General features: G+C 39.4%; 1 protein-coding gene across 1 annotated transcript; it reads left to right on the top strand.

The window, feature by feature from the left end:
* The first annotated feature begins 15,547 nt into the window (after window positions 1-15,547).
* Window positions 15,548-41,765, top strand: EMB (embigin). Its single transcript, XM_062018062.1, has 11 exons — window positions 15,548-15,707; window positions 20,420-20,518; window positions 22,602-22,685; window positions 23,880-23,963; window positions 27,408-27,582; window positions 28,720-28,808; window positions 31,993-32,117; window positions 33,236-33,518; window positions 34,275-34,308; window positions 36,203-36,276; window positions 37,481-41,765. The coding sequence occupies exons 1-10, from the start codon at window positions 15,608-15,610 to the stop codon at window positions 36,258-36,260; spliced, it is 1,131 nt and encodes a 376-aa protein (XP_061874046.1). The 5' UTR covers window positions 15,548-15,607; the 3' UTR covers window positions 36,261-36,276; window positions 37,481-41,765.
* Window positions 41,766-72,089: the final 30,324 nt, after the last annotated feature.

Genomic DNA, 72,089 nt, shown 5'->3' with positions numbered 1-72,089 from the left:
GCATAAACAATGCCAAACAGATACAAAAATAAATTCATTGTCTCCATTCTTGGACCTGCAACAGAGAGAAGTCTGTTAAAAGGTCAAAGCTCTGAAGTGTCAGGACAAGCCTGAGTGATGGGAAAGAGAAAAGACAATCCCTCTTTCAGGACGAAAAGTATAAGCCTTGAGAAGATAGAAATAATGACAGACCACAAGCACAAGAACATAGGTAAACTGCTGACTGTAGTATTGAATAGGTCATTCTTAATTCAGCATAATGACAGGTGAGTAGATTTCATGTACAGGAGGAGTACATTAATTCCTCACTCCAATAAAATAAACAATTGAGAGAAAATCTGGAACAACATTTGGATTAGAGAGAGAAGTCTGCAAGCAAAGACAGGAAAAAAAAAAAGATGAGTCTTACTCATCATGTTAAGAGTCTCAACTTTTCTCGACATGAAGGGAAATGTGGAAAACTGAATTCATGGAGGTCTGGGTAGGTACAGCAAGGCAAAAAACCCAGGAATAAGTAGCTGCTGACTTTAAACACAGCATGCAAATAAATAGTTGAGACATAGAACCACCTTTTTTCTCCTAAAAGCAGTTTCCCTAGCTTTCCCACTGGTTTTGCTATATATTGCCTACAACATGAGGCATCTAGCACTTAAAGATATTTAAGGAGCTGAGCCAAACAGCCTTTAAGGATGAGATTTTTTTTTTTCACTTTTTTCCCCCCCTCTTTAAAAGAAATTGAATTCTCAAAAGCTACTGTGCTGAACTCTTTCACAACGTGTTTATTGCCATCACTAGAATTACGGAATTACCAACTACAATCAGACAACTAAGGTAACAAAGATAACTTTGCTTTGGCAATTACCAGATTACATGACTGTCCTCCATAGTTTCTAAGCAGAAAAACCAGGATTAACTATAGCATGCAAGTGTTGGAAATAACGCACTTTAGCGTTCACAAGGAAGAGCCAAGGTATTGTTTCTAAGGCCACCTCCTCATGTTGTGTAGATTGCAACAAAAAGACCTCTTTGCCAACATTCAGTATCTTCTCAGATTTCTAGGTGTTTCAACCCTGTCACCATCCAGCCTACGACTATAATAGGCAAAAGAATGGAACTGGTTTAAAAATTTGAGTTGATGTAAGCATTATCGCAAATAACCCCAAAAAAATCACACAAGCCCTGTTAAAATATTTAGTCTTCTTGATCCAGTCATATGATCAATATTCGGCACCTTGCAGCTTGCCATCAAGAAGAGGAAAAAGCAGGAGTGTGATACACATTGTTTGCTGACAGTTAGAAACCTTTCCTTTTTACAATTTTCTCTTAAAAATACTCTGTTTACAAAGTTTATTTTGTTTCTTCATGGTTGTATTAGTGTTGGAGCGTGGGCTATAATGAACACTATGGAGTTAGACAAAGATGGAGAAAGTGAGCAGTTCATCTTTGAATCGCCTTCGGCAGTAGAAAACAAAAAGAAAAGAAAGCCTATGTGACAGCAAGCTTGAGCAGGAAAGAAACCAAAACGACAGACTGTAACAGAGGCAAGGTCAAAATAAGAAGACAGGGTAGAGTATTCAATTAAGCATTGTGTGATCGCCTGTAGGTGACTAAGAAATTGCAACATATGTAACTAACAATAGTATAAAGTTAAGTAAAATGTAAGGTAAGCATAAACATAGTCTAGTGTAAGAGAAAACTAGCTGAAGGCCAAATAGATGGGGTGATACACACAATAAGGTTGATGTTTTAAGCACAATAAGGTTGGTGTTTTAACACAATGAGGTTGGTGTCTAAGTTGTTACAAAAATGAAACTTTAAAGCTTTATGCATAGTGCGTGATCCTTAGTATTAACTAATTGTCATGAATTGTAGCATGTATACAGCATTTGGAAAAAGTATATAAGTGATGATTATGTGACAATAAATTTGGAGTCAATGCACATCGTCTCAGTGTCTAATCATTCCTGTCTCATGATGAAGGAGAACCCCTGCATACTAGTTCTTCATGTCCATGGTGTTTCTGATGCTTCTTTGAAATTCTCTGTAAGCTTAACTGCTTGTTCTGTTTCTTTCTTAGCTTACCATGGAAGTAATCCATATTGAAATGGCATTCAAATCCAGGAATAAAGGACTCCTATAAAAACATCTACCAAATTTCTTATTCTAGCCTTTTCCCTCTGTTTGACCATAAACTCTCCACATATCTATCTAAACCACTCATACTGTTCATTTTTAATATATCTGGTACACTGTATCACAGCCTTATTTTTTTATGCAATTCTCAGCAGAACAATAAAATGCAAGTCAGAGAAAACTGACACTTCAGTGGTTCAATATTGTCAGTAAAATACAGTTATGAGAAACACTGATGTTGTGGATATGACATTTGACTAAACATGTGATTTACCACAACCAATTCCACCTGAGTCCTGTTACTTCCACTCAAAAAACCAAGATCTCCTGATACACCAAACATGCGGTATCTTCTAGCAAGGATCAATGTAGGTTTTTTACACTTAAAACTATGCAGTTGTTTAGGTGTCTCCAGAGAATGATCACCTCTCCTTTTACCTTACAGGCCAGCAGTTCAAAACTAGCTTGTCTCAGCAATTACTGAATGCTGTTACCTTCATAAAATTATTCAGTGCTCTCTATAAAGCACTATAAAGTCTTACTGCATTCTGAGATTTTTACACTAAAACATTATTGCACTGTATGGGGCGCAACCATAGTGAATTTCAGACAGATAATTTTAGCACATCTAAAAACAACTGGAATATTCACTTTTACATTTGTCCAACCTAAAAGAAGAAATAGTAAGCTCAGAAAAAAGAAAACGATTGTAGGTTGCTCATCTCTTTTTGAAGGAAGATGGTTTTAAAAATTGAAAGGATAAAGGAACTACATGTGTGACCATCCAATATGGTTACAAAACACAGTAAGAATCTAGAACTGGTTGGTGTCTACACACACACACACACACACTCCCAAAAAAAAAGAAAAAAAAGTACAAGAAAGTTATTTATTTTAATAGAGGAATGCTATTAGATTCTTAGCTGTGAGTACAATAGTACCAGACATTGTAGTCACAGGAGTTTCTCTGCAGTCACACATGAACACGGGAACTACCATTTAGAACTGTGTTGACAGTGCCTGCTGTCATGGAGTAGCTACAAGGGCCTCAGCTCCTAATCTGCTCCTGGTGTCTGCTACCCAAACACAGACCAGCTGTAGGGATGTTTGCTGCTCCACACTCTACCTGTTGTTTGGAGCTGAAATTCAGCAGATTAACAATTTTCACTGAGTATTGGGGGAGATCAAGCTCCTGCAAGAGAGATGGCTCTGCTCCAATAATATTTCTAGTCATAAATACAGAGGGAACTAGATGTCATGCCAGGAGTAAGATATTCCTCTAGTTCATTAGACAGAACTGGGGTTCAGACATGCACTTGCCTAGCCAGACAGCATACATGCACCCTGTGTAAGGTTTGCAAAAAATGCAAAGAAGTTAAAACAAGCTATTTTTTCTTTTATAATTTTCTAATGATAAATATTTGTAACAAGATTTAGTGAGAACTCAGAGAAGGGCATAATCTGGAGGATTTTAAAATGGATGTTACTCTTGGTTGTCTCTAAAAGATTTTTCTTACTATTTATCACTGATTTCTGTTATACATGAGTTTAACCCACTACTGTATTGTCGCAGATACAGGCACTTTTCTTCTTGTTTGGTTAACAGTGTTTACTGATTTGAAAATCAGAGACTGTGCCTTAAAAATATATTTAGTGGAAGTTAAACAGGAATAAAAGTCAAATTATCCTTTTTTCTATCGTATCTAGCAACCGGACAAGGGGTAATGGGATGAAGTTGGAACACAAAAAGTTCCACTTAAACATAAGAAAAAAACCATTTTACTGTGAGGGTGACAGATTAGTGGAACAGGCTGCCCAGGGAGGGTGTGCAGTCTTCTTCCTTGGAGGTCTTCAAGACCTGTCTGTACATGTTCCTATGCGACTTGATCTAGATTGATCTGCTTTAGCAGGGGGGTTGGACTAGATGATCTCTAAAGGTCCCTTTCAGCCCTACCACTCTATGATTCTATCTCTCATCTCAGTAGAGATCACCTTCTCCAAAATAAAACAGCTGCCACCATCCATCTACTCTCTCCACTGTCACTGAATGCAGCATGCTGGCAAGTCAGTATGTGAAGTTGAATAGTGATAATGAAGCAGAACCTACAAAGAGGTTTTGTTTCCTGCAGAGTTGTGCCCCAGGGCAGATGTTACCTGTAAAAGGAAACTGATGACTTGCCATTATTGTACAAAATGTTAAATTTGAGTTGGAGGAAAGTTTCTTGTTTTGCATTAGGCTTGATTTGCATATTTCTTATTTGTTGGATTTATATAAACATAGCTTGTTTTGGATACGTCTATGCTAATGGCCAGATACAGACACAAACATGCATGCAAGTCCAAGTTCATCCATGCCAGAAGTCCATGGGCTCTGGGTGAGTTTCAACCATTTGTAATAGGACAGTGAATCACACACTACCATTGAGTATGGCTGCAAGTACATTCCTGCCTGCTCTCTGGTCAGTACCTACTGACAGTAAAAAAATCTACCTGAGAGACACTATGAAAAACTTAAGGCATGTTTCCTACAAGCCATTTTTTTGGTGTGCTTGTAGTTCATGACTTGATAATATTCTACAGACAGCATTTTTCTTCTATGTCTATGTAGAAAGAAAAGTGATAAAGAAAAAAATAGGTATAAACTTAGCATTAAGGGGATGATACATTTCTTATTTCATCTTCTCCAGGAAGAAATATAGCTGATGACTATACTTCTTCATTAGAGTTATACACACACACACACACAAAATGGCAAAAGCTATTGCAGGTAGATGAAACCAAGAGAGAAAGAAACAAACATGCAGTTGATAAACATTATTCTCTAGCTTTTGCTGCAAGATTGAAAAAGTAGCAAACACTGCACAAAGGCATTATCTGAATAAGACATGTAAAAGTAGTGATAGCGCTGCTGTTCTCAGTAAAAATCTGGAAAAATGTTTTCTTAGTTCTCAGAGAAAAACAGTCCTTTGGAGAGGTATCTCCCTTTTGTAACTTTGCTTCCTTTTTAAAAGCCCAGAAGTTTGATTTTTTGAACTACAGAGGATGACTGTTTAGGGCTAAATGTGGACAGTCATACTGTGAATAAGGTAAGCCGCATACTTGGCATACAAAGAATTGGAAACCGTCATGTTTCCGGCTTCAGTTGAGTTCAAGTTGCCCTTACAAGATCTCACCTCTTTTGAAAGGTTCCTCTTTTGAAGAACTATGAGTGTGGGGCTTTTTTGTCTGTTATACAATGTTACACAGTACCTGGTTTTGGAAAACAAAGACAGTAAAAATATCCCCCTCCTGACATCAGCTTAACATCAACAAGAAATATGTGAAGAGAGATTCATTTTTTTGCAAAGGAATGTGAAATGAGGTAAATGAAAGGTCATCACCCATTCTGTTAGTGAGACTAAATCTTGTATCATATTCCTTGTTACAAGCTCATCTAGAGACGGACTATCCCTGTGAGGATCTCTGTTTCTCCAGTAATAACACCTGTAGCACTTCTACTCAAGACATCACAGCATGCTTTGCAGATCTGTTAAATAGTGCAGAAATTTTCAAGAATGAATACACAGCTTCAAGGAGAAACTGCCAAAACAGTAACACATGCACAGGTAACTTTTTTGCTTCCTACAGGAAGGAAAGCTGGTATTCATGGAAGTTCATTGTGCATAGCAACTTCTGCAGCACACAATAGCTGGAAATGTTAGCACACTGTCATGACAGCTGCCTTAAGATTGGTTTCTCTTTCACTGTTCAAGAAGGAGACTGAAGAGAAGCTGTAGAAATAGTGACGAATTATGATACATTCACAAACTAGGATGAAGCAGGAAGTTTGTCCATACCCATATAGAATCAGAGAGCATTTTAAGTTGGAAGGGACTTTTAAGATCATCTAGTCCAGCTCCTCTTGTCAACATTAAGTAGAATAGTAACTAAGAAAGGCGTGTGAAAAGATGATCATGCATTTTCCAGCAGCTCTAGTCACAGATTTCTGTCAGTGACTTCTTCATTCCAGATTTATTCTCTTATTTTCCTACTACTAAGTTCAATTAATTTACTGCATGGAGGTCATGGTCACTGTGTGAAGTACAAACTATATAATTATTACTTTAAAAAATGTAATTATCACCTGCACTGTCCATCTTGATGCACTGTAACAGCAAGGCACTGTCATCCTCAAGTGTGTATTATCAGAAGAAGAAAAAAGCCTTAGAGTAATTTAGAATTAATATGCTTTGTTTCAGTAACTTGTGAGAAGCTTTAAATAGATTTTTTAAACTTTCAAGCATGTTTAAAAAAGTATGTACCAGTAAGAAACTATAACTTGTTATTTCTGGTTTGAATCCTAGGACAATCTAAATGTGGGAGTGTGCACACCACTTTTACAGTAAAGCTGGACAATTACCTGCAAAGCCTAGAAAAGACGTCTCTCTAAGAAGGTTAAAAACCAGTGGTTTTCCTAGTTGATATACTGGACTAGGAGGTAAGTCCAGGAGACCTATAACCATCCAGTCCTACAGTTCTACAAACAATCCAATCTCTTGCAGAAGTGCTAGAGGATAATGAATCTGTTGCACAACATCAGTTTTTCAGGTCCCTCGAACTTGCAATCTCATTTACAACATAACATCAATGTGTGAAAGAGCTCAAACACTTGCTTGCAGCAAAATCACCCTATTCACAGAGATATCTGCAGTCTCTATCTGTGCTGTGTGTGAGAGGGGGCAACTTACATTTTTCCGAAGCTGAATTCAAACGTGCTGTCTGTAAAAAGGGCATGGTTTGCTCTCTCCTAAAAGAAAGAGGAGTAATAAAACAGGTTAGCAAGGAATGCCTCTGACTTTTTCCGTGCACCCAAGTAGCTCCTTCTATCTACTCAGCTTTATTCTGGTGAATCAAAAAGAACCTGGCACAGAGCAGAAAAAGCTAGAAAAGAACAGTCAAGTGTAACATTTTTCCTAGGTTATCTCTGGTAAGCCACTTAAGTGTCTCACTGGAGTTAACATTAGCCATGAGGCTGATGTGAGGACAAATACATTAAATGTTGTCAACATGAGAATACGGTCCACATGGGCGGATCTGATTTTCATCTGACAGACTTCACAAATACTGTGAGAAGTCAGGCAGAGGAATACATGTCACTAAACAGTCAGAATAACTCAATATTGTCACAGTAGACCAATTTACATTCTTCTATGATGCCTTATTTTCCACTAAATAATTTTGAAACCCTTAGCAATATGCTTCCTGAAGTCTGTCAGATGTAATTTATTACATATTCTTATCTGAGTTATTTAAAAAAAAACCCTGATTTTATTATCCTAAAAACTCTGTTACTAACTCTTAACTTGTAGTTGAATTAATAGAAGTGCAATAAGAATCTAATTCTTATATGCTAAATTTAAATTCTACAATACAGTTTACTATTGGCTCCAGTAAACCTTGTAACTTGAGAGGGTGAAACAAGCTGCAGAGGAACCTAGAACAGTGAAGAATGAAAACATATTTTTTTTCTGGCACTTTTGAGGTTTACAAAACCTGAAATAAACTTCACAGATCAGCCAGGATATCTACATTACCTTTGTACATTTTTAACTACTCATATTCTGAATATTCTTCTCTTCATGAAGAACCTGTTTTTTTTTTTTTAATTATATTGAAGAGTAAAACTAAATTAGGATAAGTTATCTTTGCATAATCCTCCTTCAGCTTACTGAGTGTAGAAGTGTTTGGAAATATGCGAACAATTGTTGAATCTGACTTAAAAATTACTTACTACCATTATTTTTCACTTTGAAATTCACATTCTACACACTAATGTATTTTAGCCTTCGTTCACTTCAGTATAGATATATATGTATTTTTTTTTCCCTGGGAATATTGGTAAAATTGTCCAAGTTATATTAAAATCCTGATGAATCCTTTGTGGAAATACATTTCAGAATAAATCTGATGTTAAAAAGTCACCTTCACAAGTTCATCTTTGAACTCTTCTGGTGTGACATAAGCTCAGCTGAAAGGCATTTTAACTCCATTATTACCAATGTCAAATAACATTTATGTATAAATAGGACTAAAAGGATATATAAATGACTTAGAGCCCAGTAGTTGCTTTCTCACAGATGCCACTGAACACTTCTAATGGGGCAGTTTACAGCTCTGGATGAAAATGTTTACCTCAAAGAAGTAAAGACTGACACCGCTTTAGCCATCTGAAAAACTGTAAGATTATGATGCATAACTGGATTGAAAAAAACAAGAAGGGGAAATAAGTTTGTACAAATAAGTATTCCACAAATTCTAGATATGCAAAGTCTCACACCTGATACTCTTTCTTATTGCAGAGAAGTAAGATCCTTTACTGGAGTTCAGGTGGCTTGCTTTCTTTTGCCTGAACTCTGTCACATGCCTTTTCCACTTCTACAAACAAAATATTTGCAGACTGGAAAACAATCACATTCTGAAAGAAGCTCTTCCACATGAGAAGAACTACAAATGTTTGTAGGCTGTTTTGGTTTAGAATAGTAGGTTTCCTTCCCACTCAAAGAAAAATACACAAGACCACTTAACTCTGTATCAACATACTTTTAAAAATTAAGGTAAAATTCAGTTCTGACTATACATAATTTCAAAGAGTATTAAAATAGTTCTGTACCTGTAACACAAATGTTGTGTTGGAGTGAATTAAGAACTACATGATTTATTACTGTGGTAAACCCTGAAACTGAATTTCTCTTTGACAGAAAAATTATGGTACAAGAACCATGGATATATTCCTGCAGCATCCAGATTCCAGGGTACATTTGCTTGTGCTGTCTTAGATGCCATGATTCTGTCACCATATGTATGGATTCTTAAGTTTTAGGAGAGTGAATATTCAAATTCACACTATTGTTAGGTAGTACATACCAACTGAAGTCTCAGCCTCTGTGCTGATTAGGACTGGGCCATATCTTAACCCGAGTTTCACAAAGCAATGAAGTGATCAAATGACAGCATCGTTCTTCCCACTTCAGTTCTTCAGTTTTTTGGCTGTGATGACTCTGCAGTCAGGAAAAGTGATGAAGATTTTATTGCAACTTTTGCAGTCCTTTTTCTTCTTTTTTTTCCACTCCCTTCCTGTGCAGGGGCGGTTCTTCATTATGCGAGACGGGAGCGACCAGACACCAATATGATGTGCATCGACTTCAAACTTATTGTCACATAATCATCACGTATATACTTCTTCCAAATGCTGTATACATGCTACAATTCATGACAGTTAATACTAAGGATGACGTGCTATGCATAAGGCCTCAAAGTTTCATTTTTGTAACAACTTAGACACCAACCTCATTGTGTTAAAACATCATCCTTATTGTACATAAAACATCAACCTTATTGTGCTTATAATATCACCCCATCTATTTGGCCTTCAGTTAGTTTTCTCTCACGCTAGACTATGTTTATGCTTACCTTACATTTTACTTAACTTTATACTATTGTTAGTTACATATGTTGCAATTTGTTAGTCACCTACAGGCGATCACACAATGCTTAATTGAATGTTCTGTTCTATCTTCTAACAGTGCTTAATTGAATAACCTTGCCTCTGTTACAGTCTGTAGTTTCAGTTTCCTCCTTTCTCAAGCTTGCTGTCACATAGGCTTTCTCTTTTCTCTTTTCTTTTCTTTTCTTTTCTTTTCTTTTCTTTTCTTTTCTTTTCTTTTCTTTTCTTTTCTTTTCCTTTCCTTTCCTTTCCTTTCCTTTCCTTTCCTTTCCTTTCCTTTCCTTTCCTTTCCTTTCCTTTCCTTTCCTTTCCTTTCCTTTCCTTTCCTTTCCTTTCCTTTCCTTTCCTTTCCTTTCCTTTCCTTTTCCTGCTGCTGAAGGCAATTCAGAGATGAACTGCTAACTTTCTCCATCTTTGTCTGACTTCATAATGTTCATTATAGCCCAGGTCCCAACATTCCTGGAGTCTTGTGAATTCAGAAAAAAACACTTAGCTTTTACTCAAGAGACAAAATAATTAAAAAGCAAAAGACTAACAATAAAATGTTTAAAACCTCGGGATTTTAAAATTACAAATAACAGTCTTAGTTACATAGCCTTCTCCATTTTTTTTTCAGAAGCCCTCTTCTCTACAATAAAGACTGAAGAAAAAACAGTATAGGAGGTGAAAAGATGTTGCTAGAGGTAAAATTTCTAAAACTTACTGAAGCCAACTAATAAACACTGAGTGGCATTTAACTTGAATGAATTCCCCCCATACGGAATATAATAATGCTTAGGTCACTTGTTTTAGGCTGTCTTATCTTCAACATTACAAATATATTTCCAAATAATTGAAAATAAAAAATTCATAGAAACAAGGTTTGTGTTAACTACCTGTTAAAAAAAAAAAAATCCCAACCTAATAGAAAAAAAACCCTCAGCAGAGGAAAACCATAAAACAAGTCAGCTGAATGAGACAAAGTCTACACTCTGACACCAGAAGCAGAAAAAAACAGAGAAAAGCATTATCTTGTGCAGCACATGGACAGCTTCCCCTGTCCCACATAGCCCAATTTCAATCATGTAAACAAGGCCTGTTTCACCAGATTATTTAGTGTTCCCACTTTCTGCTGCTGATAACTTGAGCAAGTACAGTAGCAGAATGGAGATTTGCTCTACAGTCTGTTGTATGAAAGGCCTCTCATGATTTTTCATGTTGGTGACAAAACAGAAATTACTTTTAAGAGTTTAAAAGATTGGAAATGGAGAATTCATGAAAATAAAAGACTTAACAAATGTGATCTTCTTTGTCCTGATATTAAAGCAGGGGTGAGGCTGCGTGCCCTCAGCATAGTTATGATTACAGAGACAAATTGTTCTCAAATTGTAGTCAGATCATTGGCTTTCTCTTTCCAGGTAGGTTACTGTAATGAAAGACACTACTTTTCTCCAAATCTGGTCTTGCTTGAGACTTTTAAAATATTTTCTGCACATTCTGAAGCAACAGCTTGCAAAACAAATTTTCTGATTGTGACATGCATTGGTATCACAGTGAACTTTATTTCTACATTAAACTAACAAATTGCAGAACATTTTTTAGATGGCAGTACATAAGGTTTCAATCTAAAATGTTTTAAACAAAATACTAATTTTAATTATATTTTCCATAAAAAAATATCAATTTTGTTCAGACTTCTGGGGCTGAGGGTGGAGTAAAGGTGGGCCGAGGCTGTCAGAAAGGCAAACAAGAACTGTTCTCCAAGTCTTCCTGGGCGCTGACTTTCTGTTTGCCAGTTTCTGACGATGGTGTGTTTTCCACGTGAACAAAGCATTTTCTGATTAGAGACATAGTGCATAATCTGCAACTCTGCACAAAATCAAACTCCACACAACAACAATTGATACTGTATCATGCATGATTAGCACTGCCAAGCTCAGTAATTGGTACTCCAGCAATCTAACATTTTTAAGAAATACACTGTTAAAGTACTACAGTTGAACTTTTGTTTCATCTGCAGGTCAGATCTTAGAACACAGCATTAAGCATTTGACAGGTGGAGGAATTCTCAATAGATATTACATGCTTAATCTGAAAATGGTATTTGAGAAAGTGACAGGAGATACTGGAGTTTACGGCCACTCAGTAGAATGCAGACATTGTAAAGCTGGCAACTGCTGATTGCATAATCTGGCCTGTAATTTTAAATCCAGCAAGAGGTTCATTTAGTTAAATCCTTCATAAACAGCAATCAAAAGAGAAATGTTTGGGGACGACAACAAAATCCATGTTGTAGTATTTTACTAGCATTCAGTGTATTGCTTTGGCTTTCAGAGGCACATGCATCCTGCATTGCTTTCTTTTCACTACAACCTGTTACTGTAGAATGGGAAACCCATGGAGATGTTGCATAGCATCTACTTTGGCACATTGTTTTGACAGCAGTCCATAGATCAGTAACACATTATCTCCTGGCCTTGAAAAATTATCCCCTGGCCATGCTTGCAAGACATATTTCTGATGAACTTCTAAAAATTCTAAAAATTTCATCCCCATACACAAATCAAATTAAAATTCTTTGAACATTAGAAAAATCTAGCTGCTCTAACAAGGTCTTGATGGTCTGCTTCAGATACTGAATACTGCTAAGCCCAGTCCCTGAAACATATCTAACTGCCACCTCAAGAGGTCTTCAGTCCTTTTTGGCTGTTTTCTCCTTTTCCCAGTTCTTCTCATGTATGCATTAGTTACCTTTTCATAATTTGAGTGTATTTTACAAAAAGCAAACCTCCAGTCAAGGAAATTGCTGGATCAGGTATATCCTTTAGTTTTACTGTTTTAGTTATTAAAAGAAATAATCAAATGTCAAAGGCTGGGCATTGAGAACATAGACTTGATTGTTAGAGAAAGAGAGTTGTAAAAGTACAAATTATCATTAAGGTTTTTCTTCAGCCAATAATCAACATGTCACAGCAATTTTCAGAATTCCATTTACTTTCCTTCTGCTATACTGAACCCCCTCCCCAAAACAAGAAAGATCTTCTAGCTGAATAAACCAGCAATTTCCATGTATCAGAGCTTTTATTAAATATAAAACTTTTCTTACATGCCAGAGTATGGTTCAACATATGAATCCTTGTTCAAAATTGACTATCACATTTGCCAAGTAATTACCATGTGACAGTAAGTCAGAGTTTCTGTTTTGAAGTGACGGAAATTAATTAGCTTGACAGAGAATAGGAAAATATGCTGCATGTTAATAGATGGAGCAGATTAGTCTTAGTATGTAAAATTTAAATACAGATCTTTTTCCTGAAATTCCTAATTACTCACCAGTGAGTGTTTCCAAATGCAAGCAAACAGGACAGCTGATTATTTGTAACATCCCAAATATTCTACTTTCCCATAGTTTTTTTTTTTTTTATCACTAACCTTATAATTTCTATTTCTGTAATCTCTCACTCCTACACTTTCAATTATCTACCAAATCCAGCAGTACTACTTGGGGAATAATCTAGTACTAGCATACTATTATGGTAAGGCAAACTCTGGAGCCCTGAGACACTTAAAGAGCTGTTTGGTTCTGCGCAATCAGTTCCTCTAAATCCTGCTTCCTCATTGCCTTTGCCCCTTTCATTGCTTTGTGACTTCTGTATTTCACTGTGAGTATAGGAAACAACAGCTGCCTCAGAACTAGTTTAATAATTGTTTTTCTTCCCGTTCGGCCTTTAGTTAAGTGTCCCATGTAGCACCAGCAGATGACAAGCCCTGAAGAAGAGTTGAGAAGGAATTCTACAAAGATATTAATCATATCTTCAGATAGCTTTGATGCTCTACCCAAGGTGACTAAGTGGGAAGGACAGAATGTCAAGTAACTCAGAACAAATAATCTCCACCAGAACCTCTACAATTTCCACTGAGCAGGAACCAATAAAACTACAGCTAGGTCCTAGATCACTGTCATAGCAGCTCCATTCCTGTCAGCTAGCAGAGTTTAGCCATAGATTTCTACATGGGCTTGCCCCACACTAACATATCCACATGGTTTCTAGGTGGATAAAAATTTGCCTCACCAAAACATGCTGTATACTCAAGTGCTAAATCAAGTGAACATAAGGTTTTCTTTTCACTCATTCCAGGGAGAGACAAACGGATCTACAAACCATACCCTTCATATCTAAAGGCAGTTAGTTGACACAACCTTTTCTCTGTTCCCCAAGAGGTAAGCCTCTTCAGGCCTAACTGGTTCAGATAAAACAGCTTTCAAGCTCCATACTACTTTTTTCTCACCATAAAAAGCTGAAGATTTTCTGCCATTTCCAAACAGAATTTTCTGAACTGGATTCTTTATCTGAACCCTACTGCTCCATGCCATTGTAGCAGGCTGACAGACTAACAAAACTCTGAGGGTTCCATCTCAGAGCATACTGCCACTGTCTGTTACACCATACCTCAAAACTACAAGTTGCAGCTAAGTTACAAAAGCAGTGGACTTAGAGCTGTATAGGCATCATTGTGCATTAACTACTCATATACATGTTTTCCTACTTTTTGAACACGAACTAGACAACCCTAGAGCTGGAGTACAAAAGGCCCCATTCCATTGCTCCAAGTATATGAAGGATGCTAATTTTTAAAATTGAAAAGGCTCTTATCTACACATGGTCCCATTTAGCCAGCAGGAATCCCAAGTGTTCCTATGACATGCAGCAAGGGCTTAACAGAACAATCCCCTTCCCAGTCTTTTGCCATTACTTATATTTATTGATGCTGTATATTTATTTATGACAGAAAGTTTTAACCTGAAGGACACTATACTGATATTGGAGGACATGGGCGGCAACACAAACATATACAACACTGGAAAATCAACACACAAGGTATTTGACTTACTCCTTCTCTGCATAAACTCATACAGCTCTGCCAGCATGGGAGAGCTAAGATGATGTAAAAGCTCTGCTGCAGTTACCCTTTTGCATTATTGATCCAAAGCTTATACACAATTTTCAACTTTTGTATTAGCTGAAGTAACCATATCTTGATAGGATGGAAAAGGCAGTAAGTAATGCATCATGGAGACTCTCCTTCAAATAATGGCACCCTGCTGTATTTTATACTGCAAAATCCAAATTCACTTACTTACCAAGTAACAAACAGAAATGCATATATAGTATGTCTATGATTGGTTTTACTATATAAGTACCTACATATTCAAACAGTCAAAGCAATTAAATTGTGATTTTAACATCACCAAGCAGATCACAAGTATGTTTGAAGAAGTGCTCCCCAGGATTAGAAAAAGAGGCCTGAAAAGCTTCAGCTCTCATACAGTATAACCAGCTGCTCTGCAGCCACTGACCCTGAAAGCTAGGCTCCTCACATCACCAGGAAAAGGGCAGAGACAGGCTGTGCTCTAATATAGGGAACTTTCTTTAAACAGTCCCTACCAGAGCCAGCTGTCTCGAGGCACTGCTCGAGCCAAGGTGGTCCTTCCAACAACAGCCGCTTTTAGCCAAAAATAAGACACAATCGAACCTCCCTACGTATTTTGTCAGCTTTTAGCTGACCTTAGAGAAGCTGCGAGCCAGATCAGCTGCGAGGGCCTCTCATCAATTAGCCACCGGTGCTCACCCACGCCCTTCTGCCCGCCGCATAAAGCCCGGCGGGGCCGCGGCAGTTACCGTCACACAAGCGGTAACAGGTCCTCCGTGTGAGGCAGGGTGGTAGCGCCTGCAGCGGCTTCCCGGTTTTTTGGGGGTTTTTTTTCGTTTTTTTCCCCCCCCCCCTTTTCTTTTTCCTTTCTTCTTCTCTCTCTTCTATCCGGTCGTTGTCAGACGCTTGTCCTGCTTGTGGATTTGGGGCTGTAGTGGCGTGGTTTCGACCACTGTCATAGCTGCAGGAACCGGCCCTCCCTCAGAGCCATTCCGGCCCACTAGGGTTTCGCCTGCCTGAGCCGCGCCCGCTGCCTGCGCGCTGCCGGCGGGAGTGGGAGCGTGTGGTGGCCGGGGCACTATGCGTGTTGTCTTCTCCGCCAAGGGCCCGGGGCGGCTGCTGCAGCGGCTGCTGCTGGTGTTGCTGCTTTGCCCCTTCCTCTCGGGCAGGAGCCCCGCAGGTAAAGGCTCCCTCGGCTTGGGGGCTGGGTCGGGCCGTGCCGCTGCCCTGCTGCAGCCGCTCTGTCCTCAGCGTCGGAGTGGGCTGAAGCGAGGGGGGGGCAGAGGCACTGCCTGGGACCTGCGGCTAGGCAAAGGTTCTCCCTGTCCTGAAGCATCCCCACGGCTTCCCGGGGGGACGCCAGCGGTGGCCTGGTGAGGTAGCTATCTCTGGGCCCTGCCTACTTGAGAGAGGAGCCTCTTATCGGCGGCCCCGACCCTCCCAGGCGTCGGAGCTCCCCAGCTCCGTCTCCTCTCCGGGCTCCCGGTGGTTTTTTGTACTTCGAAAAAAGCTGTGGGGTTTCTCATAGGCCTGCTGGAAAGGAAGGATCTCTCCTCTGTTGTCCTTCCACGAACGGTAGCATGGCCGTTAAGTGTGTCCTAGTGGGCAGCAGATAGACTGGTTGGAGTGCTGAACTGCATCCAGTGATATGCAGTCCTGTGGGTGAACACTGTCTCCTGCTCTTTTGCCTCACAAATGGGAAGATTTGTTAGTTCAGAGATATGGGGCTTGGAGGTTGAGACAGTGTTTTACTGCTGCCCTGTCCTTACCAAGTAAAGTGCTATCTAAATCCTAAGAAAACCCCTGAAATTGGTAAAATTTGCTACTAAAATATCAGTATGTGTAGCAGGTTGTGAGGATTGCCCCTTGGAGGATTCTGTATTGCATTCTGAATGTTAAGTGTCATTTTAATAATTGTTTTTTTAAGTATCAGCTAAGTGTCACTTTAGGTGACACTTAAAATCTGGGAAGAAGGAAAGACTTGAGCCTTCTGGGCCCTGTGTTTCTTTTAGGGGTTTTCACCAGTTCAGGAGCAGGCCAGCCTCTTTTAAGGAAATAGGACCTACTTCTGGAACTTGTCGATTTGTGTTATTATTCTCTGTTTTTGAAGCCTCGGACTAGTACAGAATGGTAACAGAAGGGAGTATCTGCTTGCAAGATGAGATGGCTGGAGCATGCCTCTGCCAAGGCTGAAGGTTCTGGCAATACATGTATGTGGATGTTATTGCTGTGGCTTTGACCACCAGTGTTTAGCTGCATTTTCAATGTGTGATATGCAAGTAGTTAGATGTCTCTCTGTCTTTGGCCTTGCTGTGAGGAGCAGTACTGCTTCCTGTGTGATGATGACTTCTGTGAAATTTGTAGTAGTATCACATAATGCAATAGGACAGGAAACAGTGTTTTGCAGTTCTCAAGGCTTGTTTAAAATCCTTTGTATGCATACACAAATACATGTAAAGTCTGCTCTGTAGTTCTTGAAGCATCTTTCAAGTGCATTTGTGTGGAGACACAAAGTCCTTTCTAACAGTTTATTTCATTGATCAAATATTTTTGTGACTATAAGTGGCCTGATTATAGGAATATGAGTCATATTATAGCCAGTTAGTCACATGATATTTATTTTTGACTGTTGTTGCTGAAAACTGAACCTAATGGCTGTTGAAGCAATTGAAAGTTTATGTAGTCACCAGTGAAACTATATTATCTTTTTGTTTGTTTAGAGTTGCTTATGGTTTGATTGGAGTTGGGGGGAAAAAAAAGGTCGATTTTATTTCCTAAACTTCTGCTAATCTACTGTATTCCTGAAGTGGTGGATATCATGTCTGGTTTTGAGCAGACATTAGAAATGCATCACCTGCTTTATTACATTTTATCTGTATAAAGCAAGGCTGCTGTTTTTCAGAATTCCATTAAATGCTTTTATATTTGTTATAAACAAAGTAGGGAGGATTCATAATGTGTTTTCCATGATGATTTAAATGTGAAGAAGAGTATCTTGTTCTTCTGTTGGTTATTAACCAAATGTGCAAGAAGGTAATGAAGCACAGGGGCTATCTGTGCAGGTGTGGCAAAGGGAAGCTCACCCTCACTTGGAGGGAGGAGAACTGAAACTGTTGTCTTGAAGTCCCAAAACAGCGTGGATTTTGGAGATGTGGGGGTTCAGTGGGTTTTTTAAGCAAAAGGAATATTTGTGGTAAAATTTAAGGGAAAGAGTATGAGATGCATAAGGACTGAGTTGCAGAAAGGCAGGTTGCATAGCTTTTTGCAGCTCATCATCGTATTTATTTTGAAGTAAATAGCTTGAGAAAAGTCTTTATTACTAGTTTTGGCTTTTAGTCATATACCTACTAATGGATTTGGAAAATTTAAACCATCATTTGCATTCTGTGTTGAGTCGGTCATAATTTTGTGTTTAGTCAACACTGTTCCTCCATGATGCCCTTCCCTTGTTCCATTGATGCTTCGTCTCATTGCAGTTGTGTTTGATTTAGTTGCTTGCAGAGTGTGCTGTTAGATTCCTTTAAGAAAAGCAAACCCACCACATCTGATCTCCCAGCTTCTCATGCTAAAGATACCAAGGAGTTACATGGGTAGAGGATACACCTCACTTCTTACAGACTTTACTTCCAGGTTGGATTTTCTGGTATACCTTGAGAGAAGGGCTTCAATCAGGGTATTTGAAGTCCCTGTGGACCCTCTGGTGCCTCAGGCACCTCCTGCTTATCTAGGGTCACTAGGAAGTTCTGGCAGTTGGTTTCAGATGCAACTGATTGCTTTTGTACTTGCACAGAGTATAAAATTGAAACTAAATTGTCATTAAATGAAACATTAAATTAGTGTTATTAAGTTAAACCAAATTGTCCTCAACCTTTTTCTGTTAAGATACTTTTCTGTCTGAAAAAAAGTGAATTGGTTTTTGAAGCCTGAAATTGCTGTGATGTGTGGTACAGCCACATCTTATCCCCTAGATACCAGCTACAATAGGGAGCAGAGGTAAGGTAGAAAAATAAGTAAATGACCTCACTCTGACCTGCGTCTTCCTATGTAGAGATCAGAACAACAAGAACTTAGTCTACCACATTACTGATTTAATTTGAATGCAAATCCATTATAGCCTAGGGCATGCAGCCGTGACACAATAGTTTGAGGAGTTATTCTGTTTGACTTGCTTACATCTCTGCCTCGCTTGATGACACTAAATATGCAGTGCTGAGTCATCTTGATCTCTGTGCTAAGTGGTTTGATGTATGGACATCTGAGAGCCAAGATGTGGAAGCAGTGATGGCTAGAAATAACACTGTATGACTGCTTTCACTTTTATATGAATCAAGGAAGAAAGCCAAGATGAGAACCCTGTTAGAATGCAAGCCATGTTGCAAAGTTATCTGCCTTCCTTGCAGAGAGGTAACAGAGCTGCTGTACAGCTTGGCACTGGCACCTTCTAAATTTATCATCTTTGAGGGTTTTAATTACTGTGCAAGTGATGCATCTACTAAACTGTTAGAGTCAGGTGATCCATGGCATCTTTAGAATGCTTCAAGATTTTGCAGGTATAAAAGAAATAATGCTTACATTTTTAACTGTGTCCTCTGAGTACCATGTTTTGCTCTTGATCCAAACTGACTAAAGTGTAATGGAAAGATTGAGAGAGCAGATGGAGCAAGCCAGGCATGACTCTCAGTCTGAAGTACCTGTGGTCTGAATTTGTCAGTGGGAGAATCTGTAGGTTGGCTATGCCTGAAATGGGGTAGGAGCGTTAGTAGTGTTGTTCACTTCTAGGAACTGGCAGGGTGCTGACTTTACCCCTTTGCTGAAAGCACACAGTTCTCAGCAAGTTGGAAGAATTTAGGTATGTTGCAGCTTTTTCATTTTCCATCTATGCTTGCTGCTATCTTGCATGTCTAGCAGAGCTTATTACCTCTCCCAAGCTTTAATTACAACTGCAAAACATGAGAATTTTTTTTTTTGGTGTTAACTACTGGCCAAGTGACTGAGATGCTACTAGTGTGAGATTGCTCTGAGTTTGAGGGTGAGTGCATCCTGCCTCTATGGCAATACAATATGTCCTGGGGTACATAAGCGCTGAAGATGTAGTGTTCCTCTAATTCTGCTACCCAAATGTGGAAATGTAAAGGAAGAAGCATTTTTATAAGATATCTAGAGACCTTGACTTTTTAAATGGAAGGGTGACATACCAACATTTTCAAACTAAGTCAGTCTTCTGCCTTTGCTGCTGCTGTCTTACTCCAGTCAAGACTGTGAAGCAAATAAAAAGAAAAATTCTTGTTTTGTCTGGCTGTTTCAAAAACTGTGCTATAGAACTAGAATCACATTTGCAATGATGTTAAGGAAAATGGTGAGCAAAACAGAAAGCATTTATGTCAAAGATTTTACCAAGCATTACTAATGACTATTGTCAAAGTGATAGTAGAAGGAATGGAGATGTGTAAGGTGGTAGTGGGATCCTTATTCTATTAGTGAATCTACTAATCTATGTTTAAAATTAATCAACTAGTGTCAGTATCAAAAGCTATGGTGGTCTAAGCCCACAAACAGGATTTCAGCACAGGTTCAAAAGTTTATTCATCTGCTTGAATATTCTGAAAAGTAGCTTTGGCTGACTGTAGGCTAACTATAGCAAAAGCTATGTATACAGAAATCAGAGTTCAAATATGTACTGTCTCTGTGCTTGAATCTATTTCTTGCCTAAAGTAAGCTACAGAACAAATACAGTTCTTGCACCTTTTGGCTGTATGTGCTGAGAACTTGGGAAAAAATGGAGATATCAGGCTGAGGTGAGGAGGTTCTGTTGGAATACTTTTCATGAACTAGATACTTCTGAGTTCAACTGAGAGTGAATAAAGTTTCTTTAAACCCTTTTTTTCTTTTTAGATCCAACTATGATCACACAAGATGCCAATCAGTCTCAAGGAAACTCTTTGACTAAGATGCAAGCTGAACTTAATGAGTCTTCCGATAATACATCTTATGGTAATCGTCTTATTTCAGTACACTTGAACTATAATACTTTTTTCCTAGTGATACTAAGTTACCATGTAGAGTTTCTGTTTTCATACTAAAGTATTTTGAAATAAGATGATGATTTTTCATAAGTAATAGATTTATTTCTATGACCTAGGCCTTTTAAAGCCAATGCAAGGGCTTAAGTGATGCTAGCATAACTGCCTGTTGTGTGATCTGCTGCTATTATGAAAATATGCTATTAAAGCAGGCAGTGATCTAGGAGACCTAGAACCATTGTGTCAGATTCTGTTCTAACACTTACATGAGAGAATTTTTCATGTGAGAATTCTTCCTTATGTGCCTGTATTACTGAGAAGTATAATAATGCCATTGTATCACTGTGTCTGCTAGCTTCATCTGTATTTTTAAAATTATGAATGTGTCCAAAACTTCGTCTCCACAGTTTGCTCATTGTTTTCTGGACCTTAATTGTAGTTTGAATAGGGAGCAGGGAGTTAGTTCCAGGAAGGGGAAGAAATTGATTGTTAATGTAACTTCTCCTTTCACCATAAAGATCAGAGCAGCAGGACTTGAGCAGTATACCAAAACACATGTTGATTAGTGCAAATGAAACATGGGCTAACTCAAACAAGTTCTGACAAGTTATTCTATCTGCACTTTTATCACTGGAGATGGTAATGTTGTTCACTTGTTCTTTGTCTTTAGATCTCTTTAGTGCAATATGTGTAAGAACTAGAGAGAGTACAACAGCTAGTAGACTGAGTAACTCTTTCCATACCTAAACACATATATAGATGAGCTAAAATACACAAAGTATTTTGTGTAATATGACCTTACATTTCATTTCATAAATGAGAAAGAAAGTCAGCTTGAGGACCCTATTCCTGTACAAGATACTTTAAAGGCTGTCTAGCTTTTTGTGGATGGATAATAGGTACCATATAAACTGTCAAATGTGCCTTCTGAATGTATCATTCTGAGGTATTTCAGTAAAAAAAATCAGGTGGTGCCTATACAAGACTGACAAACTCAGGTGATCCATAGCAACCTTGTCATTCTCTCAAGGTGTTTGCACACAGAAGGAGAAAGATTGCCCTGAACTTTCAGCTTTCATCTGCTATTTCAGGGGTAAACTGGCTTGTTTTTCCATCAAACAGAAATCAAGGCTTACTTGTGTAGAGGAACAGACTTACTGATTAGTGCTGGGAGACAGCTTTATAATTTTGTTTTGCATAAAGAAAGCCATTTTGGACTAGTAAAGGTTGACTATGGACTACTATTACAATCACAACTACCAAATGAACTAACATGAAGCTCTGTTCTGATACATCATTTATCTTATATATAGATTTATTGTTACTTAAACTGATTGAAGCCTAATCTAAGCAATGAAAGTGCAGATGGAACAAGTCAGACAGAAGGCTGATTACTTGTGGCTTAGCATTCCTTGTGTTGTGAGCTGATGTCTTTCTTGATAAAGACACTGCCTTTAAGGACAGGCCAGCAACTTGGAAGACATGTAGTACTTCTGCTTATGCTTGTTCAGAGGTCTTTAGATGCAAAGCAGTAGCAGAGACCTTCTTGAGCACAACAACAGTATCTGACAGGCATGTATTTAAGAAATTTATCTCAAAGTTCAGTGTTTTTTGCAGGAGAAGAGGAAACAATTCTGAGGTGACTTAAGCTTTTAGACATACTCTTCTGCACAGTGATCGACTCTGTTACCTGGTGCTTCTCAGTGAGAAAACTGAAGTGGTAGCTCAGTGTTCTCTGTTTTCCGAACTGTGAGAACCTTTTCAATCCATGGACAGGAAAGATAATGAAGCTGCTTTTCTTCTACAGAAACTAGAATAATTTTCTCCGGTAATGCTATATGATTAGGGAGATAACTATAACTACTGTTTATATATTTCTGAAGTACATTTCAAATAACTGACAATAAAATTAATTTGCAAGAATGTAAAATGTGGGTTAAAAAATTTAATGCATTGTATCTAGCATGAAGTGAGGAGCAGAAGTCTTTCTGCTGTTTCATCACTGGATTCAATACTGATTTCTTTTGTAATGAGTTTATTCTGTCACTTTTCAGAGCCAATAACACGAACTGTCAACTGGAAAACTCAGGATAATTCTCCAGATGATTTAACACTTGGACATAGTGTATCTACACCTGGTAAAAGCAATCATGTCTTCTACTTTAGTTGTTAAGTTTTGGTTACCCTATGGTTCTGCCTTTATTTTTTAATCGGGTGTTTTTGAAGGATTTACATTAGTTGATAATTACCAAGACAGTTTGTTTAAAGCTGTGCATAGTAATATGGAAGCTGAAAAATGAAAAGGACTTTACCTGTATTGAAATGACCTTTCTAATGTCTAAAAAGACATTTCTAATGTCTTCTACAATGCACTTCAATTTAACTAGGAACTTTCATGCACATAGTAAATACTAGTGAAACAATATGTGTAGATGTGGAAGGGTGATGCTTCTGTAGATGAGCCACATCTGTTGTTAAAGCTACAACTTATTTGCTTTCTTACTATGTTCTTGAAATGCACAGAGTATGAAAACAGGTATAGTGGTGGGAGCAGACTGTTTATGCTTATGGTTGCCCTTGTCTCAAGCTTGATAGCTGTGTGACAGTTTCTAGAGTTTTAAAACTGTAGTCTCCAAATAATAGGCTTCCGTAGCCTTATACAGGAGGGGATTTGCTGGACATACTAAAACTGTTGAACATAGCTTTCCTTCACAGAACCAAAGGAATGTATTTTTGTCAGGCAATATTGTTCTCTGAAGGATATTCCTTCCAAGATAACAGGAATGGTTTTTGGAGCAGCAAGAAACTCTGAACATATTCCAGCAGAGCACAGGGTGTCCTTGTCTGCATTCACTAGAGCTGCATCTAGATTCTAGCTTTCTCTCAGTGTTTCTGAATTGTCGTGACATGGGAATGTTGGTGTTTTATCCTGTTTCTTCCTTTTATTTTTCTTAAGCTTATCACTTTTCTAAGCTCTTAAATGTACCTGTAAGCTATAGGTGACTTTGAATCATGCTGTGAAATAGATGGTCAGCACCTCTTCAGGATGTTGACATTCACACGTAATGACATTAAAGCTAAAAACTGTATTCAAAAATTACATAACTGCTATAACAGCAACCCGATAACACTGCTGCTTCTGGCTACTAACGGACAAGATGTATGAAAGGATCTCTGTGGAAGCCTGCATTTGGCAAGATGTTTCTCTCTTAGAAATATTTGAAGGGATGGGGAGTGGAAATTGCAATACTGTATTGACACTGTGCTGTGTGACTAGCTGTATAGGATTATAACATATCACTTTGCTTCCTCCACGATGTTGTTGGGTCCAGATATTACCACACAAGAGCTGAAGCAGGCAGCCAATGAAAGTCTGTCTAATGGCACTTATGTGGAATATGAGGTACTTCTGCCTGGTGAGTGCTATTTTCTCTTCCAGTTATACTGAATGCATATTATTATACACAATCCTTTGAGTTGTAGAAGTATCCAGGATGGCAACTTCTTGGTAAGTTTAATATATGCACAGTAAACTTGTGATAAGCTTAGTAAAAGAAGAGTAAATACTATTGAGTATTGTGCTCTAAATACTATTTTGCAGTCAAGAATTATGTTCTTTATTAAAACCACAAGTGAAAACAACTATAGCTCTCTGTTCTCCCATATAAGTTAAAGTATCTTTGTACTAGTGGATCCACTTGGAGAGACTACATAAGCCAGGTGTCGTGGTCTGGCACAGCTAGCACAGCAGCATCATGACAGTCTCTTGCTTAGTACCCCCATTCACCCCCACCCTCGTTAGGATGGCAGAGGCCCCAGCGAAATGGGAGTAAAAAGATAAGCAAGATTGTTGTGGATTGAGACAAGGGCAGGGAGGGCTCGCTGCCAGTTACAGTTCCAGGCAAAACAGACTCCAGTACTCGACTTAGAGAAGAAAGTAGGAAAGTTTATTCTACAAGAAACAGAATGGAATAAAAGTAAAAAGGGAGTAGGATGATGAGAAAATTACAACCAGCACTTTAAGATCTCCCTCCCTCATCCCTCCTTTCTTCCTGGGCCTAGCTCAATGCTCCCAATATCTTTATGTCCTCCCCCCCCAAAACAGCTCAGGGGGGCAGGGAGTGGGGGATGTGTTCAGTCTCTCACAGATGGGCTCTGATGCTTCTGTCTGATCAGATGAGGATGACTCCTGGCATTCTTCCCCTGCTCCAACATGGGGTTCCTTCCCTGGGACACAGTCCTTAACGAACTTCTCTGGTGTGGGTTGCTCCCAGCAGCTGCGGCTTCTGCCAATACAGGTTCCCTTTCATGGGACGCAGTCCTTGGTGAATATCTCTAGTGTGGATTCTTCACCGTGGTTGCAGTTGCAGGGTCCCTGTCTCGAGACAAGGCCTCTTCTGGGCATAAGTTTAAAGAGCTGCTTTGTCATGGGTTCCTCCCCACAGTTATAGCTGTGGATATTGTGTCCCTTCCTTGGGACACGGCCTGATCTGGCCATAGTTTTAAAGAAGAAAATCACTGCCCCTGGCTCGGGGTCTGCAGTGAAGTGATTGGGTCCCTCCCATGGGACACTGCCTCCTCCGGCCATAGTCACTGTCCCTGGCTCCGGGCCTTTAATGAAGTGAATCGCTGCCCCTGGTCTGGGGCCAGCTTTAGCAACATGAGTCTCTGCCCCTGATGTGGGGTCTTTAAAGAAATGAAAATAAATCTCAGCTTCACCAGTTCTCTCCACAGAATGCAGGGGAGTCTGTGCTTCAGCACATCTCCTCCTCTCTTTCATCACTGACCTTGGAGTCTGCATGGTTGTTTCTCTCTCTGTTCCTACTCCTTGCACTGCCACCAGCCATAAGAAGGGGCAGAAGAAGGAAGAAGATGGAGGAAAGATACAGGAAGAAACCTCCCCTTCTGTCTTCTTCTTAAAAAGTGACTGTGAAGTTGTCTAATTGGCTCAGCCCCAGAAGTGGGTCTGGCTCAGAGCTGGAGAGAGTTGCGAGCAACTTGTTACAGGAACCATCTTTACATCCCCTTCCCCCTTACCTGAAAAAGGCTGTCATGTCAAACCACAACACCAGGGTACTTATTAACCTGCACGTGCTAGTCAGCTTTGCAGCATTATGGGAATTAAAGGATGTAGAAGCAGCAGGATAAGCTTTTTCCTAAAGTAGGCATGGAGTTAACCAGTTGCCAAGTAATCATTTATAACTAATTTATTGGACAGTTGGAAAAATTGATCTAATCAAAGTATCATTCTATTGTAGGAAGTCTGTTAATTCCTTTGCAAAGTAATGATATATTTTGAGGACATAATTTTACAATGTTCATGTGTAGTTTCTTGTATCAGGAAACATACAGTAGAGTCTAATTTTTTTTTGTCCTAGTACTGTTGTACGCTTAGTACAGAGATGCCCCAGATGTGTTTCAAGTGGTTAATCTTAACAGCGTAGGATTTTTGTTCCATTCATTAGAGGGTAGATTTACTTTTAAAATTAGAAAGATATGAATTCTGTTTAGCCAGTATTAAACTGGCTGTACCATATAAAACTTCTGCTACTGTGAAACAATTCCATTTGTAAAATTATTTTGATTGTAAATAACTTGACAAGGTGAGTTATGCTTGGCCCATTTATTGAGTGTAATGGCTGTAGTAAGTGAGGTGCAGTAATTGAGTTGCTTTGCTGTGAAAGATTGAGGTATGGCACCTCTAAGTTCAACTCCAGTTCAACAAATCTCTAATATTTTGGCTGGGACTTGGAGTTCTGGACATGCTGGTTTGTCAGCTATAAATGTTTCTGCCAGACCTGGTGAAGCTCAAATATTCTATTGGAGTATCTTATGATTCCATTTCAGCCAGACTTTGCTGCTTTTTAGTTATAGTTTCTGTTTACTAAGTCTGTGAGTTGTACCTTAAAACTTCCTTTTCTTTCAAAGAATTTGAAATGTGAAATACACTTGCACTATTTTTACTATCAAGTTCTACAGTGGAGGTCTAGGATTGAGGTGAGGCCTGGAATAAACTTTCATGGAGTGTTCAGATGGACTAACCAGGTTTGTCTAGAAGGCAAGAAAGAAAAGATCAATTATGAAACATCAGTGTTGATCGGGACATAGTTAGAGGGGATCTTTCATAAAAGGCTGTTTGTATGGATCAGAAGATGGCTGCTGTTGAAATCTGCTTTTTGAATGTGCTTGTTTTATGCTTATGGACCTTGTTAAAAGCAAGTGTCACCCTTTTCTACTATATTGGAATGTTTCCACACTAATTCTCCTAGATTGCCGCAAGGAAAGTCAAAGGCAACCATAAATAGGTTTGATGATAGTTTGATATTATGAAAGGCCAGATCCAGCAGTGTGTTAAGGTTGTGGATTTTATCAGCTTCACTAGCAACAGGAGCGTAAAAATTTGCAACTGGCTAAAAGCTTCTAAGTCTAACTTACTAATCCAATGAATCCTGCTTTTTTAATATCAAATGTGAAGCCAAAGGAAGTTTTGACTGAGATCAGACATTATCCCTGATGAGAGTGATGCGGTTAAAATATTTTAGTTTGAGTTAAATTATGTAGAAGCATAAGGCTGTCTTGCTTTCATTAAAATAAATATCTGTGTTTCTCTATTAGAGCCCTCTAGGAAGTTTGGAGTGATTATTACTTTTGCAATGAATGTGTAACGTAACTCAGTTATGGTGTAAAATAGCTGTTAAACACAGGTTGTCTGACTGCTTTTTTTTTTTTTACACTGGGCAGTATAAAAGCAGCAAACTATATGCACCTATAATCCAGTGTATGTAAACCGCAATCTCTGTATCTCCTCTTCCCCCAGAATAAAGAATTGGGTTTTTTGTAAACATTTTTAAACTCTTTAGGTGTTTCTGGTACTTCCGTGGGAAAAAATATCACTTTGAGCAGTGCAACTAGAATTGAACTTTCATGCAAATTGGACAAGAAATACCCTCATTTGAGAGGTCTTCAAGTGACTTGGAAGAGAGGAAATGAAACAATCAGACACATCAATAAAACTGAAAACAGCTGGAGTATCCAGTAAGTAGCATTCTTTAAGATTGACTTGCAGGTTCTAATGAGTTATCACATTTATATACACTGCCCAATACTAGTAATGTCTATTAGAGTAATAGGTTAATCAGCATATTCTGAATCATGCCCATAATCAACATATTGAAGCTGCAGGAAAGAAGAAAGGTTAGTTACCTTGAGCCTGGAGGAGGAGCTTCTGTTCTTCCTCTAGAGCTGGAAAAAACAAGGCTTCTTCAAGATCAAGGGCACAGTTCCTTGAAGTCTAGTTCAGTAAGTGAGTAGTAATCTCAATCTGAGATTGAAAAAAAAAAAAAAAAGAAAGTATTTTTAGCACTCATTTTCCACAGTATTTTTTCCTGCTCAGTGCTGCTTTGGAGAAATCTTTTCCTAATGAGCAGAAGAGAGAAGAAGATTGTTTCTAAGGTTTTCTTAACTGTTTTGAAGTTCTACAGAGAATGAAATGTGGAAAATTTACTGTCATATTTTAGAAATTTAAAAAATCTGACACCTAACTTAAACCAGATAGTTTGCAATTTATTTCTATATAGCTCTGGTTTCTTAACATCAACAATATTTAGATAAAATTTCTACAGTAGAATGTATTGAGAATGTACTGTCACTTTTCTGCTACTCCATATACACAAACACAACTATCTGCATTTTCCAGCAAGTGTCTGTCAAGTATATACTTTGCCAATGGAGAAAATGCTAGACTTAATTAGATCTCAACTCTTTAAAACTGTGCTGTGTGGAAGCTATGCTGGCCATTGTTAGAATGGATTTAGAAGGAATAAACCATTTAAAAATAACGTCTTCTGAAGTCCTACATAGGATAGGCTGTATAGTTTGCATGATGAACACATTCAATTTGGCAACCTGTGGATCATACTGCTTAAAGATTTTTGGCCTTCTGTGAGCAACAAGGGTGAAAATGATATTTGTTTCCAGGTGTTATGCTTTTCTGTTTCATTAAAAATGTCGTGCTCCTTCTACATTGCACTAAACCTAAATCCTAGTGTTTCAGTGGTGTATGTTCTGCTGTATTACCAATCTCTGCTGGTTTAAGATGTTAATTAGCAGTCACTGATAGTTGTAGGACAAGAGAAAATACAAGCGAATTGGTAAAACTTTTTTTTTTTTAAGATTGATGATCTCGGATAACAGTCAGCTGGGAAATTACAGTTGTACTCTGAAAGGTGAAGAAGAAATCAGTGCTGTGTTTTTTTTAGAAGGTAATTATATTTCATTTTCATTTGTCATTGAAAAGAAATTTTGCTTCATTTAACCATTTAAATCTCTATCAATCTGGTTTCTGAACAGTATGGAAAATGCAACTTAATTTGATAAGTAGTAACTAGTGTAGTCAAGCTAAGTGAGAGTCACTATTAAAGGTAAAAAGAATTTTAAAGCTGAAACTAAAAGCCTATTAAACAGAACTTGCTAACAACCAAAATAACATATAAGCCTACTTTTTCTATTAGTAATGGGTTTCCCCTTCTTTATTCCTAAAGCAGGAATGAATACTTACCACTTGACTTAAGTTTGACCTGAGATATACTGTTAAAGAGGGGCAATGACTGGCAGAATGGAGACAGGTTTTTGAACAAATTAAGTTGTATTTCTTGAACCATACAATTATTGCTTTAGTGTATCTTTCTTTCTGTATAATGTAAGAAAGTTTGGTATGCTTAATAGGGCAGTATGAATGCCCTTTACGCTGTTTTGCATTTTCTTCCCTAATAATGTTGCCCTTGATAGTAGTAGGTGAAATCCAGTTAAATAGGTGGCATGTGGAAATGAAACAAATGCAAGCTGCTGAGAACCTTCATCTTTCAGGAGAGCTCTTCCCACTGTGCAAATTTTGCAAAGAGCAAGGAAAACACTTGATCTGTGAAAGCTCTGCAGGCTGATATGAGAGATTCTCCCTGAACACTGGCTCCTAAAATCTGTCTCTTCAAATAACTACCCTAAGCTCACCTGAACTGACCAGCAGGGCTTTAATTCTCAGTGGGGCAAGTTGCTTGTCTTCAGAGGAATAGCTGTGTACGTGACTTGAGGAAACTTGGATGTATGTTCAGATCTTGAATAGTAATGTTAATATCTGAATTCAAACCTTCAGCCAGGGAAGGCTAACTTTCAATACTGAGATGACAAAATTGTATTTTATTCAGACCTTTTAATCTCTAAAAATTATTTATATCTTTGTCAACATGTGGGTAAGGTTTTGTTGAATAGCTATCCAAGTCTGTTTTGATTAAAGTCAAAGAAGGCCTTATTCTTTTGAAAGTATACAATAACTATTTCAGTAAGGGCAGGAATGACTCAATAGGGAAGTTGTCTTTTTCAGAGCAATGCAGAGGACTGGCTGATTTGTTACAAGAGGGTGGGAAAGTTGCTTCACAATGTTTGAGTGCTGCCACCTTTGATGCCATAAAAAGCACTGTCTTGACACTTCAGATTAATGCAAGAAGTAAGGAAATGGGAAAGATAAGTCCTTGAATCTTCTAATCAATAACGCAGGGAGAGCAATTCTCAAACCAATGAGTAATGCATTGGTATACACTCAATGTCTAAAGTCATCATTGCTGTAACTAATTGCAATAGCTTTTCCACTAAGCAGTTAGGCGTTATTGAAAGTGTCGCCTCCCCTTCCTTCCTCCCCATCCTAGCTTGACAAATCCCTGCAGATTTTGAGGCATTAAGCTTTTACACAGGCCTGCAGAAAACAGTGAAATGCTAATAGGAAGCTTAGACTATTAACCACTGAGTTTAAACACTGATGTGATCAGCTGTCTGTTCATATCTTCAACAATTTGCTTTTTCTAGGCAACAACAGTGTTCTGTCACCAAATTCTAGGTGATCTACCTGTGAAAATACCTGAGATAAAGCATATTTCCTTGGATGTGTTTAAGGATTAACCACTCTGTTACAGAACCAGATCTCAGCTTGTGATGGATATTCATGTCCTTAATAGTGGCTACTGTTGGCACATCTTTTATTGATATGCTGATGATGTGCTCTTATCCTGATCTGAATGATTCGACTTTTTGACTACTGCATAAACCTGTCACACTGCTTATAATGGGTTTTTATTTGTTTCCACAGATTCCCTTTTTTTTCCCCTATGGTCTACTTTTTTTCTTTCTCTCCTATAAATTACAAAGGAGGTGGTGGCAGTTATTAGTGAAGATGTCCCTTTTACTAATAGTAGTGAAGCTGATCTGCCACTAACATCTAGAAATATGGTGTCTAATGATTAAAACAAACACGTGTGGTGTGAGAAGACGTCACTAGTAATAAAGCTGGACTAATGTATGGTGCAGCAAATTGTGAGGTTGTAAACAGTGGTCTTACATATGCAACCAATTTGTCTATATTTCTGGAATGCAGATTTCTGAGTTTTAATATTCATGAGAAATTAACTTTTTTTGAAAAATAATTTTTGCTCAGTCAAGAAGGGGAGGAAACAAGAACAATCTTAGTTTATACCAAGTCATTCCATTGTAACTGCTGAAAGCAGATTTCTTGGCCTGCTTAGTCTAGTGTGACCAATACAATTTAAGAGATATACTAAATTTGTATTTAGAAGATAGATCAATGAAACTTGAAGTAAAAGGTAAAATAAATGAGTTTGAGGGAAGCGTGGTAGTAATCCTCCTAATAAAGAGACAGAGAAGGGAAAGAGGAAATAACATACTCTAGCATGATGTATTTGTTCATGTCCATTTGTAGGATCGATCAACAGCCCTTTTTTTTGGCTTTAGCCTTGGAAGGATGTGAGGCATCTACAACTAGAATGGCTGGGACAAGTACCTCAAGTTAAACTGATGTCTTGTTTCTTGTGACCATATTCTATCCTTAGCAAGATGGGACCCAAAGTCCCTTTCATTAGTATGCATGCATCTCTTATTTCAGCTCACAAAATATTTGCAACTACAAAGCTCCATCAGTCTGTGTGTACAACTTGCCAGATGCTCTTATGTGATAGCATTATGGTTGGAACAGACTTCTATCAATTTTTGCAGATTGACTGAAGTTGCGCAGAAATCAATGTTTGTTTCAAGTGTACCAGAACTGAAGCATGTAGCTCATAGCTGTCAGAGAATGGAAAAAGGAACTAGGCCAGAGTAGAAACTGGTCTGATAATCACTTGGTTTTCTGTATTAATTGTCAACCTTTGAGATACAGCAGCAGAGAACAGGATTCCTGTAGTCTTCTGCACAAATTCTCTATATGAGGTATCAGCCTGAAGTGACTCTTCATTTAGGTCATCTTGAATAACAGTAATATGTGTTCAGGAAAAGGAAGTGAATGCACGACTGTAAATACATATCTAAATATGTTTTATCTGTTTGCAATACTGTAACTAAAACCTGTGACTATCACTTGATGAACTTTTTCCTGCTTGTTTCTAGTACCGAAAATTGAAACAAAAGAAAAACTCATAGTCAGTTATGAAAGGGATACAGCTATAATGATTTGTAAAAGTTCTTATGCTCCCATTTCTTGGACCTGGTATATGACCAATGGAAGTGAACAGGTAAGCTTTCTGTTTAGCCAAACAAAACAATATGGCAAAAAGACAAGTACAAAATCTTTTACAGTGAAAATGACTTTTCACTGTAGACTTTAAAAATTGAATTTTCATTAATCTCTGTGTGTAGAAAAATCTGATACTTAAAATTACTTCTAAATACTTAAACTAATTCTCTGCAATAATAAATACTTCTGATTTGTATGATATTTCTTTTCCAAAAAGTGCCTGTTGTACTCTTACAGTCCAGATAATAAGAAAACAGTTCAAGTGAGTCTTGAGATAGCTGCTTTTACTAGGCAAATAATATTTATATTACTAAATATAACTTGATACCAAATCCTACCATAGAAGGACACTCTTTAAAAAAGACATGTAAGGTATTGGAAACTTGAAGGAGAACAGAAGCATGTTCCTTCTCTTCCTTAAGTACAGACAGTTCTGTCTTTCCCACTCTGGATGACTTGTCTGGGGCACTGATTGTGCAGGAGGTCATCCTGTGGTAGAGACTGCTGTGCAACTTGATTCTGAAGAACCTGAAATCTCTTCTCACATCAAGTCTTGCCTTAAAAGCTGTGATGAAAGATTTTTTGCTCAGCCGTTTGTCACATGCCCACCTTCCAGAATCACTGTTAAGACTCAGAAGTGTTTTGTTCTAGCCCTTCTCTGGGCAAAACACTTTCCAAAAATGTTAGATCTACCTTCTCTCTACTTCTCAGCAGTAGTGCTGACTTGTTGGACTATCAATATTCCTGTGAAGCATCACTTCCTCTCACCTTCTGTGAAAGTGTTTTGTGCTGTGTTGAAACCTGGACATGAGATCTTGACATCTGAGGGCTGCATTTGTCAGTGGAGACTCAATAGGTACCTTTCATCTGATTTTAAATGGACTCAAAATGGTCAGAGAATTTGTGCACTGATATTTTCCTCTGAATGTAAAAAGAGACAGTTAAGATAAATCCACGTCTTGGAGGTTGACTAAGTGTGCTTCACAAATGCTACTTGTTCTTAACTAATTTTACATATCTCTGTATGAAACATTTTTATAGAACAAGGTGTTGATAACTTGATTAAGCCTCTTCTCATTGCATTAATAAGACTTCTATTTTTTTTTTTGTTTTCAGATTACCATTAACGATTCTTTGCTGGCAGATAAGTATGTAATTAGTGGAATATCTGCCAATGTAACCCAGCTGAAGATAACAAAGCTTACCAAGGAAGATGATGGTGTATATTTGTGTGAAGCTGCTTTTGAATTGGGGAAAAGTAAAGGAAAACTGAAGCTCAAAGTTCTGTCGTTCATTGTGCCTCTCAAACCCTTTCTGGCAATTGTGGCTGAAGTTGTGATTTTAGTAACTATCATTTTCCTTTATGAGATGTACTTGAAAAAGAAAGAAAAACGTGCAGGTAAGTCTCTTTTAGTCTTCTCTGGCTTTCCATTGAAACTACAGCCAAAGATAGAAAGGCATGACTCCTTGCACATCATGTGTGAAGTTCAGTGTGATCTGAACATCTGTATGCTTTCTGATAAAGTACTTCCTCCTAGAACACTGTTACAGGTTTTAAAATTTCTTCCATGAGTCTTGAAGTCAGGTACAGAGTGCTTTCAGTAAACAGTACTTTCTTATGAAGGGTTTGCTACAGTCCTATAGTTTTTTTTTCCTGACAAGACAAAGGAATTTAGACGCTGTACTTCTTGGAGGAATGCTTAGGAATGGATGCAACTGTTAGTAGCCTTGATGGGAGAAACCTGCCAAGAAATGAGTAAGAAGGAAAGAAGTATTAAAATAAAACCAGAATGCACTAGTGGTGGTTGAACCTGAGGCACACAGGAGACAAGCTAGATGTGCAGTATCTGGCAGAAGTGATTTATAGAAAATCTTTGTATATGTGTAATAGACATATAGGTATACTTTTTCTGTAATTTACATATTTAGCATATGTATTGAAACTGGGTTAATAACTTGATAAATGTGAGCTTCCTGACAAGTTTGCAGGTAATCCCATTGAATGGGGGACAACATAATTTGAGTTACAAATGTAAGAAATCTAATGAGAACAATTGTTGGTTTACTTGGATATGGAGTGATTAAAATAATCAAACAGAACTTTTCTAGTGTGTTCTAAACTGAGACTTTGTGTAATCCTTTTTCTATTCTGCAGAGTATGAGAGAGAATTTGACCAAATTGAGCAACTGTAAGTAAGAATTTGTATACTAAAATTTAATATTTACTCTTTTGCATATTTGTATAAAATTATACCTTGTTGTTAAATGTATTGGTAATGGTTAATGGTGAATATGAAAGTACAGTTCATTATTTCCCTTAAAACTTCCTGGTACCAGAATATGCAGAATACTGTTTTTAACCTGGCACTGATATTTGGAAGATATTTCACTGTTTTGGGGTAGCACCACATGTCCCCTTTCTAAAAAGCTATGAGGAAAATCACCTTCATGTGGAACTTTTACAGGAGAAGCTTTGCATTTTTTTTTCTTACATGTATTTTGTTCATTCTTACTAACATACATTTCTCTCACTTCCATGTGGTCAAAGTCCTTACAGTCCCAGGTAAGCCTGTAGTTGCTGGATCATTGGGAGCTGGTGGTGTTTGACCATTTTGCTGGGAATTCCAGCCTCTCTGTGGGAGGGCTGCTCACTGTGCTTATAGTCAGGGGCTCCTGGGCACAGCAGCAACTGCACTCCTGGAGCCAAAGGAGCAGGTTTTGGCACTTCTGTTGCTGTTCTGCCTGAGGGTTGGTGCTTCCATGCTGTCCTCCCTGCTCCCCCTTAGGATGATGCATTTCTAAAGGCTTGCTTGCTAAAATAAACTGTTTCTTTCCCTCTGCCCATCCTTTGAAGCCCAGTCTCTTTAATTTGGCCTGTTAACTGTCCCTTTCTTAAGATGCAGCCTAGCAGTTCCTCTTTCTAAATGTGTCCAGTCCACTCTACTTCTGCTCTGTCCCTTCTCTTGTTTGTCTCCCTTTTCTTGTCCTTCTCAGTAGCACTGTGTTCCATTTTGAGTTTATTGCTGCAGTGACCTTTGTTTCCTTGTGTGCTATTTACTTTCCCATTCCTTTTTCCAGTGCTATCTGAAAATGTATTTTAGTGTATTTCTCCTTATCTAAACAGCTTTAAAGCTGTAATTCAATTATACTATAAAGTGGGGATATGTCTTGGGAATATAGTATGCTATTACACTGCTGAGTGTTTGAGGATATGTTGAAAATTGAATAACTGCCCTTGTTGCACAGCCTTGCTTCTTATAAACATGCCAAAACTGTATTACAATGGAATTGTAACACAGTATAGTCCACTAAAATAATGATTTTGCTCTTGATGTGGGATGATGTTTTGATCAGCTACTTGACCTCTGCTTTGGGGTTCTATCTTAGATAAACATGCAAGAGGAAAACCTTCTAAGACATGTACTTCTTCTCTCTGAGAGAAGAAATAATTGAGTTATTTCAAGTACTGACTACTTAGAAGATAAACTCCTTTGGAACCATTCTCTCTGGTATAAAAGTTTTTCTGGTCTGTTACTTCAGATGATGACTAATACAGCTGAACTCTGAAGCTATAAGTAAAAAGTTACATCCAATAGTGTATTAGATGGGAGGCTAGTGATTCAAAGATGGATTTTTTTTTAAGCAAGAGAATTGTTAAGTCTTGATCATGACCAGCATCATCTAGCTAGTTGTAGGTACTCCAGAGGGGAGGAATCATGACTTTAAGCCCATGTTTTGGGGATGTTGAGCTGCACATTGCTTGTATATTTTATACAAATCCTATATACTGAATGAAATGGTAGAACAGCAACTGTTTTATAGGAATAGTATCATTGTTATAACTTCTGATTGGAAGTTGTGGGGTTTTTGAGGGGGATTGAGTTGAGCCTTTACTGCTTACTGACTTTTGAAGACTTTCAGCTATTTTTGTTGCTTATTTTTTTTTTCCTAATGTATTTAATTTTCTTTTAGCATGTAAAGGTATTTTAGATGTACTCTCTGGTTGCATTGTGGGACTGGAATGACTATGCTCAGCCTATACTTCCAAGTCAAGTTTTGGAATTTAACCTCTCTTTCTTCTAGTAAATCAGAAGAAAGCAATGGTCTGGAAAACAGTGGTCCTAGACACAGAAGAATATAATCTCCTTCCTAAAAAGGTAAGTAAGAGATAAGTAAAGAGCAGAACTTATTTTTCTCTTAAGCGGCCTAATACAAAGGCAAATCTACTGTGCCATCCCAATCTTTTTCTTGATGTGAGAACAACATAGCAATAAAACCATTGTTTAGGTAGAATATGTGGTTGTTCGTGATGTAATACCAGAAAGAGGTGAGGTTGAAACATTTTAATTCAGTGATCTTATCATTGTGGTGTAATAATTCTGTTCACTCGTACAGCCCTTAAGGTAGAACACTGATTAACCTGCTTAATTATTTGGCTTTTTGCTGTGAAGTATTTCTGTGAATGCCAGAGTAAATGCTGAGATGTGTAAGAATTGATGATGTATCCAAACCCCTGCACTTTCAGGCTGTTGTGTGACTTTAGGAAAGATGGACGCAAGTGTAATAGCAGGTGGGAAATGTGACAGTATCAGATATTTGAAACAAGGGATTATAGGAGTCTAGAAAACACAACAGATCGTAAGACATGGTGGCTGAAGGGACTGATGATAGAAGAAGGAAGCAGAGGACATGTAGCCCTGTAGAAGCTATATCATGAACTTTGCTGCTGCTCTGCCCTCTTTATACTGTAATTAGACTGTACTTAAAATAACTGTAAATGCTTGTATAGTGATGGTCTGTCAGCTAAGGACCAGTGCCACACTATCTGTTTCCTCTTGTTTTCTCTCTGCGTCTGGCACACCAGTCACTCATTGCAAGATGAGGCATGTGAGTGACATTATGTTCCTGTCACTGCTGGTACTGTTGCTCCTCATCACAAACCACCTACCTTAAGGAAGACTTCTTCCATACCCTTTGTTTGAAGAACAGAAATAGAAGGGACAGGTAAAGTTCATATAAAGAGTAAGAAATCCCAAACCAATCAAGAACAAATACTTTCAGAGGCTATATTGTCTCCTCTGTTTCCAGCACGTTATTGTACTGGTCAATTGCTGTGACTTAGGTTCCCAAGGTTTTGTCCCATATTGTTCCAAGGTCCCATTCTTGTGAAGTCTTTTTAGCACAGGGACACTTTGTGAATCACTTCAGAATCCAGGTTTGTAAATTTGTCTATTCAAAAAAAAAAAGTGAAATGTAAACTGAAATGAAGTTCATCTTCAAACAAATATGAGGAAATAGTAAGCAGCAAAACAATAGAATTGATGTTCTAAGAAAATGTGTTTATTGTCTTTTTGAATCCAGGAAACTTCAGGCTACAGGAGTGGAGATGATCATAAAGCTACAAAAGATTTATGCTGCTGTGCATTTTAAACATCCACTATGCTTTTAAGTAAACTCCTCTACAGTGAAAAATAAGATGCTCCTAACTGCTGGAACTGCTGATTTTATGCAGATGACAATGTACTGTATGCTGCATTTAGACCATTGCTGTCTGTAACATTATCATTTTACTGCTAAAAGGTGGTTTTATGGGATCAGACTTGTTTTATGACTGATTTGTTTTGTCTTAAATTGGAACTGGCCTTACATTCAGTGAACAAACAGGTAATATCAAACAGGCTTGTTACCTAATTGTTATAAAGCTGTAGTTGTAAGATGAAAAGTGTTTCCAACAAAGAAAATGCCTTTTACTACCAGATGAAGCAAATATGACACAGCCATTTTTACCAAAGAAATAGTCAAAGGGAAATCTTTATTGTGATTTGTATGGAACATTAAGTTTTGCAGCTTGCTCTAAACAGTAAAATGCTTTAATTCTAACTTAACTTAGCTTATTTTAAATGAAAAAAAAACAGATGCATTCTGAATACTGGAGAATTTTCTTGGGATGTCCTGCCAAATGTCTGTAATACTATACTGTAATTCTAAATACTGTACAGATCAGATATTTCAGCAGTATTTCACAGTGGCTGAAAGAAGCAAAGGGGATACAGTATCATATCACAATAACTGAAGCATTGGCACAAGTCATTGCTGAATCTGAGTGCTGCAAAACTGTTTTTTGTGATTGTAATTTATACAGAACACAGAAATGTCTCAAATGTTCTTATACGGTTCGTACAATCCATCCAGTCTAGTTGGTACTTCTTGCAGCATGCTGTTCCTTAGACTCCTCTCAGAGCATAGAGGTGTTGAGTAGGTAAAATACACTAAAGCAAGGTGAATATGACTAGTTGTCTTATACATAGAGTTGTAACATTGCTGTTAATGACTTACAATATGGCTTTAGTTGCCTTAATTAAATGGTATATAATGCATTCAGCAATTGAAAAGTATGCAGCTAATAGAAGAACAGTTGATTGCATTAGTTGCCTTCGCTAATTCAAAAAAAGAAGAAAGACTTCCATTTTAAGAAAGGGAAAAGTAAAGCCCTCAAATAGTTTCTTCTCTCAACAAAAGTGTAAAGAAAACCCAGGCAGCATTTGCAGACTCCCCAGGGACGCAAAAGGAAGAAATAACTAAGCTGAATTTCATCAAACTGGTCATTTCTGTTTGAACATAGATAAAGGAACACAGGAAAATTAAATGGATGGAATTCCCTTTCTCTGTTTTCCGTTGTACCCTTTTTATACCAGAAATCCTAGCATTGGCTGCTTTGCAGATGAGGGATAAAATACAGTCTGATATATGCTTTTTTGTGTGGTTCATTTTGCAGCTTTAACTGCAGGTTAAAGCCCAGGTAAAAAACAATGGGAAATATGTAAGTATTAAGACTTTGAACACTGAACTCTGATAAAGATTTCCTTTGCTAATATACCGTGTCTATTGTATTTTGCCTTGGAGTTTCTATGCACTATAAAAACCAGACTGCATTTATGTTTTTTTATATGAAATCATCGTTGATGTAACAGCATTGTTCTTGTAGCAAGTAGATATTTGTAGTGTATTTACTTCTGTACATTGTTTGAAACAGAACTTCTTTGGTAGAAAATTATATTTTAGGAATTCAGTAGTAAAAAAGTCAACTTAGGTCTAAGAACTAGATTCTGAATAAAGCAGAAACCAGTATTGTTTGCAACAAAACAGGCTAGGTACTACATGGGGGAAAAAGCACCTTTTAATTGTAAATGGTAATGACTTAGTTCTTCCTTCACTGAGCATTCCTTTGATCTTGAATTGGTGATATGAAGCCTTGGCCAACGTAAACAAGTTACATTAATAGATGCTTTTTGATGTTAACAAACAGGGGCTACACTGGAAGCAGGCAGGAACTAGGGAACCTGGATTAATCATGGATTTTAGATCTATGATGTGTTACTTGTATCAGGACTGTATTAGGTTGGTCAAATTGGCTGCTGTAACTGTAGTTTGGTCTTGGCCTGCCTCTAACATGTTCTGCTTGCCATATCTGCCACGGATCTGATACTTATTTTTAGGTTGACAAGTATTTTCATCTTAGCAAATGGATTAATTCCTCATATATCTGCCTAGATTTAAACCTTCTTGAGTTGCCCTACAGAGGGAAACAATAAATAATACTAAATTGGCAGAATTAACCATTGTAACTTCAAAGGCATGCATGCTACCTTCTTACTCCAGATGCCACCTAGGAAGCTCTGGAAACACAGAAATGTGTATTTTGAGAAAACATGTTGTATATGCTCAAAATGTTCTTTCTACTTTGTATATCAGTATGATGCAAACATAGCCTTCAACAGATCAAAAACTTGGCAACCTTAAGCAAAATTCTAGGCAATAACTTTTTACCTCATTCAAGCCAGGAGATACTGAATAAGAGCCAAAACAATTCTCAAGATAGTTCTTTCAAACAGCAGTTGGAGCTAAGTGTAGGGATTCATAAAAGTAGTTATAATAACACTGGTCTGTAATAAATGGCTTATGGTTAGATTCTGCCTACTAGTACTACATTCATTTGGCAGATCTTGACTTCCAAGATCAAATCCTTGTTTTCTTGCAAGAGGGGATGTGTTATTGTTTTCTATACCAACAAAAACCTTATCTGTTTCTTGAAGATAAAAGATTAAAATCTGCAAAAGGGCTGTTTCCTAGCACTTCGGGGTAGTCACTGTGAATTCTAGCTTCTCTTAGGTCTAAAATGGACACAAGCACCTGTGAGACCAGATTCTTACAGAAGGCTGACAAATACTGGAAGGGTTTCCAGACTGTGAGGTCAGATAAAGCTATGTGAATATTTCTTTAGGATGGAGACCTAAGAACTACACAGTAGTGGCCAAGATACTTCAGTCAATAGCTATAGGTCATTTGGCACAATCCTGAGGGGGAGAGAAACTCAGCAGTATTGATGCTGATACTGAAATCATCATCTATGTGCCTCTAACTGTTTTTTCAGCCAAAGAAAATGAGATCTCTAGACTTTCTTTACATTTTTTAATTCTCAGCACTTAGTGTTGGGAAGCTGAAGGTCAATTGAAAAAAAAATGGATTGGTGTCTTTGATGTAGGGGCAGTTTTAGCTGAGTGGTCCCCCAAGCATTGAGCTATTCAGAACAGTCAGGCTAACTAGTTAGCCACATCTTGCTGCTGTTCTAGTTGAGTGCTCCCTCAAAATAAGAAGGAACAAGGAGTAAGGAAGAAACCTGATTGAGGATAGTTGCAGTAACGTGGGAGGGACCTGCAGGTGTTCCGTAAGGGTCCTGACAGACAGACAGTAGGAGCAGAGATGACTTGCAATTAGATGTGTACAGGGAAGACAGAGTGCAGGTCTGTAGGAGAGAACATTGTTTTTTGTACTGTGCCATTCAGAATGTTTGAAAGGTCAGTACAGTGACTGAAAATCTGCACTTACAGAGGTGAAAACACAAAGTCAAGTGATATGTTTCATAAGTGAACTGGAAGTTACATCTTTAGCTGTTTCGCCACTGGTTTTAAATGTTTTTGTAGTCATGTTACTTTCTTATGCCAGAACATCCATATATGATGCATTAAACTATTCATTTAAGAGAAAAGTAATGTGAGTTCCAAACTTTACAACTTTTTACTGAAACTGAGTTGCTTAAACTTACTGTTGATAACCAAGTTAATTTTGTAGTTGTTTTGTAAGGCTTTAAACTTGTAATGTTTGTCTTTGCCAAATGGGTTGGTTTTATTCCATACAGAAACTTCACTGATTTGTTTTTCCATTCAGCCTGTTACTTAACTAAATCAATTTTTTTCTTATTATTATTAAGGTAATATTTCTAGCAGCTGACTTCTTGAATTATTTTCAAATTGGCATTAAAAGTTATATAACAGTGCCTTGAAGGAAGGAATTTGTTTACTTAAGTTCATTTTTTCTTTTGCAGTATGTTTGTTAAAAGTTTCAGTTAAAGGGACATTGACAGCAAAATATATTTTTCTAGTGAAAGACTACTAAGTCTTTGTCATGCTTGCTTTATTTTACATTCTGATTTTGTACTCTGTGCTTACTCAACTGCTTTGTTTTGCTTGAGCAGTAGGATGTATACAGAAAATGGAATAGGCTCTGTATGTTTGATGTAAATGACATAACAAGGAAAGTAGTTGTGAGTAGTGAGTTGATAATATTGTACTTATGAATAGTTTCAATAAATTTAACCATGAGGAATCCATAAAGCAGAGAGTGAACTTATGCCTGGTGTCTTAGAGAAACAAAGTCAATCTGTCTCTCACTTCTTTCTGTCTGGCCATACTCACTTAGACCTAAACTGCCCATTTGCTTGATTACCAAATTGCCTTATATCTTATAACCTTCTAGGTAGAAATTGCTAAATGATGGAACAATGTCCAAATAATTCCCTTTTAAATGCAGATGTTGCATCTGGCCTAGATTCATCCATTCTAAGTTGGACATTTAAGTTAGGAATCTATCCCCTTTTTCATTTTAAGAGAGGATGGTGGGAAGTCTTATCTTCTGGTAGTAAATAGCAGCCTAAATGAGATGTGAAGTTAAGCAAGGTCAATCTCAGCATCTGGAAAGCATTAATTTTGTATAAAGCAAAAGGTACCAAAACTTACTGAAAAAGGTGTTGGTGGTCTTATGAACACAAATCTCTGCACCTGGGATGCATTTCAATTTCCAAGCTGTTTTCTCTCAATTTTCTGTCAGGTAACATTTTGGAGGACATTTTACTAGGTTCCTTCTGCTATGATCAGAAACAGATGCAATAGGACAGTTTCTTGGTACATACTAGTGTCTTCTCTACTGTATTAAGTAGCACATCTTGTCCTTGCGCTGTTTGCCTGAAGAGTTTAAATGAGATTAAATAATTAAACCACAGCAGTAACTATACATTCAGTCTCTTTTTTTGCAGTGGTTTTAAATGTTTATAAGCATCTGTTTCCCCCAGCACAGCCGACTAGGATAGGCAGGCAGACCTTTCATAGATGGTAGAGTACCATTAGCTATATTTCTGCCACTTGGAATTTCTGGTACAGAAATTATCAGTCTGGGCAAAAATATCAGTAGCTAACTTCTACTGCGAAACAATCACATCTTAAGCACATGTAGGATGTGCAGCCAGTATACTTGGAGGATGACGTATTGCAATAGAAGAAGAGTGAAAGCTGTATGTTTGTAATTACATGATTATCTACTATCTTAACAAAGAAAAAACTGCCATAGAAATTTAGAAGGCAATATGTAGAAGAGAGATTGATTTACAATAGAGAGGGCGGCAAAGCTTGGACTTCTTCGAACACAGGAATGAGAAGATTTATATCCTTTGTTGATGGTCATTGAGTCTTCTCCTGAAAAACAAAGAAATCTTTAGAACAATACTGTTTTTAAAAAAAGTTGACAGTTCAAACACAGAAAATGGAGTGCAAAGAAATTGTCTCTACAGTGTAAATAATAGCAGTAGCCTTTTTAATGATTGTTGTTTAATCCTTTTTGTTGTCCTGCTTCTGTGGATGAGAAGCTGGTGATCATGTCCAACATCTTAAAATACATTAGCCTTTGGATTACTGGATAGGTAAGCACCTGCATTATCCTCAGCTCTCACTTAGACTGTCAGAAGGAACTGCTGCTGTTTCAGCTTGTATGATAATGAAGTACTTCAGACCTAATAAAGGATGACATGCTCATTGTTCATTCAGCAGGATCATGGGTGTTATGCCATGTTATTTGTGGGCTACTTGAGGGCATTGGTTCTTCTGCATATGAAGGAAAGCCTGCCTGCAGAGAAGGTTATAGAAGATGAGGGAGAAGGGAAAGAAGTGTGGCTTTATAGAGAAGGGAAAGTTTGCTACTAGATGCTGTGCAGGATTTTACTGCAGAAGACATGAAAATTTACTACTTGATGAAGTGGATAAGCAAATTTGAACAATGAGGCTTGTAAATTTTCTTTCACATCTGTAGACAGAACATTTTTTGGGTGAGAGTCACACAGTACATGAGCAAAAGCTGTCCTCCTGCATCCAAATGAGGTTTTCTAAGGTTATAGTTGTAAGACGTATGTTGAGAAAACAAACAGTGCATTTCCTTTGAATCCAGAGAGAGTTCATGTATGCTTTTGCAAGATCACAGGTACCCCGTATGAAAGCTGGATGACGTGTCTTTGGGTTTGTCCTCTAGTGACCTGTTTCCCCAAAAAGTATGTGGAAAGTGTGTTTTGTGATGCTGATCTGTCACAGCAGGTCTGAACCGTGCTACAACTGCACTGTCCTGCTAACTGTTGCCTCAGCAGATAGGTAAGACGTGCCAGAGAGCATAACCTGCAGGAAAAGACAGGAAAATGAACACTGTCCTTCAGATGTTGTATGTGGGAAGAGGGGCTGAAGTGAGAGAGCATGAGAGAACAGGCAGTGGCAAAGATACTTGCCGAAGTACTGGAAGATGTTTGATAAATTCCTAAGGAGATGAATGGCATAAGCCAAGATTGGTGGTGAATTCAAGTACATTTCCTTTAGAATAAAGTTTTTCTTCCCTTTACCAGGCAAGCTCAGGAATGCAGGAATGAATAAAGCAGGTAAGACGTGGGCATTGCATCTGTCCCTGAGATACAAGAGGGAGATACGGCAAAACCTGTTGTCCAGATTGGAGTCTGTCCTGCTTGTTACTAAAGCTTGGAAAGTGTCTTAAAAGAATTATTCATGTGGTAGACAGGTCTTCAAGCATAAATTGATTTGTACATCACTAAAGAACAAAATCAACAGACATGAGTGTAAATGATACAATAGGAAAGAGTCAACGGAAGGGTGGAAGTCACCACACAGATCTGTAGGAGTTCTTTGAGGGAAACAATGAGTGCCTGGACAAAGTGAAATTGTGTTCTAGAAATTTAAATAAAAGTTTGACCAGGTCCCATTGTCTGAAAAGACTAGGAGGTAAAAAGGCAATAGACCTATTGTAGATCAATATTTCCTTTAAAAAGAAACAAAGGAACACAGATAATACTCAGCTTTCACAGTTTAATGAGGGTCAAGATCCATGTTGTGCAACCTATTAATAAAAAGCAAACAGGATACCTAGTGAGATGAGACAGCTTGCTTATAGTTCTTAAATATGAACCTGAAAATGACTTTTCAGAATTGTAGAAGAGTAACATTTTAAAGAAAATTAAGTGACATGTAACAAAAGCTGAGAGATGCAAAACAATAGCTGGTTTATGTACGTATTGTTAGATGATAATTTTCCCATGCGTTGTCTTTAAGCTGAGAACTGCTGCAGCTCATTCTGAATATCAAAAGTTTAGGCAAGCTTAAAAAGCAGCTATGTAAATTCACAAATGAAAAGTCATATAGTATCAAGTACTGATTAGTCCTTTGTCTCAAAGACTATCTAACCCAAGGGTGGTTCAGATTGTGGCAGATATCACTGAAGCATGTCACTGTATCCTTTGCCATACTCTCATGCTGTTTCTTGGTGATCTGCTGAGGGCTACCAATAGACACCTGTTGATTTTTTTTGTTTTTTTCTTATGCTGCAGTAATTATAGTAGAATTCCATAATATTGTTTTGTTTGTTTCAAGACTTGTGTCTATCACCACACAGGACTAAGACATTTGAGATTGAGAGGAGTCAAGGTACAGTGTGCCCATTTTTAACTTTTTTTTTTCTCCCCAGTGGCGAATACCATCTAGTAATCATTTATATGCCTTATCAAGCAATCAGTTTTGTTTCTAATGTAAATATGGCTCTTCACCCATATTCACTTTATACTTTGCATGTTCTTTTATATGAAGACAAGTGCTACATCATTTGATAAGAGACAGTTGAAATGCTATTGATTTTCTTTTCTTCAATTATCTTTCCTATTAGAAAAAGAACTGTATTAAGGGTACCTCTCTCAAAAGTCTTCATTTTTCATGTTGGTAAGTAGCCAGCTGTGGGGGTGGTTTGACTTTGGCCAACAACCAAATAGCCTTACAGCTGCCCACTCACTCCACTCTCCTGTGAGACAGAGAGGAAATAGAAGGCAAAAAGACTCTTGGATCAAGACAGTGACACTTTAATAGGGGAAGCAAAAGCTGTGTATACAAGGAAGGGGGGGGAAAAAAGGAATTAATTCATGTCTTGCCCTTGCCAGACACGTTCAAGCACTTCCTGGGAAGCAGGGCCTCAGTATGCATAACAGCTGACTGGGGAGACAAATGCCATAACTACAAAAGTCTCCCTTCCTTCTTTCCCTGGGCTTCTATTGGTGAGAAGGATTCTACATGGGATATAATATTCTTGTGGTTGATCTGGGTCAGCTGTCCTGGCAAGGCACCCTCCTAATGTCTTTTCCACTGTGAGTTTACTCACTGTGAGGGGGAGATGAATAAAGAGAAAGTCCGGATGCTGTGGAAGCACTGTTCAGCAATGACCAAAATGCTGCTGTGCTACCAACACCGGTTCAGCCACAACTTTGAAGCACAGAACTATATGGGCTGCTAAGAAGGACAGGAACAGGCTGCCCAGGGAGGCTGGGGGGTCTCCTAGAGATTTTCAAGAGCCACCTGGACGTGTTCCTGTGTGACCTGATCTAAGTGGGCCTGCTTCTGCAGCGGAGTTGGACTAGATGGTCTCTAAAGGTCCTTTCCAACCCCTGCCATTCTGTAATCATGGGAATTCCATCTGAGCCAGACTCAGTGCACCAATACCATACAAGCTCAGCCTGCTTTCCAACAGCTCTGAAGCAGACCTCAACATCCTTTTTTTCCTATCTTCCTCTCTGAAACCTATCAAGCCTCTTACTGTCCAAGTTAATGGAAAGTAAATTGAAAGTAGTCAAAAGACTAGAGGTGTAAGTAATGAAAGTATTTAAAAAATACAATGTCTAGTACTCGCCCTGAAAAAACCTGAATCTAAAATGTATTGTTCTTTAAGGGATAAGTCATTCAATATTTGACAAAAGGTGGTAGAAACATGCCTCTTCGATGATTTTACAGTTTTTCAAGACCCTATTTTGATGCTAGTAGTTTTGAAGAGTTGGGGAATTTCTAGAACTAAGCACTATACAAGATGAAGCAGCGATATAGTGGATTTAAACCTGTTACTTTTTCTTCTGTCTTCCACAAACTTCAGCAGAAGATTAAACAAAACTGACTACTTTAATGCTCAGTGATCTGTCTGCAGTCCACCCTATAATGTCTTTCTTAAGTACCTTCCTGTCTGTCTACACAGAAAAGGCCCACCTATTACCTATATATGTAGGAGGGAATGAAGCAAAAGAAACCTTTGCATAATTCTGTGCTCTACAGATGAGAATTCAAGATTACAATTTCCTTTAGTAAAGTTACACCTAAAAGATAATTACCTCATATTGCATTGACGTACCTTGTAAGTGGATTTTCCCATCTGACTATAATTAAATCACAGAAAAGGCACCTGAGGCACCAGGGAAACATGTTTGGTCATCAGTTACTTACTAAATCTTGGACATCAACAGATAAAGTCAGACTTGAAGCTGAGTGGTGTAACTATTGACTCAATCCAATGATTTGACTGGCTGAAGTATCCCCTCATTAAATTCATTTGTCCAGGAAAAAAAAAAAACACCTCACGTTGTTGCTCTGGATAAATTGGAGAACTATTTCTGCAATAGTCAGACACAAAAATTCACTTGTAAACAGAACCAGCTCTTTCCCAATTTGAATAACAGGTGACTCCCAGACGCTGAAAAGGAAATACAGCAGGACAATGATTAATGCTGCAAAAGAGTGCTTTTCAAACCATGCGCTCCGAAAACGCAGGGACCAAGTGAACCACGTGAGAAGGATGCAGCAAGTCAAGAAACATCACATGACACAATGTGAATTTATCAGGAAATTGTTCGAACTATTGGATGACTAAGTGAAAAGCACCAAGGAGATCCTACTTTCTGCTTATCAAAACTTGATAGCTGAACTAAAAGTTCTACATCCATGTTACTGCTGTAAATCCAATTCTGGTGAAGAAAAAGCTGATGAAATTCACTTGCACAAATGCAGTTTCTCAATGCAACCATCTTAATTATAAAGCCTATCTCATAATTGTCATCACCACTGAATGGAAGGGATCACAGAAACATGGTCCAAAGACAAAAGCACAGCCTAGGCTAAGACATGGCGCTTTTCAGGTTTTACTGAATGAATGCAGACAGAAGTTATTGCTGAGAATAATACAGCAGAAAAGATTTATGGAAGCATTCAATATTAACACAGCATTTGAAAAACATTCTATAAGGAAAATTTCCTGTGTGACCTGCCCTAGGAGGTCCTGCACTAGCAGGGGGGTGGGGCTAGATAATCTTTCAAGGTCCCTTCCAATGCTCATGATCTTGTGATTCTGTGAGGTGAGGTTTCTATACAATGGTTTGGTGAATAATTTAAGGCCCTCAAGGGGAAAGCTATAAAGTACACCTTACTGAAATTAAAGGCAATAGCAAAGCACCAGCCATACCTAACTAGGAGCATGAGCAAGGTCAGTTATATGGTTATCAATCTACAGTAGCAGATTGTAGTGATTTCCTTTTGAGGGAGATTTATCTATTTATTTACCACCCTGCTTCTGGAAAAGTGAGGTGCCAGTCTGTTTAATTTTTCTTATTTGTGGTGTCACATCTTAAGAGTCAAGTACTCTTAATTCTGTTCATCAGTGTCTGTAGTGATAGGGAGCATTAAAATCAAGGAAATCTTATGGTGACTTTCTAAAGGCTTGAGGTAAATACAGCAGGTAGAAAGAGTAATATAAAGTTTATCTGAACTAGATTATCCTGGAAGACTTGAGACAACTAGCAGCCTAACCTGTCCATCTGTTTTCTGTCAGTGAATGGAACTTTGTGTTGGAATTTGCAGTCAGTCTGTGAAACCCAGTGTTGTTCAGTCTGTGTGATGCTAAGCACATGCTTGCCACAGAGCATTAATTAGCACAAGGTATTACTAGACATTACTAGAGATGTATTCTTATCTCTGTTCTCCTAGGTAATGAATATTCATTAGGAACTGGTTTGCTTTTGATTCTTTTTTTAAACCAAAAGATGTTTTCAAAAGTTTTTTGCACTTCTCAAGAGTTCATTTACTTATTTCAAGACAATTCTAAAACATAGTAGAACATTAAAATTGCCATATTTAGAAGGTTCGATGGTATAAATGGAAAGCAATTAGGTGTTAATGCTTTGCAAACAAGTGGAGACTGCTGGAGAGACCACAGTCTGCCGCCCGCCATCCCTACAGCAGTCGGGGTGGAGGTTTCGGGTTGTGCAAACCCCTTCCTTGGCCGGCAGGTGTCACTTTCCCACCGCTATTTGCAGTCCGTCAGGGTAAGGACACGGCGTGTGGCTGCGAAGACAGCGACGTGCGGAGCCCAGCGCCGCGGGAGCGCCGGCATCAGCATGGGGACACTCAGCTCTGGGACGGCCCGACAGTAAGATGGTTGGAGCACAGGGGTTCCCTGAACACTGGTATGATGTGAGCACAGAGATGCTCTGATCACCAGCATGTTCCGAGTATTAGGGATGCTTAGAGCACCGGGGTGCCCTGACATGGGAGTGCTCAAAGTATTGCTGAGTTATATGGCCAGGTCTCCCAGCAGCATAGGTGAAATGGCACTTACACTGCAAGTATTCCCATACTTTTTGTTTCTCATACTTTTAAAGGCTATTCCTGTTTTCTGATCTGAGAATTATGTAATAACAGCATATTTCTGTACCAATTTCTGTATTCATTTTTCTTATTGACAGCATTCAGAGATTCCTAATGGCAGTGTGCATATCACAGGAGATAGGGATGCTTTCTGTGCAAAGTGTTCAATCACTTAAGTTTCTGTATGATTATATTTTGATGTAAACTGCAAAGAATAGAGCTGTTCTCAACAGCTAACAGATGATAGGGAAGTGAGTGACTGAAGACAGCGGTGTCATTGAGAAGTGAGCAGGATGTTATAGAGGTACGACTGCTTGGTAGATTCTCAGACTAGCTTTTAGGGTTTTTTTTTTTTTTTCCTGAATTTTCATATAATAATAGAGTCACAGAATGGTAGGGGTTGGAAGGGACCTTTAGAGATCACCTAGTCCAGCCCCCCTGCAGAAGCAGGTCACACAGGAAGACGTCCATGTAGGTCTTGAAGACTCCAAGTAAGGAGCCTCCACACCCTCCCTGGGCAGCCTGTGCCAGGGCTCCCTCACCCACACAGTAAAATAGTTTATGTTTAAATTGAATGTTTTGTGTTCCAGCTTATGTCTATTTCCCCTTGTCCTGTTGCTAGATACAAAAGAAAATAGGGATGTTCCAACCTTCTGACACCTACCATTTAGACATTTGTAAATATCCCCCTGCAGTCTCCTTCAGACTAAACAGCCCCAGTTCCTACAGCCTTTCCTCATAAGGAGGATGTTTCAGTCCCCTGATCATCTGCACTGGACTCTCTCCAGAAGTCCTCTGTCTCTCTTGAGCTGAGGAACCCAGAACTGGACACAGGACTCCAGATGAGGCCTCATCAGGGCAGAGTAGAGGTGGAGCAGAACCTCCCTTGACCTGCTGGCCACACTCTTCTTGATGCATCCCAGGATGCCATTGGCATTCTTGGCCACGGGGCACATGGCCGGCTTATATTTAGCTTATTATCAACCAGGACTCCCAGCTCTCTCTCTGCAGAGCTGCTCTTCAGTAGTTCCACTCTCACCCTGTGCTGGTGCATGGGGTTGTTCCTTCCCAGATGCAGGACTCTGCACTTGTCCTTGTTGAACCTCATGAAGTTCCTCTCTGGCCAACTCTCAAGCTGGTCGAGATCCTGCTGAATGGCAGCACAGCCTTCTGGGGAATCAGCCAGTCCTCCCAGCTTGGTGTCATCAGCCAACTTGCTGAGAGTACCCTCAGTCCCCCCCATCCAGGTTGTTGATGAAGATGTTGAACAAGACTGGCCCCAGAACCAATCCCTGTGGAACTCCACTGGCCACAGGCCTCCAACTCGACTCTGTGCCATTGATCACCACCCTCTGGGCTCTGTCATTCAGCCAGCTCTTGATCCACCTCACTGTCCACTCATCCAAGCCACACTGCCTGAGCTTTCTGATGAGGATGTTGTGGGAGACAGTGTCAAAAGCCTTGCTGAAGTCTTCTGCTCTCCCCTCATCTAGCCAGCCAGTTACGCGCTCATAGAAGGATATCAGGTTAGTCAAACAGGATTTCCCCTTGGTGAAGCCATGTTGACTCCTCCTGATAACCACCTTTTCCTTCATATGTTTAGTGATAACATTCAGGATGAGTTGTTCCATCACTTTTCCAGGGATGGAGGTGAGGCTGACTGGCCTGTAGTTTCCTGGGTCATTCTTGTTGCACTTTTTGAAGACTGGAGTGACATTGGCCTTCCTCCAGTCCTCAGGCATCTCACCTGTCCTCCGTGATTGTCCAAAAATGATGGAGAGAGGCTTAGCAATCACAACAGCCAGCTCCCTCGGCATTCTTGGATGCATTCCATCAGGACCCATTGACTTATGAGCCTTAAGCTTGGCCAACAAGTCTTTAACCTCTTCTTCTTCCACCCAGGGCAAGTCCTATGCTGTCCAGGCCATCCTACTATCCATGCTGAACTGTGCTTACCGAGAGCTGGCCTTGGCTGTAGACATTGAAGCAAAGAAGGCATTCAGTAGTTTGGCCTTCTCTGCTTCCTCTATCACCAGAGCACTCTCTGTGTTCAGCAGCAGGTCCACATTCCCCCTCATCTTCCTTTTGCTGCTGATGTACCTGAAAAAACCCTTATATTCCTTAACTTGGAATATAAACCTGGCTAGGTTTATTTTTAAAAGAACTTGAGCCTTCCTGGTTGCACCCCTGCATTCTCTGGCAATGTTCCTATACTCTTCCCAAGAAGCTAGCTCCTGTTTCCACCTCTCATAGATGGCTGCTGTCTCCCTGAGTTGTCCCAGCAACTTTGGTCACTTAGCCTCCTAGCTTAGTCATCTGTTTACCTTACTTCTTCTGCATCTGATGGAGAGTCAGAGAGAGATGTTTTCAGCAGCAATTCAGATTTAAGTTAGCTTTAATATGCTGCCTATCTGTAAAGCAGCCTGAGAAAAAGAGTTTCTCCTAGTTCGGCATCACAATGAGATGCTGGAAGTTAGTACCAGGATGAATCCACAGCACCTTTTGCTCCCTAGCCCTTTTAAACAAAGAAAGAGAATCATGCAGGCTTAAAAGCAGTCATGAAAGGTGTAGGTCTCTTTTTCCTTGGCAAAGCTTCACTTGCTTCCACGATGGTTTTGCAGCACCACAGATTTTATTCAAAAGGAATGTGTGCATTCATCAGGAAACAGTGAGTACCAGGTCTGTGCAGACTCCATTGCAAATGTTCTGCAGAGCCTAATATAATCACCTTCTGTAGAGCCTTCACACAGTCTACCTGTCAGATCCGATTAGAATCACTGAGAATAACACTACTGTGTTAATCCAGTGTTACAAACCACGGCTATTAAACATACTAGTTCATTATGTCCTGTGCTAGTAGAAAAGACATGACCTTCCAGAATAAAAGCAGAAAGATGAAGCATATACCATACAATATATGCAAAAAACCTACTACTTGGTATGCTTTCACTCCTTAAAATAAGTAACATTTCCCTATATTTCAGTTTAGGCTCCCTACATTAGGCTCCCTATATTTCAGTTTAGGAAGAACAATAAAGTTCATTGAGCATGTTTACTCCTTTCTAATGTGATACAGAAAGTCGCAAATTCTTTCTCCGGTTCACACACATTAAGAGAATATTAGACAGCTCTCGTAAGTCACTATCTTAAATAATGCTTTATGAATAAGTTAAAAGGTGTGGAAAAAAAATCCAAGGAAAGTACTGGAATTATGCAGTAAATTAAATATCAGATTCTCATGATTTTTGCAGAGAGAATCATGTAATAGCTCAAGTTTTGTTAGGCTATCTATTTCTTAAGGTACAATAGGTGAAATCTAAAAAAAATATTAGCATAATCAAAATGTATTTTGATCCCACATCGGGTAGACTGTAAAATCAGAAAACCACACGTTTCTGAGGAACTCTCAGGAATTTCTGCCTTTCTGAGAATGAGCTCAGCTCCAAGGGGCTGCCAAAATGTGGCTGCTCTACCACTATCTGTAAGCTCACTGGAAAATGGGCACTGTTATTGTATTTACAGTGCACAGTGCTTAGTACAATTTGATGACAACTTGTTAGCAATGTTATGCCAATGTATATCATGTGAACTATAGACATTTTCTGTTTCATTGGCTAAGAATGTGTTATTTTAAATAATCAATATGCCAATCCATACTGCATGAACAATATATATTTTGTACTCTTTTGACTAAACATGTCTTATTATTTGAAATAAAATCTTGGTTACTTTAACTTTATCCAAGCTTTTTTCCAGTCCTCATTATCCTTATTTCTAATGTTTGTGGAACTTTTAAAAGTTTGCTTTATATGTTTTCCTTTCAGTCTACTAAGAGAAACCAAATTCCTTTCCTGCCTGAAAAAAATCCAACACCAAGTTTAAGTTTCTGAAAGAAATTAAGATATTTCATGGTGCTATTCTGAACATCGCATTCAACTTGATTTGGGACAAGTATCCTGGCTAAAGCTCAAAAAGTTCTCTTTTCTAGCAGAGAATCTATAGTCTTTTTAGTCTCTTTTAACAATCTACATGGCGGGGGGGGGGGGGGGAATGAGAGAACAAAAGTTTTTATCTTAACAATTTAGATAATTTAGATTTCTATCATTTTACATAAAAACTATTCTTTGTGGATAATACTGATGGACAGTAGAAAACAAAGCAAGTTAAAATGCATATGAAGTCTGTGGTTTTAAAAAAGAATTGCATGTTATAAAGTGACTGTTGTAGAATGATACTTTGTTCTTAGATGTGGAATATATTCATATTTCGCTTCCTTCAATTCGAATAAAAACCAGGTTTTCTCTGCCAACATCTTATCTATCTAAATATGTTGTGGGTAGACTAAGCTCACTTACCTCCTGTTGGTCTCCCAAATGTAATTAGATATTACTACCTTTTATCATATGTCTACACTGGGATTTTGTTTATCACTGATGATTAAGCCAGGCGGAGGTTAATGAGGAACAGCAAAAGAACGTGTGTGTGCAGAGAATGTGACCTTGCAAAGCTCTTTTATACCCAGCAGCTCACAGAAAGCAATCCTTTCTAGTTTGCAGTGAGTCATTAATTTTAGCTGACAGACCTGAAGGCAGCATAGATACTAGCATGCAGCCTGCAAGGCACCTCTCTCTGCTGACTTAACCAATGAAATCACTGTCTTCTCCAATTTACTAGAAGTTTAGAGAAACTTCTCTGCATCCCCAAAAATGCCTTTTCAAAATGACCTGAATCCTACAACGGTATGTTTGTAAGAGACTCGCAGCTGTCCGGTCTAATATGCAGGAACAGTAATTAATATTTCATACGATGCGTCATCAATTAAAGAGAGAAATATCATATTGGTAATAATTTATTGAAGAGAAGCTGAAGTTACTCACAGGCTTGAGAGTTGTTTTTTTTTTTTTTTGTACTGTTGTTTCTTTATGAGGAAACAGAAATGAGACAATAATTAAAGGACTTTCACCATTATTCTGTAGCATAAACCACTCTCCCTTATTAGTTCTGATGTCTTACAGTGTCTTTGTCAGTGTCTCATCAGGTATCATATTATTTGTTCAAAAGCTTTAACAAAATTAGGGCATTAATATGCATGAGGCTCACTTTGGATAGTGCTGACAGCTGCAGGGACTGGCATACATTGATTAAGCTGCATGATTGATGGCTTTCTTGATCTAAACAAGTTAATCTGGAAAGGACAGGCTGAGACAGGAAGTTGAAATATCAGAACAAGGATGTTATTTTCTGACTGCAGAACTGAAGAAGCAAGATCAGTTGACAGAGATTAATTTCATAAAAAGGATTCACATAGAAAATGTCTAAATTTAAACATCAAATTGTCTGGTTTTAAGACGGTCTTACTTCCATTTTGTCGTTATCTTTTCCAGTCCGTCAAAACTAGAGTTTTGTCTGTGTGGGAAAATTTATATTATTTCAGTGTAGATAGTGCAGTAAGAAGAGAAATGTCTTGTTATTAGGAAGCAGAATTAGGCTGTGGACAGTTAGCTGCCAAAGGCAGAGATTCCTTTTTCCTAATTTGCTTCTGCCTAAATTAAACAGATTATCTTAGCTCATATGGGTGAGTTTATCTCACTGACAGTTCTTACAGTTGTGCATTTTGAATACAGTAACAGCAAGTTTCCAAGTACCACTTGAGCATTTCTTAGTAGAAAGCTTAGTAAGTCCAGAGGGGTGCAGGTGGTTTCTAACTCAGCGTGATGATATTTTTTGTGCTGTAAATTTTTTTGAGGCACATAATATCAACTCAAAAATGGAGACATACATCCAGTGCTGCAGGAAGGAAGCCCTCCCATAGTTAAGCTTCCAGATAGGCTCAGACTGCTGACTTCACCTTTGTTACAAAGCCAGCGAAAGAAGTGACAACCAGAAGTGCTGTTGGCTGCATGGTAGCGGAGGCATGCTGAGACAGGATAAAAGTGCAACTATTACGATGACCCCTGTCCTGCTCATTAGCTCGTGATGTCTCTGCCCCTGAATGCTGTGGCTAGGTGAAAAGCTCATACAAGTACAGAAGAAGGAAAAAAAGAGTTCTGGCTTGAATGATGATTTATAGAGCTGTCTGCAAGAAGACATAAGATGATAGAAACAAGTCAAAGCAGTCTCTATATACTCTAGCCCTACAATGAGGAATGATGTTCTTAAGCTTTACCTTGATAGAAGGTATCACTTTTTATGCTTTTAAACCTTGTCTATAATACACAGCTTTGTTTCTTAGACAGCTGAGAAGATGAAGATATACTATATAATTCTCAATGCCAATCTCAGTTTTTGCAGTGCCTGAAAATCTGCAGTACACACTTTTTCCAAGTTTCAAGGACTAAGGCTGCAACATGGTAGAACAGGGTACCACATCTGGAGTGTGCAATTTGTCCTGAGAAGAGTTAACCAAAGCCAATTGGCCAATGAGAAGAAAATAGGAAGATGGCCCAAAAATTTCAGGCTGACAGAGTTTCTGCAGTTAGATAAGGTGCAGGCTGATGCTCTGGCTCTGATGACCTAGGTGCCACAAATGGGATGGTCACACCTCCCTATTTCTGATGTGACACTTCCCACTCCATTGGTGCTTCTGTGGGCTCTTAGCAGGAGAATTTACCTAGCAAAAAATAAGCAATCACTTTGTTTTGCAGGGTTAGTTTTCTAAAAGGTATCTCTCTGGGAACTGACTTGCAAAGGCAGTGGTCTCCAAGGTGGGGTGCATGGAAAGTCCATTGAGGTTTCAGTGGAAAATATTTTTTTAACTATTAATAAAAAGAATTGTAAACCCCTTACTTTAAAACAAACGTTTATTTCCTCTTAACCTCACATTTTTAAATGTCTCTGTACATACCTTGTAGTGTACATGATACATTAATGTATTAGGAAACATGTATAATTTATTAAAAATTAAAATATAGGTATATTGGGGGAAGGGGAGCAGTGCTCAAATTTTTTTTACCGATGGGATGTGTAATCAAAAAAGTCTGCAGACCACCGCAGCAAGGAGTCAGTTGATGTAAATCAGGGGAATGAGGGTGCAGCCCACATAGAAGTGCTGGCACCCTTCTTGACAGTAGCTGTCCGGAATGTCAGCTTAGCTGCATTGTCAAATCAGTCCCCATTTGTGACAGTTGTTCACCACTTCCTTTTCTTGTTAGTGAGGTAAATAGTGTGAAAAAAAAAAAAGGGGTATATCCACGACCTTGACTTTTTAAATGACAGACTTAGAGGCCATAAGCCTCTAACAGAATAGCTTGACAGACATGTGAAAATCACAGTCCTTTCAACTATTATAGCATTAAGTGGCTAAACTAGGTAAGTCAGAGAAGTTTTGAATCTGAGCAACTAAGAATTTGCCACTAATCTAATGGAAATCCTTACTTAAAATCACATATTAAGAATAAGCCATCAAAATATATGGACTTTCCCTACGCTAAATCTTGTAAAAACTGTTTTATGTAAACCACTATCAGTAGTAAAGTAAATTTCACTGGAGTGAATCTAGTGCGTAGATAGAGCACTGTGTTTAGGTGGTACTCAGCACCCACAAATATTATAAAAAGCAGACTAGTACAAATTTCTTCCACTTGTCTGTGACTCAGCAAAGAACCCTGGCCTCTGCCTTTTCTTGCCGAATTCCAGCTGTGATAGTGCCGGTGAAAGGGAGCAGCCTGACATCTTCAGCTCCCTCGCACTAGATGCATGCGGACGATGACTTTGAGGAGCACTTCATCCCACCACCTCCATCATCATCTTGCTACATCCAGTCGGTGGAAGTTTCCAGAACTGCTCACACGGGGCACCCCTGCAGCCCATCATCCTGGTACCAAGCTTAACAACGGCTCCACACAAACTCAACATAATGGCAGGAAAAGCTTAGGCGCTGCCCCAGCCATAGAAAAATCTTGGTTCAGTTCCCACACTTCAGCCTGCTACGGCTTTCATCCACGAGGAGCAGAGTTTACTTGGGACTAGTGTTCACAGAACTCTTTACTTATTTTCCTCTCTGTGGACACCAGAAGGAAGTTTTATCTACTGCTTTGGAAGGCAGTGTAAAAGAAGATGCAAGGACCTGGCTCTCTCTGGGGAATCAGCGATGGATTGGGACATCACCAAGCAATGGCTTCTGGTGTCACTGTGGCACGAGCTGCAACATCTCCAAGGGATGCGCGATGACATCACTGAGTAGTCTCAGCCAGACGGCTCATGCCTGCAGTCCAGCTGAGTGAGTCCACGAGGCTGGAGCGCTGAGCAAGGCTCTTGATGGTGCTGAGGTTGTGCTCAGGGAGTTCTTCACTGCAACTCTCTGTGCCTGACCCCAGAGCCCTTGAAGGCTTGTCCTTGGCCCTTCCTGGTTCAGGTAGCCAGGACAGACAGGAGGCACGCTACACAGCAGCACAGGTGAGTTGGGAGGAGACAGTTCAACTTGGGGAGCTTGGGAGGCATTCTGCTTGAGCAGGGAGGATTTATTCTTTAGAGTCCAGGATGTTTCTTCCACCTGTCCCTGATCCAGCAAAGAACTGTGGTATCTCTCTCTATTCTAGCATGATCTCCACTGTGATAGCACTGGTGAGAGGGAGCAGCCTGACATCTTCAGCTCCTCCAAGCCCACCGCAGCCTGTGGAGAGCATGGCCACAGAGCTGGAGACCCAATATGCCCAATATGCCTGGAGAGCTGGGAGGAGGCCAGCTATGTCCTGCCGTGCCTCCACCAGTTCTGCTACCTGTGCATTGTGCAGTGGGTTGAGAACAAGCCCGAGTGCCCCCTCTGCAAGAGGAGGGTGACGTCCATCGTGCACTCGGTGCGGGCGGACGATGACTTTGAGGAGCACTTTATCCCACCACCTGCAGCACCGTCTTGCCACATCCAGCTGGTTGCAGGAGCTCCCAGACACCCAGATGCCCACAGCCGCCATCACCCTGCAGCACCTCAGCCCGCCACAGCCGCAGTGGGTGGCTTCTATGCCTCTGTGTGGGCATCCATTTTTCGCCTTTACCCCACTGTCCTCCAGCCCCTGCTGCCCTGGCTGCACCAGGAGCTGGGACGGCTATTGGAGGATGCCCAGCAAGCAGCAGCAGTGCAGAGCCTTGTCCTGTCGAGCCTGTGCTATTTTGGGTTGGATGAGGAGTCTCTGCTCTGGATGCTGCAGTCCTCCTTGGGCACGGGCATGCGGAGCTTTGTCCAGCAGCTCTGTGACACGGTTGTGCGCCGGTGCAGCAGGGACGCCCGACGTCGGATGGGCCTGGAGGACGCTCAGGCTGCCAGGCATCGGGACAGTGGCCCCGAGGCTGCTCCCAGCCCCGCTGCCTCCCCAAGGGAAACTCCTGCCCCCAGTACAGCCCTTTGGGAGGGTCCCGGCAGCCCCCATGCAGCTCATGCTCCCAGCCACAGCGAGCGAGAAGAGCCGCAGGAGGACCCAGCCGAGGCTGTGCCTGGGCCCTCCACTCCCAGCCCCGGTCGCCAGCGCTGCCCTGAGAGGCTACGGCGGGCCCGGAAGAGGAGAGCTGCCCGCCCTGAGGAGCCCGAGTCATCCCGCAAGAAGCCGCCCCGCTGACACGGGGCCAAAGCACCACCAGGCCTGCAGCTGGGGCTTGACCGAGGCCCACAGCCCTCCCAGCTGAGTTATTATGTGAGAAAATAAACCCCTGACAGCTGCAGTAGAAGCCTCAGTATTACTTACAGTGCTGGGGACGTTGCTCTCCCCACTGTGCTGCTTTCTGCCCCGCTGCCTGGTGAGGTACCCATCGCTTCCTCACACTGCTGCTGGGCCCTGCTCCCTCCTCCACCCACAGCCCTTGCAAATTCTGCTCCAAGCCTGCAGTCTGCTGCTGGCAGCGGCACTGCCACATCCCGAGCCATGGGAATCGCGGGACAGGCTGCACCTACTGTGGCTCCTGTTCCTCTGTGGGGGAGAGGAATGGAGGCTGGAGGTGGGACAGGGCGCAGGTCCAGGGACACACTGAGCCATCTTGGTTTGGATGTGCATGCTCATCAGTAACAACCTGGCTGATGGCCGGGCCCAGAGAGGGATGGCGAATGGAGTCAAATCCAGTTGGCAGCCAGTCATCAGTCATTTTCCCCAGAGCTCTGTGTTGGGGCCAGGTCTGTTGAATATTGTCACCTGTCTGCTGTGGGGTCCTCCTGGGGCTGTGGGCAACTATCAGTCCCGCCAGTGCCTTCCATGGCTTGCAGTGGGACAGCTGCTCTGTCACTGCAGCCTGCAGAGAGGTCTCTGGTCCAGCACTTCTCCTCCCTTGACGACTGTGGGTGGGGTCCATGTGGTTGCCCTCATCTTGTCCCACACCATCCACCTCCTCCTCTGCTGCAGATGTCCCTTAAACAGGGAGGGCAGAGGCACCAGAGCTGGGTCTGACTCAGAGCCGGTGGAAGTTTCCAGTACTGCTCACATGGGACACCCCTCCAGCCCATCGCCCTGGTACCAAGCTAAAAAGCAGCTCCACATAAACTGCGATTTATTATGTTCAGTTTTTGTCCCCATAGGAAAGACAGACATTGAGGTATTACTGTTTTTGTAAATATGTGAAACAAAGTTTTTTGACAGTCTGGAGCAGAAGTGTGCTTGAAAATAACTGAGTAAACTGCAGTTGTTTATCCTGTAGAAAAGGAGACTGATGGGAGACCTTCTCACTTTTTAAAACAAAGTGAATGGTGGTTGTTTTGATTTGGCTCTTGTTCTGTTAAGTAACTTGTGACAGGACAAGTTGAAATGGCTTCAAGTTTTTCTAGAGGAGGTTTAGATTGCCTATTAGGTAAATTTTTTTTATTAGTAGATTTTTTAGGCATTTGACTAGGCTGCCCAGGGAATTTGTTGACTTACTGTCTCTGTATGCTTAGGGAGATTGCTTATGAGATGACTTGTTAACATTGGTAATGGCTGGACTTGATATTATATTATTCTATGATTTTATTATTATAATACCTACAGATCTATCTGAACTATAGATATGTCACACATATAGAGACAGATGTTACTTGTACCATAGGGTATGGCTATTTTATATTTATGCATTCATATACTACTGTCTGAACATACTGAAATAATACAACAAAGTGCAAGCACTAGGTATTAAGAGATGATTGTTCAATAATTTAGAGCAGAGCAAACGCTAGATTTTGAAAGTGACTGAAAGTTGGAATCAGAGATTTATGTAACTTTGCTTTAATCATCTGAGACGATAATCAAAGGAGTTGAAAAGCTAGTTGAAAAACAGAAAAAACAGAAAACCATGCTGAAACCAAACTGTCCTCAGTTAACATAACACAGTCCTATGCAGATAAACAGGATTGTGAAAGACAAGTTATTGACTAAATAACTTTATGGATTCTGCTAGTGTACTTGAATCACTTTAAAAACAAGGAACTTCTGAACTGTAACTTTCACATATTCTATTAATGATGCAAAATACCGTTCCTCTTTCAAAGAACAGCAAAAGCTTCAATCACCATTAACTATTTGAAAAACTCAACTGTTTTGTACATAACCTAAGCTTAAAATTAATAATCTAACATAGGAAAATAGTGAATATAGACTCTCAGATCTATCACGAAGGTTACATAAAACCCAGAGACCTGGATGACTAAACTGCATTCATTTCTCACTGCTAAGCTGTACTAAAGCAGCTGTAAATATAGGCATTGTTGTCGCATACTGATGATTGCTGTTTTGTTGATTTTTAGTGTGTGTGGTTTTGGGTTTTTTTTCGCCCAATGTTATAATGCACACTAAAAAAGAACCTATGTAATTATAAAGAAGAGAGGATATTGATCCATAACATGGGTTTGCAATTAAGATGGAAAGAATAAAACAAAGGACACCTAAAATCCCCATGCTCACCATGTTTCATCACATTGTTATAGATCAATATCAGTGACCTGAGAATCCTGAGCAACCCGTGCAGGGCTGCTGTGTGTGAGGTACCCTGTGGAGGTGCAGGGAGGACTGGTGTGGAGCCCACCTACCCTGAAGAAAGACAGCAGAAACCATCGAGAATAGACTCACTGAAATCCCCATTCCTTGCCTCCCTGAGTAGTTCGGTGGGGGAGGAGATAAAGACACCGGAGTCAGGGCTCTGAGCCCAGGAAGAGGGAAGGGGTGGGAAGAAGGTGGTCTTAAAGGGCTGGTTGTACTCTTCATCGTTGTACCACTCTGTGTTGTTCTATGTTGGTTATGTTTTGGGGTTTTATGGTTATGCTTTAGTTGGTGTGGCATTAAATTATTTTCTGTTTTCTTCCCCAAGCCGAGTAGCCTGGTCTGTTTTGTCCTGAGCCTTAAGCAGGAATTAAGCTCTCCCTGCCCTTTGGCAATCCTCAGGTCTTTGGTACTTGATTCTGATCATGTTCTTTTGTCCCCTGATGGGCCTAAACCATTGACATAAGCCGAGATCAAGAAGACTTTTTTTGTTAAAGCGGGTGAGCGGCCGCTGCCGGAGACCAACAGCTTCCCGGGTCAGGCAGAGCCGAGGAGGCGCGACGAGAGGCGGCAGCAGAGGCAGCCCCCGCCAGTGGCCGGTGCTGCCGGGAGGCGGAGCCGAGGCCACCGCGGCGGGTGAAACGGCCCCCGGCAGCGCGGCCGGCCTGGAGGGCGGCGCGGCCAACGGCGTGGGTGCGGCGGGCGGGGCAGGACGGGCGAGAAGGGCTGCTGAGAACTCGACGAGGGAACGATGGTATGCTCGGCATGCTCGGCATGCTCGGCAGCTACCGAGACTGAACCGCAAAGGGAGCACACAGCCACCCAGATGTCGGGATGCAGCATGTGCCCTTCAGGTAAGTCAGTACAGAGTGGAAGTATTGAGCACTGCTGTGCTAGGTGTGTCCATTAAGAACCACTCTGCTTAGTGGCAGAGGAGGTGAGTTAGGTTGAGGAGCATCAACGAGTGTGAGAGATAGACTTCAGGGATCATACCCTACCTTCCCAGCGGCAGTTCAGAGTGATAAGATATGTAACCCAGGGGGTTCCCCCTTCTCTCCTTGACCAGCTGAATCCAGTGACTTGAGAGAGGGAGGGCAACGGCAGCAGATTCAACTTGCCACGCACATGAGTGTCTCCTGCAACTGCTCCATCCTCTCAGGTGTCCTTACCCTTATAGAACCGGTATGCAGCTCTGCAAGAGGAGCCAAGCAGTAATCAGGATGAGGGCTCACCCCAGTTGAAGAAGTTCCCAAAATTCAATGTTTTAAAGCCCAGAATTAAAACATCTTCTACAAAGAAGAAAAAAAGACAGGCCATTGTCATAGGAGACACGGTTCTGAAGGGAGCAAAAGGGCTTATATGCAGACCTGACCCCCTTCTTAGGGACATCTGCTGCCTCCCTGGGGAATGTCAAGAGGAAACTCCCTCCCTGATAAAGCCAATGAACTGTTATCCATTCTTGATTTTTTCAGAGGGGCAGCAATGAAGTAGGAACTTAAAGGAAATTTAATCTTCACTTTAATCTTCATATAGAATTAATTATCTGTTATCCCATGAGGTACTGGTTAAATAAAAGTCTTTTGAAGCTCTCTATGTAAACACTGCAGACTATTTCTAGGCTTTTGAAAAGACGAGGCTTTTTTAGTAATGTAAAGGCCCATCATCACTTATCAGTGTACAAGTTTTATAAGAAACCTATCCATAGTCACACAGTTCTTGAATGAATGTTTTCAAAAGTATTTACAGAGTGTAATGGTAAAACATTTTAGTGCTTGTTCCTACGTGTTTGCACTTTTTCATTTGAAAGAACAAATTAAGCCTTCATAGGCATGCTACTGTAGTACATACTAAGCCTTATAAATTAGCCATTTAGTTCAAATGAACTGCAGCATAAAGCCAGTTGATACCTTAAGCTAGCCAGAACGGATATGAGTGGAAGCTCTAGGCAAGCTTGGTTGGGTCCCACTTCTAGCAAGAACTTCACATTGTTAATGAGGCTTCCTATCTTGATGTTAAAAGCATTCTGCTTGGGAGATGGAAATGCTAAACATCTTGCACATCATAAGTTAATACCTTGCAAGATAACATCCCAGGTCATCTACTGTATCTCTAACTCAGCAATAAAATTATGGTGAAGTCGTTGTGTACTGGTTACTCTTGCTGTTTTTCAGCAGTCTAGATGGCTGTCATAACACAGTGCTGAATAAATCTCTCTGTGCTAAAACCACAATCACGGCAGAAGGCCTCTTCCCATTTTCCATATACTATTTGAAGCCATGAAAGAGTGTAGGCTCTGCAGGTCCCTAAAGAGAACAGATCCTCTTTGACATCTCCATTTTCAGAGGCAGCAAGAACACTCTGCTTTAGATGAAGCATTTATGAAAGCTAGCTGGTTCAGTCACTGTGTTGTGATGTTTATTAATTTTTACCTGCTTAGAGCTGTGAGCAGCTGTGTACACAGGAAGTCCTCTCCTAAGGGATGCTGAAGAGGCGCAGAGCAGTACAAATCTGGTGCCCACTGTTTCACTCTGGTCCTGAAGTGGTAGAAAAAGAGGATTATGCTCAACCTTCTCAAGTAAAGTAGCCTATGTAAATTAATTACAATTGAATTGCACATGAAAGCTTTTCTGTATATCCAGGAGGATTGTGTTGCTCTTGTTTTTAGGGGAAAAAGACAAGACTGCAATATTTCAGTATTGTGCTATGAGATAGAACTTTGAATAGAACTACCTTGGGAGGTGGACAATTTGTGCTAGGTCAGAGCGAGTATTTTGTGCTGCATATCACAAATTATGAGAAGGTAACATAGATGCTGATGGAGTTTTAGATTCTCTCACCATATGCAATTGTCCTGGAAATTAGTGCTACACATCTTTTTTTTTAATAACAAGACAGCTGATTCCAGTTGCATTAATTTTCCTTTGCTTTTTTATTTTTTGTCAAATGATATACAAAGCCTTAGTGCCCCCCTAGTTTCATGGGAACTGAATAGTTTATTTCCTTGAAGAAGGAAAAATATATTTATACAGGGGGGGAAACCAAAAAGCTGATGGCAGGTCTGCAATAACCTCTGCAATTTGATATAGATGAAAAGTGCTTGATAGCTTTTCTGGCATGCAGATGACATGCTGAAGAAAAGAAAAGAAAAATTAATAAGAACTGTTCTTGCTACAGAAAGTACGGGCACATAAAGGTTCCTAACCAGACAGGAGTTCTGAGTCTGTCAACTTCTGCTTTAGTGAAACAATCAGGAGAGAGATCCTCTCTTCTTTTTCCCCAGCTTTTGACAGCAGAGAAAGATTGTGATAATAATTACTGCTCTAAAATACTGGTGATGAGGCTCAATGTTTGAAGTTATCTCTGCTTTACTTAAAAAACTTTTAGACAGGCACAATAATTATTATATAACTCCCATGAATTTTGCTTTAAGTTTTTAGTATAATTTTATATAAAAATCTATAATTAATTCACATATAAACAAATAGAATTTCAGGATAGCTATCACAGCTTTAAAAAAGGGAGTGGTTGTTTAATTGAAGAACACACACAACTGAAATGAACCGTTTGATTTTAGGCAACGTAACAGGAGAATTTAACCACACATGTAAGTATCATAGAGTCATAGAATGGTAGGGGTTGGAAGGGACCTGTAGAGGTCATCTAGTCCAACCCCCCTGCAGAACCAGATTCACCTAGATCAGGTCGCATAGGAATGTGTCCAGGTGGGTCTGGAAGACCTCCAAGGAAGGAGCCTCCACACCTTCGCTGGGCAGCCTGTGCCACTGCTCCCTCACCCTCACAGTAAAATAGTTTTTTCTTATGTTTAAGCGGAACTTTTTGTGTTCCAGCTTCATCCCATTACCCCTTGTCCTGTTGCTAGATACCATCCAAAAAAGAGATGTCCCAATCGCCTCACGCCCACCATTTAGATATTTACAAATATTAATAAGATCTCCCCTCAGTCTCCTCTTCTCCAGACTAAACAGCCCCAGGTCCCACAGCCTTTCCTCATAGGAAAGATGCTCCAGTCCCCTGATTGTCTTGATGGCCCTGTGCTGAACTCTCTCCAGCAGTTCCCTGTCCCTCTTGAGCTGCGGAGCCCAGAACTGGACACAGTAGTCCAGAGGAAGCCTTATCAGGGCAGAGTAAAGGGAGCAGATGCATTTCAAGGTGTCATTTGCCTTCTTGGCCGTGAGGGCATTAAAAGCAGAATTATAGTTAAGCTTCTTAATTGAAGGAATTCTGTGTGAAAAGACTAAAGAAAATATTTAACATGGAAAAATACTGAAGGGTCTTCTGACAATTCATTATTTCTACAGGGTGCTTTTGCAGCCTTTGGAGATGAAAACATTTCAGCGATAATTCCCATTTGGGTAGAAATGACAGTGTCATACACATTGTGCTATGGCTTCCTGTTTGAAGAGTATGTAACTCTCAATGCTGCAGAGAGAGATCATCTTACTGCTGCAGATATGACAGTGAAAAGTAAATTCTGCAGTTGGCATGTTGACTTTATTCTCTGCGATGTCATTACAGAAAGATCACTGCTGTCCAAGATGACTTTTGTCTTCCATATATAAATAACACAAGTGCCAAAGGATGAGATATAGTAGGTACAAAAGTAGTTAAGATAAAGATAAATGTAAGGGACATGAATCCAGTTTCAAATATGGAATGTATTAATCCATCTCTACTGTAAGAAAGTATTTAGAGAATAGACAACAAGATTCATGGAGTCTGCTTTACAATATCCAGAAATAATACTGAAACTCACAAAGTGACCTGGAAAGATTTTTTTCTTCCCATATGAACGATTATAGAAAGATGTAGTATTCCTGACTTGTCATCCACACTGACACATTTGCAATTTAAGCAGACAAAAACCCCACATGAATCCATACATTACTAACCACTAAGAAAAAAAAATCAAGAAATCATATCTTCTTAATGGTAAAATATAGTAAAAGGTTATAATACTTTAAAATGTTATCTAGAAATTAGAGTGACTATAGAGTAAAGGTCTGAAGCACACAAAAGCAGAGACAGAAAAGACAAGGATAAGTTTAGTCTTTGATTTTCTTCCCTCTACCCGTGATATCTTGATTAATATATCTGTTCTTCAGTTGCCATAATTATGAAATTTCTATGGCCTTGACTGAAAAGTATCAAACTAATGAAAGATGAGAGTGTAAAATGCATTTTTGCATACTTCTTGATTTATATTTTCCTCTGTATTAATGAAATCTTAAGAATTAGACATGGAAGAGCCCAGTTAAATCATCCAGTCATCTGCCCTACTGACGGCTTGAATAAGGCCTTATATTTTCAGGTGTTGAAAATACAGCATTTACATACAGATGATGAAATATATTTTAATGAACCAGTAATAAGATTGAGTTTGTCATTCAGAAGATGGCTCACACACTGGCCTTTTGCCATAATGTGACTCTTAGTGTTGAGTTATGATCTGTGTCTTGAACTTTAGTACAAACCCCAATTAGACAGTACCGTCTTCCAAAAAAAAAATTAAAAATTTGCTGACCAAAAGCCAGACTACGGGGGATAAGATGGAATTTTAAAGACTTCTTGCACACCCATCAGTATTAAAACTGAGTCACATTATTTTAAATAAGATTTTATTTTTAGATGTGGGTCTGTATGATGATTCAAATGAGGTGCACATACTCTGGTTATTACTTCTCTGTTCTCTCAAGCTATTCTTATCTGGTGATGTTCTCATGATAAACAGCAAGGGAACCACCATAACCTTGCATGCAACATTTCTGAGGAACAAGTTCAGCAAAACTCACACAGATCAGACACTGCAGGGAACACGCTAGATTGTCCTAGACCACTGTACAGGCTTTACAAAGGGAAGTTCCAATGACAGCCATGTCAAAATTCAAAGAAATGACGAGAACTGGAGATTTTACATCTCATTACCATAAAAGTAGACATAGAAGTACAATAACTAATACTTCTATGGCATTTCTCTATGTGAACATACTTTTTCAGAAGTAATTTTTACACCTTTGAGCATTAGTAACATAGTGCTGTGTTAAATTGCTGGTAATAAGATTCAAGCAGTCTCTGCACCTATTTTTCTTCTCCTACAGAGCTGTAACTGTAAGCCTACCATGATTTTACTATGTTTTGATGAGCTGGACCTTTTTCATAATAATCATAAAATCATAAAATATCTCAAGTTGGAAGGGACCTGTAAGGATCAAGTCCAAATCCCTGCTCCTTGCAGGACTACCTAAAGCTAAACCGTGTGATTAAGCATCATCCAGGTGCTCCTTGAACTTTGTCAGGCTTCCTTTGGAAGCAGGTGTCAGCTTGTGCAGAGTGGATTTACAAACAAATGGCTTAGCCTCTGAGTCAATTTGACACATAAAAATATTAAAAGTAAAGGTATGAATCATAAAATGGTTGGGGTTGGAAGGAACCTTAGAGATGATCTGGTTCCAACTCCCCTGTCATGGACAGGGACACCTTCCTCTAGACCAGATTGCTCAAAGCCCCATCCATCCTGACCTTGAGCACTTGCGGAGGTGGGATACTCACAAGTCCTCTGGGCAGTACCTTCCAGGGCCTCACCACACTCACAGAGAAGAACTTTGAAGTATTATCATCTGTTAGCATTTTTCCCATAATAATTACTAACAAAACTCCAAAGCAGTTCTGATAGGTGTGTACAGTTAGAAGTCACAGACTAAGAAATAAGCTCTTAAATAGATAAGTGTGTAGCAGATCCATTTGGAAACACTTTTATTTCCAGATAAGCATAATGATGGTTCCAAATTTAACGGAGTGTCTTTATATAGCATGTTTTTAGAAACTGTGATTTAATTAAGGCATTTTAAGTTAATTGGATAGTTTTTTTAAACTCATATAGTTTCATCCTGATATTTATATAATGTGGAGGGGAAGCAAGCACCTCATGGGAATTGTGAAGCAATGGAGTAGCATGAATGGAAGCTTTACTGTAAAAGATTAATTCCAGAAAATTAGTATACACATCCCTTAAAAACTCATCTTAAATTGCCGTTTCATGCTGACTCAATTACTCTGAAATTGTATAGGGAAGTGGTTGAGTCACCATCCCATAGATGCGGTGCTTTAGCGACATGGTTTAGTGATGGACTTGACAATGTTTGGTTATGGACTCAATGATCTTAAAGATCTATTCCAACACAAATGATTCTGTGATAAATTACCTGAAGTAGCAGTTGACTGTTACAGAAAGGCAGTAAAAACTAGAACAGATGGTCAAATAAAGCAAAAAAAAGAAGGAAGAGAAACGAAGTGAAATGACAGTCCTCAAAATCTATTGATTCAGCTGAAATAAGGAGGGAAAACTCAGGTATTATTAGTATTTGGCTGTAGTTGAAGGAATTACTACCTTCCCATTACATTTTTCTATCTGCTTACTGATTTGCCACTTTGGGAGTTGCTCGGTTACTTACAGGAGCTGTTATTCAATTCTAAACTCTGATGGCAGGATTCACACAGCTCTACTCCAGCCTATCTATAGCAGATGGGGGAATCAGCTGTTTTTGGCAACCAAGTACTGATGGTTTTTTCCTTTTTTTTTTTTTTTTAAATTAAAAAGCAGTGATATGTCGAGGAGTGGTTAAGGGAGAATGGACATGGACCCCAGAGTATAATGTTAGGCCCGACGGGACAAGGCAATCTGAGTTCTAGTTATATGAATTTAATGCACAATCAAGACCAGAGTCAGAACCATGGTTAAAACAGTTGCTGTCATGTAGTCAGTGCAGACAGCAGGCCGCTTTCTGCTCCTTCAAGGTCGGGCTGTTTTCAGCCAACAAGCTAACAGCTCAAGGTCGGGCTGTTTTCAGCTAACGAGCTAACAGCCCAAGGTGGAAAACAACTACGGGGGGAAAAACAAGATGGGAAAATGGAGGGAGCTTGCTTATCGCAGAAACCGCAAGTAGGATGAACACAAGAATGTAATCTATTAGCTGCTGTTGCTGAGCTAGCTTTGAAGCTGCTGTGTATATAAGTTAGAGCCTGCTCTCAGTAAAGAAGAAGATTTCTGCTATCACTCACATTGAGTAGGACTGATTTCTTCCCACCCAGCTGAGAATTGGACCCTGGGTTGATCGCCGCATGAAGTAGGCTTGGAGCTGGTTGTTCAGGCTTCGAGCCTGGGTTTTTCAGGCTTCGAGTCTGGGTGTTTCAGGCTTCGAGCCTGGGTGTTTCAGGCTTAAAGTCTGGTTTAAGACTTAGAGTCTAGTTTCAGGCTTCGAGCCTGGTTTCAGGCTTCGAGCCTGGGTTTTTCAGACTTAGAGTCTGGGTTGCAGACTTCGAGTCTGGTTTTTCAGGCCAAGAGCCGAAAACTTCACGGGAGTGATACAGAATGCATCTTTTATTCATAACTGAATTTTCACACTGTAGATATAAAGCTTAACTTCATTACTTCAGAGGCTGAAATACTCACTGTTTGTGCAAAACGGCTGTATAACACTTGTGTGTTTTGTCTGTGAAGTAACTTGTTTCCTCAGGATTTCACTAACATCATCAATGATGATCAATGTCTCTAATCTTTCTTTCATTACAGAAAAATGAATTCATATGTACATACTGTGAAGAAATAGAAGATAAGCATTCCCATGGTCCATATGAAAATGCCTATCACATCAGCTTGAATTTAGTTTTCCTTTCTAGTGTATTTTATCCTGTTTTTAACAGCGAACCAGGAGAATTTAGTGAAAAATATGCAAATGAAAAACTAGATTCCCAGGGGATATGTTTAAGTAAAAAATAATTCTATCTATCCAAACTGTAACTAATGAACAAATGATTCAGTGAAATAAATTCCGTATTTCCATTTACCACCATCTGTTATTGGCAAGATACTTTGTTTGTTCCCAGCTACAAAGCTCAAGCAAATGCATAACCAGCAAATTAAAGGAGAAGAGTGAATGTTGTGAATGCTGCAAGAAAGAAGTATGGCTACTTTTCACAGAAATGTGTGTATTTGCACTTCAATGGCTAGCAGAATTTTACATTTACAAGAAATGGGAGAGTGAAGAGTTGTTACTTAGAAAAAAGTCCAAGACAAGCAAAATGGCTTTTTTGTCATGACATTCCCTTTCATTGCAGAGAGCAGCTGCCTAAGCTACATAACCAAGACTTTTCCATTACTTGTCTAGACCCTCCATACCTTTCTGTTTGGATTCTATTTCATTTCACTGAAAAAAACAAATGGAAACAATACACATCTACAAGAAAGGGTGTTGCTGTTTCAATAGCTAGAATCCTTCCCTGAAAGATATTCCCAGCATTTTAAAGTGAGATTGTACTCCTACACGTAATTACATTTGGACATGCATAGAGAAAGGGTCTCGACTTGTATGGGAATAGACAACACAATACTTTGTTGTGAACCTGGGAAGAGGGCTGTTTTTTTGCAGTTTCATACAATTTCAAATCTTTTAAATAAAAATATTTATCTTATTTCAGGGAAAGTGTGGGAAAAAGCTCGAAAAGGTAAACTCTCAGGCTTGCTGAGTTACATGGAAGAAATGGGAGAGAAAGATGAGATTCACAGTCCCGTGTTCAAAAATATTTTTTGCTTTGAGTACTATTGTGCAATCAGTGGCTCTGTTGGCCTTAATATTAGTATCTATAATGATACTTTATAAACTTTATTTACTAAAGCAAGTACTAGTGCTTTTCACCTGCACAGGAAAACTACATGGTTAAATGCATATGGTCTTCAAATAGTTCCACCCATATGGTTAGCTGGTAGGATATATTGCCACTTTCCCCTACAGCTCTTATCTTTATGTATTTTTTAACGTGGAAGTGAGAGCCCTGACATGCATCCAAGTGGTCCGGAAAAATCAGAGAGGTCCAGATAATGATATTTCACAGTGTAATTCAGGATTTCTTTGAGATTTTGATATTTCTATCATTTAATTGCAGACACCAAGCAATTATCAGAAAAGTGACAGCATTTGAAAGGAGAGATTTCCTGTAAAACAAGTTCTTGACTTTTTACAGGAGTGCCTCCATTAGGCTCAATGATTTGAAGTCAATCTGCAACTGCCAACATTGCATTTATGAGCAGTTTAAAATGCATACACATTAGTACCAACTAGTTAAACCCAGCATTTATTAACTATCTGTCATGGTTTAATCCCAGTCAGCAACTAAACACTATGCACTTGCTTGCTCATTGCTTCCCCAGCAATGGGATGGGAAGGAGAATCAGCAAAAAAAAAGTAAAACTTATGGGTTGAGACAGGAAAAGTTGACTAACAAAAATGAAATTGAATATAAAAATAATAGCAATAAAAATAATAGTAATAATGATAGTAATGAAAAGGAATATAACAAAAAAGAGAGAAATTAAATAAAAGCAAAAAACTCTCAACCAATAAGTGATGCACAATGCAATTACTTACCACTCAGTGACCATCCCTACCAACTCGCCCCAGTTTTTACACTGGGCATGGTGCCCTGTGGTATGGAATATCCCTTTGTTCAGTTGGAGTCAGCTGTCCTGGCTATGTTCCCACTCAACTTTGTGTGCAACCCCATCCCACTCACTGGCGGGGTGGGATGAGAAGCAGAAAAGGCTTTGGTGCTGTGCAATCACTGCTCAAAAATAGCTAAAACATCAGTACAAATCCAAAACTGAGCCTATACCAGCTACTAGGAAGATAATTAACTCTATCCCAGACAAAACCAAGACACTCTCCTATGAATTGTACCCTTTATGAACTCTACTTGTGGATAATTGCTTCTAAAAAGATATAATTTTTTTCTTAGCGTTCATGTAAGTTAACAGAACGTTCAATTTATACTGTCTAATATATATGTAATAGGAAATGCCAGCTATATCTTCACCATCTCCAACCCAGCCAGGAAACACATCTGTACTGATAGCAATTAAATATTTTACAACTC

Source organism: Colius striatus, chromosome Z (genome assembly GCF_028858725.1).
Source record: "Colius striatus isolate bColStr4 chromosome Z, bColStr4.1.hap1, whole genome shotgun sequence".
Lineage (NCBI taxonomy): Eukaryota > Metazoa > Chordata > Aves > Coliiformes > Coliidae > Colius > Colius striatus.
The sequence above is the reverse complement of the archived record's forward strand: the minus strand, read 5'-3'. Positions and strand labels throughout refer to the sequence as shown.

What these genes read in the sequence shown, in the direction of transcription:
- EMB (XM_062018062.1), top strand. Translation starts at nt 15,608, where the DNA reads ATGCGTGTTGTCTTCTCCGCCAAGGGCCCGGGGCGGCTGCTGCAGCGG. An exon ending in AAAGAAAGAAAAACGTGCAG is followed by an intron (nt 33,519 to 34,274) that starts GTAAGTCTCTTT and finishes TCTATTCTGCAG; the next exon opens with AGTATGAGAGAGAATTTGAC. An exon ending in TTTGACCAAATTGAGCAACT is followed by an intron (nt 34,309 to 36,202) that starts GTAAGTAAGAAT and finishes TCTTTCTTCTAG; the next exon opens with TAAATCAGAAGAAAGCAATG.